Source organism: Cupressus sempervirens, chromosome 10 (genome assembly GCF_028749045.1).
Source record: "Cupressus sempervirens isolate cs-2001-9-10 chromosome 10, ASM2874904v1, whole genome shotgun sequence".
Lineage (NCBI taxonomy): Eukaryota > Viridiplantae > Streptophyta > Pinopsida > Cupressales > Cupressaceae > Cupressus > Cupressus sempervirens.
In genome coordinates this window covers 665,994,537-666,066,625 of record NC_143127.1, presented here as the reverse complement: position 1 = coordinate 666,066,625, position 72,089 = coordinate 665,994,537, and the positions used below count along the sequence as shown (strand labels likewise).

At 34.4% G+C, this 72,089-nt stretch overlaps 1 pseudogene; it reads right to left on the bottom strand.

Annotated features, from left to right (window-relative positions):
- Nucleotides 1-18,771: 18,771 nt before the first annotated feature.
- Nucleotides 18,772-67,461, bottom strand: LOC149535592 (transportin-1 pseudogene; annotated as a pseudogene).
- Between the last annotated feature and the right edge of the window lie 4,628 nt (nucleotides 67,462-72,089).

Genomic DNA, 72,089 nt, shown 5'->3' with positions numbered 1-72,089 from the left:
GAGTACTAGTTCAATGTGGTATTCACCCATGCTAGTTTCTTTCAGCTTGAATGATTGCTCAATTTGCTTCAGCTTGTTATCATGATAATCAATAGATTCCTTGTTAGCTAATACAAAATTCTCATTAGCTTTTAGCATATTGTAGGTATAGCTAGTAGTCACAAGGATAGTGACTTCAGAGCCATGAAATGGGAATTTTATGCATTGATGGTATGTGGATGGCACAACACACATCTTATGTATCCATGGCCTTCCTAGCAAAATATTGTAGGCCAAGAGAATTTCAAGGACCTAACAAGTGACATCCCTTTCTGTAGGACCAAAGCAGAGGGGCAACGCCACAAGTCCTAGGGACTTTCACTTAACTTCATTATATACTTTGATAGTGATCTTGCAATGAGGATCAATAGAGTCCTTAGAATAATCTAATTGACTAAGCAGAGCAACAGAGACAATTGACACAGGCAAAGGGTGAATACCTAGGGCCAAAGGCTCACCTAGCTATCCAAACCACCCTACAAGAGTTAGCACAATGGAAGCAAACACAAGGAACAAAAACTAAAGGTAGGAAGAAAAATGAAATACTTTTATTGATTCTTCAAATATTCAACATACATGCCCAGCTATAAGGCCTTCTAGGTTATGACCAATTATAAATACATTCACATTCAAAGACCCAACTACAAATTCACACTTTCAGTTCTGCTCTCCAATCTCTTCCCAAAAAACTTGCCTAACTATAAGCCTAAACACTCTATATATATTTGCCAAAATGACTTACAAATTATTCTAGAATATTACATAAGAGGAAGGCTGACCCAACAACAATTAGGATGCATCCCAAGAAAAAATCTTAACATAAATGTCGCGATCAAAATAAATCTTGCAAGTTGGCTTGCAAAAATTATGTCCAAATACTAACACTCAGTACATGAAGGGTCACTCGACATACACTAGGTAACTCGGCACATGAAGAGTCACTTGACATACACTAGGTAACTTGGTACATGAAGGAATTACTACAGTAACTCAGCTCCCATTGAGTGCTATAGTAACTTGACTCTCATTGAGTGCTATAGTAAGTTAGCTCACATTGAGTGCTATAGTAACTCGGCTCCAACTAAGTGCTTCAGTAATTTGGCTCCCACTGAGTGCTACAGTAACTCAACTCCCATTAAGTGCTATAGTTACTCGGCTCCAACATGTAGGATAAACAAAAAAATTAGAAAGACAATAAGGTAACCCAAGATGCTCCTACATTAGACAACTAGGGTTGAAACAAATGATTCTCCTAAATCATTGAGAGGTTGCAATCTAAGTTGAATCCAACTCAGATTGAGAAATCCATGAAGCATCTTCAATAGGACTATTCTTCCACTTCACAAAATATTCATAGTAATCTTTTCCTCTTGTGCTCTTGCCAACTCTTTGATCCAATATTTGTTCAACTTCTTCAATTTTCTTCTTAAGATAATCTTCTGATACAATAACTTCATCCCCAGATTCATGATACTTATAAAAATCAACAATATTGAATATAGGAGATATATCCATGTCATCAGGTAACTCAACTTCATAAGCATTACCACTGTCAAACTTCTTTAAGATCTTACAAGGTCCAAATTTCTTCATCTTCAGCTTACTGTATGTTCCAACTGGGAATCTTCCTTTCTTCAAATGAACCATCACCTCATGACCAACTTGAAAGTCATGGTGTCTTCTAGACTGATCAACATTCTCCTTATAACTTTGATTACTTTGTTCCAACCTCAAGTTCACTTCCTTATGCAAAGACTCCATAAAATCAAAAAATTCTTCTCCTACAACGCTTTTCTTTTCTTCACCAACAACATCTCTCAAATCTGATATACCTCTAGGATGCATTCTAGTAACAATCTCAAAAAGTGTCTTCCCCGTACTCCTATTCATAGAATTATTATATTCAAATTCAGCTTGTGTTGATACCATCTCCCAATTACTTGGCTTATTCCCAACTAAACATCTTAGCAAATTACCCAGGCTTCTATTCATAACCTCTATCTGACCATCTATTTGTGGATGGAATGTAGAACTAAACTTAAATTTAGTACCCATCTTCTTCCACAAAGTCTTCCAAAAGTAGCCAACAAACTTACTGTCTCTATCAAAAATAATACTTCTTGGTAATCCATGCAATCTCACAATCTCTTTAAAGAAAAGTTCAGCAACATGCTCAGCATCTGATGTCTTCTTACATGGTATGAAATGAGCCATCTTAGAAAAATTTTCCACTACAACAAATATGGAATCATACCCCTTCACTGTCTTAGGTAATCCAAGAACAAAATCCATACTGATGTCAGTCCAAGGTTTCTCAGGAATAGTAATAGTTGTATACAAACTACTATTTTGACCCACCCCTTTTGCAACTTGAAAAAGTCCACAACTCTTTACAAATTTCTGAACATCCTTATACATTTGTGGCCAATAATACTTCTCTTTCAATAAGCTCAATGTCTTATCGATTCCAAAATGTCTAGCCAATCTACCACTATGTTTTTCCTTAATCAGATTCAACCTCATAGAACTTCTAGGAATACAAAACTAAATACCTTTGAACAACATACCTTCTTGAATGAATTACTTATCATACTTACTTATGTGATCATTCAGATTTGGTGCTTTGCACTCTCGCCATGCCTGAAAAAAATTAGGATCAACATCATACAACTCTTTCATTTTATCAGAACCAAGAACTTCAACCTTCATTTATGTTAGCAAGGAACGTCTCCTACTCAATGCATCAAAAACTCTATTAGTAACTCCACTCTTATGCTTAGTGACAAATGTAAAACTCTACAAATACTCAACCCACTACATATATCTCTAATTCAATTTATGTTGACTTCCCCAGTATTCTAAAGCTTTATGATCAGTATACAACACTAACTCCTTAGGAATCAAATAATGTCTCCACTTCTTCAATGCTTGAACAATGGCATAAAATTCTTGATCATACACAAAATACTTCCTTTTAGCATCATTCAACTTTTCACTAAAGAAAGCAACGAGTTTACCTTCTTGACTTAATACAACTCCAATTGCATTACCACTTGCATCACATTCAACTTGAAATACTTTATCAAAATCAGGTAAAGCTAGTACAGTTAATTCAACAACCTTTTTTTTCAAAGTGTCAAAACTCTTATCAGCTCCATGTGTCCACTTGAATTCCTTTTTATCTCCCCTCATTGTTTCAATCATAGCATTACAAAATACACTAAAATTCTTTATAATATTTCTGTAAAAACTAGCCAAACCATGAAATGATCTTACCTCACCCACATTCTCAGGTGTAGGCCACTCCAAAATTGCTTTAACCTTCTAAGGATCCATCTTCAAACCATCAGTTGAAATCACAAATCCAAAATACACAATCTCCTCTTGCATAAAAGAACACTTTTTCAGATTAATTAGCAACTTTTTCTCTTTCAACCTCTACAATACTTGTCTAATATGCTCAAGATATTCTTCCTTGGTCTTACTAAATATTAGAATATCATCCAAATAAACAATTACAAACTACCCCAAAAATCTTTTAAGGACTCTATTCATCAACCTCATGAAAGTACTAGGTGCATTAGTCAAACCAAAAGGCATAACTAACCATTCATACAAACCATCTTTTGTCTTGAAAGTAGTCCTCCATTCATCACCTTCTCTAATTTTGATCTGATGATAGCCACTCTTCAAATCAATCTTGATAAAATACTTTGCTCCACTCAAACAATCCATTATGTCATCCATCCTTGGCATAGGAAACCTATATTTCACTGTGATTTTGTTAATAGCTTTGGAATCCATACACATTCTCCATTCTCCATTCTTTTTAGGTGCTAATATAGTAGGTACAACACATGGACTCAAGCTTTCTCTAATCAAGCCTTTCTGCAACAACTCATGCACTTGTTTTTTAAGTTGTTCATTCTCTACAGGTGTCAATCTATATGGTTCTTTGTTTGGAAAACTAGCTCTAGGAATTAGATCCATACAATGAATTATACTTCTTATTAGAGGTAAACCATCAATAATAATGTCTTTATACTCATTAAGAAATTTTGTAATTTCTACTAGTACTCGTCTATCACTATCTATTGTCACTCGGTCATTACTAGCTTCTGTTGCTCGATCATTACTACCAACACTCAGTCCTCTAGGAACTATGGAAAAATAGACTTGATTCTTTTTCATTTCCTTTTCAAATTGTTTCCCATTAATCATGCAAATTTTTACAGCAGTACAATTAACCTCATCTAGACTTTCAATTAAAAGCAGCAATATTTGTTTCTTCCCATTTAACCAAAGAGTATATTGATTCAATTTTCCATCATGTACATCATATCTATCATATTGCCAAGGTCTACCCAACAAAATATGACAACAATCCATGGGCATAATATCACACAAAACTTCATCAAAGTAATGTCCAATTTTGAACTTCACAAGGCATTTCTCACTTACCAATATCTTATGCTCATCTTTGATCCATGAAACATGATAAGGTTAGCCTCTGCAACTACAACTTGGTAACTAGCTCTTTTGATGCCAGATTTGTAGAACTTTCATTGTCAATGATCACTTTGCAGCATTTTCTAGCCATCTTACATCTTGTTTTGAAAAGACTTCTCCTAAAAATAGGTTCCTTATCACTTCCTTATTGCATAAGGTTCTTCTCACCATCAGGTTTTCTCCAACCTCAGGTCCACTTGGTGAACCCTCATCATCTTCTTGAATCACAACATTTCTATTACCTTGCCTACTTTCAAAGGATCTGCATTCAAAATATCTATGTCCCTCTTTACCACATCTAAAACAATTACCATGAAATCCACCTCTAGAATAAGAATTACTTCTTCCGTAGTAAGAATTAGTGCCTGCTCGATAAGAATTACCATTTTTCCATTCAGTATTTCCTTTTTCATCATTCTTGCATTTAGATTTTCCTTTATCCTGCATAGAACTATAAGATTTGCCACTTTCTCCATAAGATCTACCTCTGCCTCTCTGGAATCTACCACCTCTACCTCTTTTTCTTTGTTCATGCTTCTTTGTCAAGATCTCCTCAGCTCTCAAGGCATATTGGTATGCTTCTTCCACACTTTCCAGCTTTACAAAACTTATTTCATCTTGAATTCCAGATCTCTATCAATTAATTTACCTTGCAATTTCCTCAACATCATCATTTAAATGTCTAGATATAATGTCCAATCTATATAATTCCTCAGTATATTCTTTCATAGTCATGTCTTTTTGTTTCAAATTTTGCATCTTTCTTAACAAGCTAACTTGGTAATCAACATGGAGGAATTTGTTCTTTTACCTTGTTCACCATTTTTGGCCAAGTTTTGATCTTCTCCTTTCCTCTCCTTTGTCTATCAGTTTGCAAGTGCTCCCACCATAGTGATGCATGACCTTTCAACCTAGTGACTGCAATCTTCACCTTTCTATTATCAAGAGGGTTTTCATACTCAAAGAACTTCTCCATATTAGAGATCCAATCCAACACAACATTGGTATCCAATTTTCTATCATAAGGAACAACTTCTACAACAGGCTTTGAATTTACCCTAGACAACACTCTCAACAATATTTCCTCATCTTGATCTTCTTCAGGTTCTGGATAATGGTTTGGTGCTACTGCTTCATCATCACTTACATCATCAAGATGTGCTCCTCTCGTCTGAGCTATCTCCACAGCATCTAATCTAGCTACAATTTGTCTCAAATGATCCAATAGAGTATCATCAACATTTCTTCTACCATGAACCATCTTTACAAATCAAGTTCCTGCAAGATCATAACCCTCTGCAAGCTATAGGTCAAATCTATAGATCTGCCACCCTACACCCAAATCCAAATTAGGGTTCTACATGATCCAATCTCCACAAGGATGAACTTTAAGCTCTGATACCAATTGGCATAGGCAAAGGGTGAATAACTAGGGCCAAAAGCTCACCTAGCTATCCAAACCACCCTACAAGAGTTAACACAATGGAAGCAAACACAAGGAACAACAACCAAAGGAAGGAAGAAGAATAAAATACTTTTATTGATTCTTCAAATATTCAACATACATGCCCAGCTATAAGGCCTTCTAGGTTATGACCAACTATAAATATGTTCACATTCAAAGACCGAACTACAAATTTGTACTTTCAATTTTACTATCTAATCTCTTCCCCAAAAACTTGCCTAACCGCTCTATATATACTTGCCAAAACAACTTATAGATTATTCTAGAACATTACATAAGAAAGGGCCAACCCAACAAAGGTCAAGACACATCCCAAGAAAAGATCTTAACATGTCATGATCAAAATAAATCCCACAAGTCGGCCACAAAAATCACGTTCAAATACAAACACTCAGCACATGAAGGGTCACTTGGCATACACTGGGTAACTCAAAACATGAAGAGTCACTCACCATACACTAGGTAACTTAGCACATGAAGGAATTGCTACAATAACTTGGCTCCCATTGAATGCTACAATAACTTAGCTCCCATTGAGTGCTACAATAACTCAGCTCCAACTAAGTGCTATATTTACTCAACTCCCATTGAGTGCTATAGTAACTCGGCTCCCAATGAGTGCTACAATAACTCAGCTCCAAGATGTAGGATGAACAAAAAATGAGTAGGATAACAAGGCAACCCAAGATGCTCCTGCATCAACAATGTTCAGCCTAGCTCCATTATCAATGAGCACCTGTGGGACACGTGTCTAATGTATCATGACCTCAATGTGTAGAGGTTGATTGTGTGGGTGACTTAATGAATTATCATCCTCCTCAAAGAAGGACATATAGTAAGGCAAGTTTAGATGACCTACCAGTGATTGAAATCACTCAAGATCAAGATGTTGAGGAACATTTTCCTTAGTGAGGGTTTTTCAAGAATCTACCTATGGGTAGGCAAGATCTTAAGCAGCTCAAAGATTGTGATTTAAGCATTAGTTTGTTTTAATTGATTGAGAACATTGTAGCTAGTGGCTACTAAATTTGTTGCAAATTTTGCACCTCTACTAGATGGACCAATCAGGGTTTTCTCTTTGTGCTATTCAAGATCAGGAGTAGAAGGTGCAAGGCCTTTAAGTACCAACTTGATGTGAGAACATGTAACAACATTAGCACAATATTGCAAAGATTTATTGTTAGTTGTGTGGGAAGTAGGGCCCCTCAAGACAAATGGTGTCTTGGGTTTATTGTTATCTTCCTTGCCCTTAATGGTAATAATGTCACAGTACTCAAAATCCATAGGTTCAACCATGTTGATCACATTGTTGTCATTAGAGTATGTATAGTTGACCTTGTTGTTAGATTTCAGTTTTGAGTTGTCTCATTTTTCATAAGACAGGAAGGGCTCCTTGAAAGCCTTGTGATTTGAGTTCTTGTTATGTTCGTCTAACACAATGTCACCATCTTCGATCATGTCTTGGACTTTGTGACGCAAGTTTATGCAGTTACTAGTTTTGTGTCCCTTATTTTGGTGGTACTTGCAAAATGTGATTTCATTCCACCATGGTGGGCGTCATTGTGGGTCATAAGGGTGAGAGTTTTCCAATGGTGAAATGAGCTTTTTTTCTAGCAAGGTCTTGTACACCACATCCAAAGGTTCACCCAGAGGCATATACTCTCATTTAGGGCGTGTAGCCCATGAGTTTCTCGATCTATTTCCAAATGTCTTGTTGTTAGGAGGAGATTTCTCAACATTCTTGGTTACCATGAGACTATCTATGAGATTAAAGGTTGCCTTAGTAGGTTTAGGAGTGACATTTTCAACAACCCTACTATGTAAAATTTCTTGATTCTTGTTGATGTACTTGGGTTTGTCCTTGTTAGAGGTGGATCCTTGTTTTGTGTCCTTCTGAAGGGTGAGTTCACCCTTCTTGACCATGAATTCCTCTATGTGGATAGCTTGTGTGACCATGTCCTTGAAGGTGCATGGACCTTGAAGTTGGAATCTATACCTAAAATTGCACAGGAGATTATTAGTGAAGATGTCAAGCTTTTCCATTTTAGGAATCTTGCATGAATATTTAGTAGAAAGTTGTCTCCACCTTTAAAGGAATATGAGGAAAGGTTCACCAACCTTCTACTTAAGATTACACAAATCTCAGATGTTAACAGGATGTTGAATGTTATGAGAATACTACTAGAAAAACAAGTTGGCAATTTCATCAAATGTTTTGATGCCAGGAGGCAAGTGTGAAAACCACTCCATAGCCTGACCACCTAGACTTCTTGGGAATAAACACATGAGATATGTCTAATTATGCATATATTCCATAGACAAGGCATTGAATTCCTTCAAATGATCTTGGGGATTGGTAGTTCCAAAGTATTTATCATACTTAGGTAACTCTACTCCTCTTGGAAAAGGAGGCATGTCTATGCACTTGTCAAATGGAAATGGACAAAGAGCATCTAAGGTGTATGTTTTCATGGGTTTGACTTTATCACACATCATTTGAGCTAGTTGGCCTTGCATGATTTTCAATTGCTTTTGGAGTTTTGAAGTTTTAGTTTCCTCCTTAGGCATGATGATAGTTTCCACATTGAAATGATGGGGTAGCTTAGCTCCCTCTTGGGCAAGTTTGAGAAAATATTTTTCTTTCTCTTCATTGAGTAGGATTTCCATGACCTTTTGAAATTTTTTGTCTTTACAACACTTTGCTATATGTTTAGGGAGTATTTCTACCTCTTCCTACTCCTCATCAGTGGAATGGTCTTTTTCTTTATCATTCCTAGGTTGGTCTTGGTTTCTACTATGTTCACCATGTTCAAGTTCACGATCAACCATTGTAGGAATGTGAATGGTTTTAGGATTTTTCGATTGGAAAGGTCCTCTAAATAAGAATTCAACTATGTTGTTTGGAGATGTGGGACCTGCTAGTTTTAGGACCGTCTTGATACAAGGGGTTCCTCATTTGTTGTAAGTTTATAGAGAATGTCCTCTATATGTGAGGTGATTTGATAGGTGATGGAGATCGTGAAGACTCACCACTGGACAAGCTAGACATAGACCATGTAAAACTTGGGATGAGACCTCTATCATGATTATGACCCCTAGCTCTACCTCTTCTAGGTCTAAGGGGATAAAAAATGTTTCCACTTCTTGTTGCCACAGTCATAAACAAGGACAAGAAGCAAAAACCTAGACAAGGACCACACTAGAATGTAGTCTCAAAAAAGGGGAGATAAGAGTACATTTCAGTAAGGTACAAGTAGTCTAAGTAAGGGCTAGAATAACCAAAGATTATGACTATCATGACACAAAGCACAACCAGCACTAAAGGATAAGAACAAGGTAACATAGAGACAAGACTAGTTGAAATGTGGATCATAAGTCATTAGCTAAGTAGGATGTTGTTGTTGTAGACTATTTGCAGATAGAAAACATGTAAAATGTTGCAAGAAATAGACCAAACTAAGGGCACAAGTAGTTCGAACAAACAATTTTGATAGTTTGGGTGCAAGATGTCATGCGAAGATTCTTAGAGACACATGCAAGAAAGAACACAAGGATAGGTGAAGACATAGAACAACAATCTAATTTCATGCAATGATGTGCACTAAGTATTGTGAAGATGTGCTAAGATTTGACAAGCAAGATAGAATGTTGACTGCAAGACCTTGTGCACAAATTCACATAGATTTGCACAAGGACCTAGATAGAGCCGCGCAAAGAAATGACAAGGCAAAAGGTACTCATGCAAAGTTTTGTAAACTGTGTGTGAAAGTAGAAACCAAACTAACACTAAAACTAGACTTTGAAGATTTCAGACTGTTCTAGACAAATTGTTGATTTGTTTGAAAAATTTTAGATAGATTGCAATGTTGGCTTTCAAGTTATTAAATAACATTTGGTTTCAAACAAGACAAAGTATTTTGAACAAGACATGGGAAGCAAGCAATAGTCAAATACAATCCAACTAAGGACAAAGAAACTCAAAGGGATGGGGGAGTCTTGACCTTCAATTTGTTTAGACAGGTTTGGACATGTTTAAGACTCAATAATAAACATGCTTTATCCCTAAAAGTAAAAATGGTAGAGAAGGAAAAACCTTTGTCCCACAACTTATGTGCATGCATGCACCTCACACAGCTATGTCACCCCCTAGAGGGTGCCCATGTTTTTGGTGTATTCAAAGGGCTCAATAACATATACACTAAATAAACACCCTTGTGGTAGGGGTCAAGTGCATCTACCACCTTCCAACATCCAGTAGCATGCCTATGGTGAGTTCTACAAGAGAGATTCTTCCCTCTCCTTGCACAAAGATTATGCCCCCTTTCGAAGGTGAACCGGGTAACCTCTAACTAAATATTTTTACTTGGCTTCCATTCATATCAATCCTTGGTGGCTCCACAAAAAAAGTTGAGACCAGCAACCCACACTAGCATCTAAAAGTGCACACACTTGCTTAGCAAGACTGGGGCTAGTGCTAGCTAGTGCAACAAATAGAGGCTCTCCTTGATATGTGATATCAAGAATGAAGGAGAGGAAATTAATATGTCTTTGGAGTCTTTCACTCTACAAAGCTTCTTTATTATAGTGAGTTGGAATCTCCAGTGAAAGGAGTGTGCTCACTTGGGTCATTCTTAGAGGTTGGATCACTATGGCAGGCCCTCTAAGGGTTGACTCAAACTGGTGGTTCAGATCTAAGGGTCTAATTTTCTAATTTACCTCAAGGGGAAAGAGCATACTTATCTACCTTACTACCTCACCCAAACACACAAAACACGTTAATCACTAACTCGGCTTAATTGATCTAGACTTATCCTGTATAAAGATTCTAATTCCCTAAAAGGAAATCATCATCATGTCATAGAAGAGGATTCGCACTAGAGAACCACTAAGTTGCTTGTCTCCCACAGATGTATTTAGAGGCTTCTAGGTTTCTGATTCAAACCTTGGTCATGACCTCTAAGTGGTGAAGAGAATACTCCCCTATTTCCTTGTCTTGCACCCTATAAAGTTCACAAGCCTTGATTAGACTATGTTTGAAAAGTAGGAAATAGACACAATGTTTTATGTGGGTTTTAAAATTGGTCTTTGACAATTGTATCTTTGACAATGTCCTAGAAACACATAGTCAGTTCATGTTTGGAAAGTTTGTGTAAAAAGGAATCTTTGTCAAAACATCCTGCAAACAATTGTTATGCTGTAGAAAATTAGAAAACCAAATTAAAGATGCTTTAGAGATCACACATTAATGAAATGAAATGATAAAAAACATTGAAAATCAGCATTTTAAAATATGTTGTTGCAAGATCTCACACAAACTTCCAAATAGATCTACACAAGAAAATGAGGTGTTGTGCGAGAAACTATGCAATGGGGCACTTCTTCATGTGAGAAAGTGCATAGAAGTAGGCCAAATCCTCAAATCTTTGTGTGAAAATAAGATTTTCTATGCAAAAATTTGGAAGTCTACACATATAGGTATGACAGAATGAAAAAAAATAGAAAATATGATAAATGAGGCTAGAAAACTTGTTTTTCTTGGCCTCACGATGGGTGTCACAAATGTGTATGCAGAAATGTGACCTCAGATCTTCACATACACTTCAATATGGTCCTTACCTACAAGATCATCCTAGAATGAACATTCAATTGTCCATCCAAGAGGTCCAATAGAGCGGCTTGTTGCCTTCTAATTAGAGGGATTTTTCCTATTCACTCTCAGGCTGAGAACCAGGCAACCAAACCCTTTAATATGAAGGATTTCATGCAATAATATGAAAGTACATTTAATCTAGATGATGTGCAGTTTAATCTAATAACAAGTAAAAGAGAATTAAACTAGATGGATGCATTTCTAATCTAATATGACATTAATGCTAAACAATTCAAAAAGTTATGACAAGATTGAGTAATTGAGCATGCAATTTGATATTACTTTGATGCAATTCAAATTCCAACCCCCTAAATGAGGAATTAGAAGCCTCTTAAATATAATGCCTGAAATCAATTAATGATTGAGATCAACTCAAATCAATGGTCAAGATTGAAGCAGAGATTGAGTCAGGATGGAAGATTCCCATTGTAGGTGAGGTTAACTAACTCATATTTTGAGTGTAATGAAAAGTTAACTAGAATTCACCCAAGTGTGAGAATAAGTGGATTAAGCCAATTCCAATTCAAGAGATAGATCACTTGGAATTCCCATTCCTGAACTAGGGAGATGAAATTGGAAGGTTACTTAATTTAATAAAAATGAGATATGACCTCATAAATGCATATTCCCATTAATTGAATAATTACATGCATTAATTAAAATGAGAGCATTATTAAATTAAATAAATTTAATTCCTTAGTACATTAGCCTTAGGAAATAACTTAATTTAATTAAAGTATAAACACTTCAAATTAAATCAAATCTTAATGAATAGGTTTAGTGTAGCTAATCCGAGTCAATACTTTTAGGAATTAAATAAATAGCATGATTAATATAGATTAGGGTTTTCTACATTTGACAATTAAGTCAAGTAGCAAAAATGATAATTGCCTAATGAAATAGGACTATAGGGTTGACCATAATAGACTAGAATTGGTTGAGATGGCAATGAGCCAATTTTGGGGTATTACACCACCTAGGTCAATGTGGATGGTTGAGAGACACTTGAAATTTTTGAAGGGTCTGGTTCAACAAAGAGCACGTCCTAAAGGTTCTATGAGTGAGGGATATATGGTATACTAGATAATGGTTTATGTTACTCAATATATTCCTTATCTTGCAGCTAAGACCCATATAGATTGCATTTGGGATCTCAACTCCATTAAAAAATTTGAAGGGGAGTATTTGGTCAGGAATGGTAGATTTAGGAAAGTGAAAGGTAATAAATTATGAGATGTTATTGTAGTTAATTAATTCTTAATATTCAAAATAAATATGTTGTAAGTCATCTATTTACTTTTGTGCAGCTCCTATAGAGTGGGATGCAATATATTTGTTTATTGCAAACAATCAAAGATTGAATGATGGTATGGATTGAACAATGTCAACATTCTAGTCATAGATTAAAATGGGAATCTATGTCTTCATTGGTTAAAAAAGCTCACTATAATGGAGATCCCAATGTCACACAAAAGGAAATAGATTTAGCATATGGTTTAAGAGATATCTAAATACTTATAAGTTTGTTAATCAATCGTATGTTTTTCAACTCATGATGTGATAATTTATACATGTTTGACATTATTGTAGGTGAAACACCACAAGTCTATGTTATGCAATGGTTATAAATTTTTCATCAAATATTTAGATGACACAAAGATAACTTGTGATTTTGGGATAAGTGCAATCTTCTAGGTGACCAATATTTCATCTAGAAATGACTTACATCCTCAAGAATTTCAAAATTGATACTATGGCATTTTGGTTGATATACTTGACTATGTCTTTAATTCCTTCAAATTAGTTCTCTTCATCATCAAATGGTATAGAATAAAAATAATCCTAATAGAACTATTATTGAGCATGAGAATGGATTTCCAATTATTAATACAAGGTTGTTTGAGTGAGTTGGGGATAGGCCCTATTTTCTTCCAAGCCAATGTGAGCAAGTATTTTACTCAAAGGTTCCACATAAACTAGGTTGGTCATTTATTATTAGACATGATCCAAGAGGAAGGTTGATAAAGTATAATGTGATGGAAGAAGAAGATACCAAGGAAGAGGAAGAAGTGGATCATGATCGAGAGTTAGTCAATAATTCTCTTGATGCAAATGATGCTACTACTGATCACAATGATGATTCTTCCATTAATCACAAGGATGATGATGATGATGATGATGAGACAACTAGGATGACTAGGATAGTGGTGCTGATGATGTCGATGATGAAGATGATCCTGATGATGAGATGGATGAAGAATAGTATCAATGATCGGGGGGTTTTGATTAGCTAACAAGGTAAAGAGTGCTACAATGTTCTTTAAAATCATTAAAGTCTCAACTTTTTAAAATTTAACCCTTTTATTTGTTATTCTAGAGGAATTTACTTTTCAAAGGATATTGAGTGCATGTCCACAAGTGAGAAGAAATATCAATGATGACATGGATATGCCTTTGCAACAATATAGAGAACTTATGTAACTTATTTGGTAATGATTGATATTTATGTCTAGATGTTTTATTTATGTTCAATTAAATATTCATTTTTCTAATGAATTTTATGTTTTGATGTTCATGTGAATGTTCTAATGAAACTTGTGTTAATGAACGTTATTCATGAATGAATTTTAGATGTTAACGAGGAATTTAGATGTGGGATTCAAATGAGCTTCCACCTTCACATGGCTGGCCTAATTAGTAGAGAATATTAAACTATTCTCAAAATCAAGTGAAGCTCAACATTAAACTATGATTGCATAAAAACTAACTGTGTGAATCTCTTGGTTTTAGACAATGCAGAAGGACACCATAATCAAACTCATTGATTTATGAAATTTAGTTGTAGTGTATGAAGTATTCAAAAGAATGAATTTCTATTGGATTACCTTAAATTATTCCATAATCTGATTTGTGTTGATAATATATTGTGACAAAATTATGATTAATGAGTGAAGGTTTGATTTTGAATCTTTTGAATGTAATTTGTGGGGATTATAAATGTATATTTCTAGATGCATATTTGGGGGCACGGATCAAGGGCTAGATCAGATCTTACTATTGTGCAAAGGGCTCTCATGGTCGAAGCTCTCCCACATAAGGTTGGCAGAGTGGCTAAATTCCTCAAGATAAAAGAAATGTATGCTTACTATGTTGATTTACTTTCCCTTACAAGGTAATCCATAATCTGCTTGTTTTGAGAAGGTTCATTTTCTTGTTTGAAGTAGCTTTGAAAAAAACCATATGACATGCTCCATGAGATGAAACAATAGTAAGAATGAAATGTGATCAACGTGAAAAAAAAACTACCAATTTTTTATTTGTTGTCTAAACTTTGATATTCAATACATTTTTGTTCATGTAGTTTATGTTTAAGTTTGAATATATTCAAATTAGATTATGTTATTTTTTCTTTTACCAACATTTTGTATCATATTTTTAACTATCTATAATTAACTACTAGATAGCTTATTATGTCGCTGAATCATAGCATTTGATACTAAATTCATTTCTTTATCAAATATCTCATCATGACATCAAATTGTAGAATTTCATTCCATAACTCATGGTAACAATGAATTATAGAATTTGATTCAAATCTTCCTAAAAGAAAAAACTCACATAATATATTTCAAAATGCTCAAACAAAAATTATGAACTATTAACAAAAACATATACAGATGGTCTTATTTTTCTAGTGATATAGAATGTTCTTGTTTACATTGTGTATGGCCCTTCCAGTTTAGGATAAATAGAATGGATTGAATTGCTAGAAGATCCATGTAGTTTACATGTAGCTAGAATTGATTTCTCTCACCTCATCAATTTACCTATTGTTTACACCAATTTAGTCATGGTTTTCCTTTGATTGATTTATAAAAAAATGTGACTCATTTAGTGACTTGTTTGGTATTTGGAGGGTCTCAGCTTTGGCATTAGATACACATCTAGTTATTTGGTTAAATTCAAACAAATTGTTGAACTTTTGTTACAATGATGACTAATGCAAATTTTACATAATAAGATTCAAGTAATATATAACTACTTTGGTGCTTTTACTATTGCAAATGTATGGCACGTTATTTTTTTCAAACAATGTAATGGGCACCCTGGAAATGCCTAAGAGTTGAACCAATTTCTGAAAGAGATTTTAATGTCTTTGCATAGATTTAAAACCACATAACATGATCAAGAAGGAATTTATGCAAACTAAAGATTGAGCTACTATTGAAATAATATTGATTTTCAAAATAATAAAATTAAATACATAGCAATCTCTTCAACTCACCAATTACTTCACCATTATAACATGATATTCTAGTAATGACTTCCCATCTTGCTGCTATAGTAATATGAATAGTGTCATGCTACAATGCTGCTATAGTAAAATCTTCCTTCAATCAGTCCAAGATCCTCATAACATCATCCCTCCACAATGGCATGAATGATATGAGCAAACACCCAATTTTCCTGTAGTTGAAAATGTGCCCAAGCTACTTGTTAATAAAGCTAATAGCAATGAATTCCAAAGGCCAAACCCCAAGGGAATGATGTCTAGAATGTCATAAGAGAGGATAGACATCCTCTAATGCCAAAAATAGATCCATAACTCACACATCCATTTTTTTCTCATATCCAACCTTCCTAACAATAGCCACAAGCTCTCCTTTTATTCCTACTTCATAGGGTTGACCACTTTTCACAAGCAATGTGGGATAAATAAAATAAAATAAAATAAAGAAAAGGCTAATAGACAAACAACTAGACAACTATAAAAGTGGGGACATTATAGTCTGCCCCCCTTGAAATTGCTTGTCCTCAAGCAATCCAACAACACAATGAACTCCAATGTCCACCTAGATCCTAAATAAAGTAGTATGTGACATCCATGTGAACATTAAACCAACTACAAACCAGCATCATTAGGACCAACCACATGTCCTGCAGCCTAGCACCCAAAACTTGTGCTAATGATGTAGAAGTCAAAATGTCACCAGAGGAAACTCTATAGAAGATCTATGAAACCTCTTCTTCCTTGTATCCACCCACATAATATATATTGGACTAAAATTCTGATCATCACCAACATACATTGAAAAAGATGTAGCTATAGGAAAACCATATGCACTCATGCCAACTGTATCAACAATAGGTGTAGCCACATCAAAATACATGGACATAGGAACAACACTAACTATTGCAAAAAAAAAATGAACCAAATCTATAGTTGATGAAAACTCATAATCATCAACATGTGTGCCATCATTAGAACACACATCAACAATTGCATGCATACTACTAAACTCTTTATTGGATGGTTCAACTGACACATAAGTGGCTACTGATATGACAGTATCCTTGCATTCTCTTAATCCCTTTATTATTGCATCACCATCCCCTGACAAAGCCTCATATGTGGACTCTTGACTCTGCACACATGACTTAATGCTTGATTTCAAATCAATAATACTAGAGCATAAAGCCACAACTATTGACTCTGCTAAAACTCCCACATCACCAACCTCATAGTTGGGTGGCTCTATACGTGTCTTGATCCCACCTGAGGAAGAAATTTCTTACTACACTATAGCAACACCATGAGATCTCACATTCAAATCTCCAATAATAATCTTGTCCTTGAGAGTGCTAAAAGTATTAGTTGTAACAATTGCATCAACTATCTCTACACTAACTATAGCAAGAGCTCTAGAAGCCTCAACCTACTAAAGCTCGGTGTCATTATCCTTTGCTACCACTGACACAATTGCATGTCCCTATGAAATAAGTCCATCATCAACACTACAGATAGGACTAGTAGGTTTCATACTAAATATAGGTACATTTACATCAAGGGCTCTTGTCGAGGAAAACTCAAGCTTCCTTCCCTGCAACCTCGATGTTGGCCTTCTAAAGGCAAAAACCATATAGATTACTACACTTTCAATTGTCACTAGATCTAACAAGCTCTCTATCAATCTTTTTTCTTGAAGCTTAAGTCTCCATACTCTCCCACAAAGCATTCATCTTCACACTAACTTTTTTACTACACCATTGACTTCTAGAACTGCCAGTCCTCCTCTGTCTATCCATGGCTAGAAATTGCTAGAGTGCTGGTCACTCCAAATGTAACAGAAAATTTGACAATAATATAAATTTCCTACCCCATAGGATGGCAGGAATGTATAGCTCTGATACCACTATAATGGGCACCCTAGAAATGCCCAAGAACTAAACCAACTGTTGAAAGAGATTTTGATGTCTTTGCATAGATTTAAAACCACATAATATGAACAAGAAATAATTTATGCAAATTGAAGATTAAGCTATTTTTGAAATAATATTGGTTTTCAAACTAATATAATTAAATACATAGCAAACTCTTAAAAACTCACTAATTACTCTAGCACTATAACATGATATTCCAGTAATGGCTTCCCATCTTGTTGCTATAGTAATATGAATAGTGTCATGCTACAATGCTACTATAGTATAAACTACCTTCAATTAGTCCAAGATCCTCATAAAATCATCCCTCCATAATGGCATGAATGATATGAGCAAACACCCAATCTGCCTATCATTGGAAATGTGCCCAAGCTGCCTGTTGATAAAGCTGATAGTAATGAATTCCAAAGGTCAAACCCCAAGGGAATGACGTCTAGAATGTAAAAAGAGAGGATAGACATCCTCTAATGCCAAAAATAGATCTATAACTCACACATCCATTTTCTTCTCATATCCAACCTTCTTAACAATAGCTACAAGCTCTCTTTTTATTCCTACTTCATAAGGTGGACCACTTTTCACAAGCAATGTGGGATAAATAAAATAAAGAAAAGGATAATGGACACACAACTAGAAAACTATTAAAGAAAAAAAATCATTTTGCCATTGTTATGTATGCAATTTCAAAATAAGCAAAAAAATATTTAAGAAAAAAATGGTAAAGGTTTGTCATGTGATTCAAGAGAGATCCCTAGAGAAATATAACAAATGAACAAACATGAGACCTAATCTAATGAGAAATGAAACAAAAACAAATATTAAGACAAAGTCATAAACAAAGTCCACATCCTATGATTGCAAATATAACATGACATAGCCAATAGTTCTAATATGGTATTGAAATATAGGGCATAAGAATTAAACCTACATATAAGATAGACACCAGATAAATAAAGTATAGTTTCTTCACTTTCAACAAGCTACATAAGGTAAAGGTAAGAGTTCCACAGTCCAAGGGCAATTTTCTAGTTATAGTACTATTTTCTAGAAGTGATTTATTCAACTCCTCAAGATTAGAGAGGATTGGAATAAGGCATGATATAACTCATTGCAATGGGTGACAGCTCATGTTGAAGCTTTACAACAATTTTCCCAATAGTCCAACATGCATTATTTGTAATAGAAATAATTTTCTTCACTTTTGCTAGTTGCAATTTTGTGGCAGCATTTAGTAAATCAGCCAAATTTGGTTGCAAATCCACTGCACAAACTTTTGAAAAGATACCAAGTAGTGCAATGACACTTTAAAAAAAATTAGTAGCTTCATCTCCACAACATTGTCAAAGAAGATTTCTAAAATCACTCCTTGTAACCAAACTTTCAAATTCCACTTCCAAGGCCTTAAACAAGCTTGGAAAGGAAGTCCAATAAGAAAAAAATAAACTCCTTATCATCCATATCACCTGCCTTTGTAGGATCAACCTTTGTAATTTTTTTGATTCTTATCAGGTTGATAGATCTCACAAATACAGTTTCAACATAATGGGTAAACCCAAGACCTAATGTCTATGTTATTGTTGTGAAACATTCAAGCAAAGGAAAAAGATCCCTATCTGAATTTGAGTGTTGTTTCCATTTGGAAATTAAAGGAGGTATCAAAATTTCAAGATATTTTTCCTAGTTGATTCCCCCTCCCCCCCCTACCCACAAAATTATAAAGTGTACCAATCACATCACATACAATACAAAGATTTGGCCTTTGGTATTTAACAAAGGCACACAAAAGGTGTTGTAAACTAAGCTCCAAATGTGGTGCCAACTCTCTCATTGCCTCCTCTTCAAGGGTAGAAAAGAAAGAGCAAGAAACCTCCTAAACTCTCTTGCTTTTATCTAAAATTCATTTACAAAGACCAATAAGTACCTTAATAAACTATTCATGTCCTTCTAGATGACTTGTGACCTAAACAATCCATTTATTATATTGAGAAAGAGTCCAACATGTGAAAAGAAACCATCAAGTTCTGTAGTACTAAATTTTCTCAAATTTCATGAATTGATTATATCTTCTTCCTCTTCTCCATCATAAGGTCCATATGCCCCTTGTGCTTGTGAATAAAAAATTCTAGGTTTCAAATCTTGATCCCTATCAAAACATTTTCATCAACCTTTGCCTCAACAAGTGCTTCATCATTATCTACATACACCATGTTTGACAATAGAACCACAATCAAGTGTGGTAGAAACTCCCACAATATTTGTGGATGAAGATGAGCTTTATAAAATGTAGACCAGAATTCACATGACTTGAGTGTCACTTCTTCATCAGCATCTTGATTTTCTTGAAACAAATAGACAATTACATTTCTCATCTGAGGTTGCAGGAAATTAGGTCAAACATTAAGGAGCTGAACAAATGCAACAAATACCAATTTTCTCATTTTAATAGCTAGATCATGAGAAAGAGTAAATAGGCTCTAAAGATACTTATCCATAGATAATAGCAATATTTTAGGCATAAGCTCAATATACTAGTTCATAAAACTAAGTGCTAGTTTCTTGAGAGAAACATATGGTGACTAAAAAACCTAAAATAATCTAGGCAAAAAAAGATTGATAGGTTACTCCTGAAAGCCTGGTACACTAGCATCCAACCCCTCTTATATATCTCCATTGATCCATCAGATTGAAATCATTGCTATCAAATCATTGAACTAATATTGGAGCTTGCATGGCTAATATTGATGATATTACCTATGTAAGACTAATAATTGATATTCAAATCAGAAAGCATGAATTTCATCAATTGGACATAATGGAGTATCTCTTCCTATTTTTATATGATTTTAATGTCCTCCTTTAGGATCTCCTCATATTTTGTTTCATATCATGCACTTTGTAATTTGTATGATGCAATTGTTGATTGCAGATATACAAATTTGCAAACTCCCTTATATAATTCACTTGATTTTTTAATTATGTTACTTAGCATCTTCTTTCATAATAGTTGTCATCTTAGATATGGATGTATAATCTTGACACAATAATATGAGGTTTTATCTGATATATTGTAATGTTTCCACTCAAAAGTTATCCAAATTTAATTCTAATTTTAGAGCCATAATATTCCATAAGTATGTTATTGGCTACATTTCTTATTCAATATCATTACATTTTTTTTCTTCCCTTATTGAGATAGATTTCTAATTTTATTTGTCTCACATAAGTTCTCTTTATTCTTGTTAGATTCATTTCCTAATGACTTGATGGTTTTAATGCCTAATACTATCCTAGACATATGAAATTTATCTCAAGTTTCAAATAGCTCATTCTACTACTCACTAGACATATAGGACCATCTTAAATTAAATTTTTTTTGGATAATGCAGCAATTTGTAGCAATTACGATAGCTTGTCTGATAGGTAGCTGTCTTTCGAATGACATTATTGTCACATGCCATCATAATTAAGATGGACACTACTGACAGATGGTAGCTACTCCAATGGCATAATGTTAGATGTTGTTGTTGTTGCGACATACCTTCTAGTGGATTCCCATTGGGCCTACAACAATGCAATTAGAACTATGATGATTGTTTGAAAATGTATGTCATCATAGTTGCGATGGTAAACCATCAAATATATGATGATGTAAAGATAAATTCTTTGCCCATATTTTTCCAAATTGTGATAGCATTGTCTATCACCATTGCAATGGATGCCCTTGCTGTTGCAAATTGTGATAGCAAAAAAATTTATGCCCATCCAATAGGGGCTAATTTTGGTTATTGTTGCTTGGGCAATAGGTGGTCATCACAATTTAGGCCCAAATGTAGTAGTGTTAGTGAATTTGGAATCAGAGGAACTAGTTACAAAGTTTTAGTTGTAGAGGTTGAGACATCCTAAACCCTATCATGTTTCATGGATCAAGGATGAGCATAAATTATTGGTAAGTGAGCAATGCGTTGTGAAATTCATGACTGTAAACTACTTTGATGTTTTTTTTGTGTTATTATTCCTATCAATTTTTGCCTATTTTGTTGGGTAGACCTTGGCAATATGATAGACATGATGTGCATGATGGTAGATTGAATCAATATACTCTTTGGGTGAATGGAGTAAAGAAAACATTGTTGCCTTTGATTGAAGTTCTTGATAATGTAAATTGTACTATTGTTAGAGTTTATATGGTCAATGGGAAATTTTTTGAGAAGGAGATGAAAAAGAACCAAGTCTATTTTTCTATAATTCCTAGAGGATCGAGTTGTGGTAGTAAGATTCGAGTGATAGAAGATAGTAAAGGTTGAGTGATAGAAGACAATAGGGGTCGAGTGACAATAAAAGGTGATAGTGTTAACCGAGTACCAACATAAATTGAAAAATTGTTGAATGAGTACAAGGAGATTGTTACAAAAGATATTCCTAATTTTTTTACCACCAGTAAGAAGTATAAGTCATTGTATCAATTATATTCCTAGGGCTAGTTTACTAAATAAAACATCATATAGATCGACACCTACTGATAATGAAGAACTTAATAGACAAGTGTAGGAGTTGTTGCATAAATATGTAATCATAGAAAGTTTAAGTCCATGTGATGTACCAATTGTATTGGCACCTTAGAGGAATGGAGAATGGAGAATGGAGAATGTGTACCAATTCCAGAGCTATCAACAAGATAACAATAAAATATAGGTTTCTTATACCAAGGATGGACAACATACTGTATTGTTTGAGTGGAGAAAAGTATTTTACCAAGATTGATTTGAAGAGTGGTTATCATTGTATTAGAATTAGAGAAGGTGATAAGTGGAAGATTGGTTTAAGGATAAAAGGTGGTTTGTATGAGTGGTTGGTAATGCCTTTTGGTTTGACTAATGCATCAATTGCTTTCATAAGGTTGATGAATGAAGTTCTCAAGAGATTTTTGGGTAAGTTTGTGATTGTTTATTTGGATGATATTTTAATATTTAGTAAGACTAAGGAAGAACATATTGAGCATATTAGGAAAGTAGTACAGAGATTGAAAGAGGAGAATTTGTTGATTAATTTGAAAAAGTGTTCCTTTATGCAAAAGGAGATTGTGTATTTGGGATTTTTTATTTCAATTAATGGTTTGAGAATGGACCCTAAGTAGGTTAGAGCAATTCTAGAATGGCCTACACATGAGAATTTAGGTGAGGTAATATCATTTCATGGTTTTCCTAGCTTCTATAGGAAGTTTATAAAGAATTTAAGTTCTATTTGTAATGTTGTGACTAAGAAAATGAGAGGAGATACAAAGGATTTCAAGTGGACACATGGAGCTAACAAGAGTTTTGAGACTTTGAAACGAAAGGTTGTTGAGTTACCTATATTAGCTTTTCCTAATTTCATTAAGGTATTTCAAGTTGAATGTGATGCAAGTGGTAGTGCAATAGGAGTTGTGTTGAGTCAAGAAGATAAACATGTTTCTTTCTTTAGTGAGAAGTTGAATGGTGCTAAAAAAAAGTATTATTTGTATGATCAAGAGTTTTTTTCTATTGTTCAAGCCTTGAAGAAGTGGAGACATTATTTGATTCCTAAGAATTTTGTGTTGTACACTGATCATAAAGCTTTATAGTATTTGGGAATTCAACATTAGTTGAATTAAAGACATATGAAGTGGGTTGAGTACTTGCAAAGTTTCACATTTGTGATAAAACATAAAAGTTGAGTTGCTAACTGACTTGCAGATGCATTGAGCAAAAAATGTTCTTTATTGACTAAGATGAAGGTTAAAGTTCTTGTTTTTGATAAGATGAAGGAATTGTATGATACTAACCCTAATTTTTTCTAAGGTGTGTAGAGAGTGGAGAGCATTAGCTCTATCAGATCAATCAAGTAAGTACGAAGATTATTTCATTCAAAAAGATATGTTGTTCAAAGGTATTTAGTTGTGTATACCAAGAAGTTTTATGAGAGTTAATTTGATTAAGGCAAAGCATAGTGGTGGATTGGCTAGACATTTTGGAATTGATAAGACATTGAGTTTTCTTAAGGATAAGTATTATTGACCATAGATGTATAAGGATGTTCAAAAATTTGTAAGGAGTTGTGGAATTTTTCAAGTAGCAACAGGAGTAAGTCAGAATACTAGATTGTATACACCTATTTTTGTTCCTGAGAAACCTTTGAGTGACATCAGTATGGATTTTGTTCTTGGATTACCTAAGAGAACAAGAGGATATTATTCCATGTTGTTGTGGACAAATTTTCTAAGATGGCACATTTCATACCATGTAAGAAGACATCACATGCAATGCATATTGAAGAGATTTTATTCAAAGAGACTATTAGATTGCATGGATTACCAAGAAGTATTATCTCTAATAGAGATAACAAATTTGTTGGTTACTTTTGGAGGAATTTGAGGAAGAAGATGGATACTAAGTTGCAATTTAGTTCTACATTCCATTCATGGATAGATGGACAGATAAAGGTTGTGAATAGAAGACTGGGTAATTTTTTGAGATGTTTAGGTGGAGATAAGTTGAGTAATTGGGATATGATATTGGCACAAGCTAAGTTTTCATATAATAATTTTGTGAATAGGAATGCTAGGTAAAAACTTTTTGTGATTATTATTGGAATGCAGCCTAGAGGTATATTAGATTTGAGGGATGTTGTTGGTGAAGAGAAGAGAAGTGTTGTGGGGGAAGTATTTTATGATTTTATGAAAACTTTGCATAAGGAAGTGAAGTTGAGATTGGAACAAAGTAATTAGAAGTATAAGGAGAATGCAGATAAGTCTAGAAAACATCATGTTTTTGAAGTTGGTTATGAGATAATGGTTCATATGAAGAAGAGTAGATTTCTTGTTGGAACATTCAATAAATTAGAAGAGGTTTGGTCTTTGTAGAATTTTGAGGAAGTTTGATAGTGGTAATGCCTATGAAGTTGAGTTACCTGATGACATGGATATATCTGCTATATTCAACGATATTGATTTACACAAGTATCATGAGTTAGATGATGAAGTTGTTATACTAGATGATTATCTTAAGAAGTAGATTGACATGGTTGAACATGTATTGGATTAGAGAATTGGTTAAAGTACAAGAGGAAAATATTACTATGAATATTTGGTGAAGACGAAGAATAAACTTGTTGAAAATGCTTCATGGATTTCTTAATTAGAGTTCAATTTAGCTCGAATTGTGACATCTCAATGATTCAGGAGAATCATTTCTTTCAACCCTGGTTGTTTGATGCAAGATTATCCTAGGTTGTCTTGCTATTCTTCTCATCTTTGTTCATTTTTCCTGTTAGTGTTAAGTTTTAGTGGTTTTCGAGTTGTAGTTGCTACTAATTTTAGTGTTGGTCAAGTTGCTCAGTATTGATTGAGTGTTTTGGTGGTCAAGTGTTCCTCCATGTGTTGAGTGAACCTGATGTTTCTGATGCTCAGTTCCTTCTTTGACCAAGTTTTTTTCTATTTGGTTTCTAGTCTAAGCCAACTTATATAATTAATTTGGATCATAGATTTAATGTATATATCTTGTCTTGGAATGTGTGTACACTATTTTGAGGTCAGTTGTCTCTTATTTAAAAATCTAGAATCTTTTGTAAGATGTTTTGGCAAGTGTAAGAAGAGTTGTCTAGGTTTAGGTTAAGTGTCACTTAGAGAGTTCATAATAGATGATCCTAGAGGAGTGAGTTTATAGTTAGATTTGTAGAGATTGTAATCTTTGTATTGGTCATAACCTAGAAAGCCTTATAGTTGGGTATGTTTTCTACTAATTTGATGAATCAATAAAGTTATTGTTGGTTCTTCTCTCCTTGGTGTTTTACTTTGTTGATTTCTTTCATTGTGTTTACTCTGCAAGGTGTTTGGACTATTAGGTGTGTCTTTGGCCCTAGCTTTCCTAGCCATACTTGCATCATAATTTGAATTAGATTAGCTAGAAACCAAAGGAAGAAGGGTGCTAATATTGAATCTGGTTTGTAAAGAGGAATGCAATACCAATAAGTATACTCTCTTAGGCCCTTGATAGGATAATGTAAATGTGGGATTGAACTGATTACTTAAGAAATATTAATCTAAATGATATGTGAATATGATCAATCAAATTAAGATGTAAATCTAGGGTAGAGAAATGAATTGTAAAAGATTCACCTTGGAATACGTAGAGGAATATGCATTTATACTTAGTAACTTTTTGATCTAAATCTTTATTGAACTTTTTATTTGCAGATCTTGGAATGAAATGAAGAAAGGAACATAATCCATAAATCTCCTTGAAATTTGAGATCAAAGGACTAGGTGAACATGGATAATGTCCTACAACTAGGTTGGCGTAATCCACAGTTCTAAAAATGACAACTTTAGAAAGCTTGCAAACTATAGGTTCTTGATATGAAATTCTTTTTGTTCCCAACCTACAAATCAACACATAAAGAAAGGTTTGGGGGTTGGGTTTTGATGAGGGCTTTCCTTGGTTAAGTCCTAGGCTAAGAAATTAATCATAAATGAGAAATGTAAATGTAAATTTAAAGGACTATAAAGAATAATATAATTGTTAGGATTCACTTTGCCCATGTGTAAGTAATGTGTATGTAACGTAGATCTTGAATTAGGGTTGTAGAATATCTCCACACTTTGCAATGGATCTATCATAACTCTTCCATGGTGTCATGGATATGGATATGTATCAATGGAGAGGATGAATTCTTCAATGCGGATCTCCTCCCTTTATTGACAAAATATGCTAGATCTTGAAGAGGAAATGCTCACAAAGGATTATCCAATGCTAGAAATCTCCTTGCTTGAATGCTAGAAAAAGACTTGAACTTCTTGAATGCAAAAGACAAAAATTTTCACTAGAGAGAAAGAGCTTGAGTGCATGAATGATCTTGAGATGCTTGAGATATGAAAATGAAGCCTCCAAGTCTCCTTATATATGATTTTTCAAGTTCAAAAATAAGACTATCCAACTAGATAATGGTAATAAACTAATTAAACCCCTGAGGACTTTCAGGCCCTAAGATTTGAATTGCTAGGGACTAGGTTGACCTAGGTCAACCTAGTCTAGGACTATGTTGACCTAGGAGGATTAGGTCAACCTAGTCTAGGAAGATAGGTATTGGGTGCCACAAAGAACTATGGTAGATATTGAAATGATAAGGTGAAAAGATGGAAGAGAGAAGAGGAAAAGAGAGCGAACATGAACATATCCATGGTCCAAAGAGGGAATCATGAAGAGGACATAACGTAATGGTCTTAAAAGGAAAGTGTGTCCATTTTAAGATGGTATATTAAACCCCCACTTTAGAAGGAGTATGAATTTCCTCAAACTCGCAATAAAGTAGATCAAGAGTTTAGAGAAAATATTATTATGACTAACGAGGAAAGAAATTATCAAACCCTTAATAGAGTTGAGTCTTATCTCATCCAGAGTCAAAATAAAAGAGATAGGTGCTATGAAAAAAAGGGGTGTGGTTGCTTTCCCAATAAGGTTTGTGTGTCTTATTGTGGACCACATAAGGAAAAAGAACAAGGAAACAACTAGGGGAAAAGGTCTCTGAAAAAGAAGGTGGCATTGAATAGTCTAGCAAGTGTGTGTGGCATGCTAGTTAACCTATTAGAGATGAACCAAATGGTCTAGCAAGTGTGTGTGGCATGCTAGTCAGTCTATCAAGGGATTCAACTTCAAGGGAACTCCATGTCCAAAAAACAAGAATAAAAAGGTGATTCAAGCATAAGGATGTGTGTTTCCTTATGGGATCAAGACCAAGCTTCCCAAACTATTAGTAGTCAAAACAAGGGTTGAAAACAAGGATCGTGCCTCCCAAATTATTAGAGTGTAGATAGAAATCTAAAAAGAGACCAAGCCCCCAAGAACTGTCTAGAGTTCCTAAAGACTAAAAATAAAAAATTAAAAAGAGAGAGGATAAAAAGACATGAAATAACAATGCATAGATTTGGGTATACCTTAGAAATCATACCAAGTGCTAAGGCTAAGGTACTCCAAGCTATATATAGAATCCATATTTATATGCCATGGAAAAAGGATGAGAAGAGTATATTCCCCCATGTTAAAACAATTGTGAATGCCTTAACAAGAGCAATAACTTTAACAAAAGCATACATGCATCCATGAAAGAACGTCTCCACTATGAGATGCCCCCAAGAGGAGAAACAAGCACAGCAAAAAGATAGAGAAAAAAAGGTACCTACTAACTACGGGGCCAGTAAGATCACATAATAACATTAAATGCTATGTCAAGTATAATAATATCATCATTCCCCAAAGGAAGTAGAACTATGACACAATGGAGGAAAAGACACAAAAGAGAGATATGAAGACGAGTATTTTTGGGCCAATAACATGGAGACCAAAAAGAATCAGTGCTACTATATCATAAGCAACTAAGAAGACTAAACAAGACCACTAGTACAAACAATAACACATTCACAACATGACCTAGAATGACATATAGAAGAAGAGAGATACAAAATAGAACAATGTAGATAATAGAGCAATCACTTTATCCCCTTGTCCTCAACAAAGCAACAAGGATCATCTAAAGAAATAAAGAAGGCAATAGAAACATAAGCACAACACATGAGAAATACAACAAAAGAACACTAAAAATTACCATTATGGATTGAGTTTACGTCAAGCATTTCGTATACCACCCCCCGCCCCCATATTAGTTTGAAATTCTAGGGGAAGGATGACAACTCACAAGAGGAACCATATCCATAACAGTAGGAATCATAGTGAGTTCTAAACAAGGACCTTGAGAGTCACTATGCTCATTACTAGGAGTGAATGTAAGTTGCGTAGAAAGCATGTTAGGTAAATCATCATCACAACTATCATATAAAGTATCTTCCATATCTAGATTAACATAATCTAAAATATCAATAGAATCATCATGTTTATCCAAATGCATAGTGAGACCTTCTCAAACTTCCTCTAAAGTCACACACAGGGTGTGATCAAAGGAAGGTAAAGGTTGAGATGAAGATATAAGTTGAGAAGCAAGAGAATAAGCTTGAGCCTTATCTCTAGCTTGATGATTTTTACAATGTTGACAAGCATGTTAATTACACATAGTTTTAAAAGGGATAGTAGAAGGATTAAGATAAACCACCATAGGTTCCATAGAAGGAATTTTTGGACCAACAACCAATGTTCCCCCTTGGGATTCATGACATGGCTTAACCACCTCTTGTGTTCTATAAATCTAGTTGTTGTATCAAACATTGACAATTCAATCTTTTGATACAATAAGAATCCTATCTTGTAACAAGTGGTATTAGAGCTTGGTCACATGTTCAAATTACCTTAGGTAATGCTGAGGGGAGGATTTTTGGACTAATCACCAATGTTCCCCTTTGGGATTCCTAACATGGCTTAATCACCTCATGTGTTCTATAAGTCTAGTGGTTGTATCGAACATTGACAATTTGATCTTTTGGTGTAGCAACAACCGTATCTTGTAACAAGAACATCAATGGGTTGAGATGTAGGATCTATTGAGATGGATGTAGTAGGTAAAACATGTGTAGAAGTAGAAGGTGTAGATGAAGTAGGCAAGAAAGACGGAGATAAATCAACCCTCAAGATGACTAGACTCCATAATCCTAGCTAGTTTACATCATTGATAGTTTCTATAAAGATGATCAAGATGAGTAGGTGGATTTTCAGGATGAGATGGCCAATAAAAATCTATCTTAGAAGAATCTCTAGGATGTGAAAATTTATAAAGAGAATGATTAACAATAATACTCATTCTATTACATGAGGAAATTTCAAACATTTATGAATAGGAGAAGCAACAACTTGTATGAAAAAGCCATGGAATACCAAGCTTGATTTGAAATTGATAAGAAGTAGGAATAACCACAAAGGTAGTAAAAATAGTTTTCTCTAAAATAGTATCAGATGAAGTGATAGAACTTTGAGGTAAATAAAGAAAACTATTACAAGTTTGAATCCATACAGGAGTTGAATCATAAGTATCTCTATGCAAACCTTTTATTAAAAGGTTCTTTTTGGTGATAACATTCATAGGAGAGGAAGGATCAACCAAAGTACCATGAGAAGGAATGCGAGACACTCTAGCAGCGACATAAAGAGGACCATTAGGTGCCTTAAACATATCAATTTGACTAAACCTAATAATAGGTGGTGTTTTTTGTGGATTAGGTGGAGAAGAAATTAGAAGTTGAGAGTCTAATCCAACATGATTCACTTCTTCTATCTTGTCATGATAAAAAATATGGCAATCAGAAGAGGAAGGTTAATTAATGACATTCCCTGAGTGTGAAGGCAAAGGATCAATATCAATCTATGAAGTCTGAGTAGGTATCACAACAAACTTACTCATATGATTAACTTGAGCATCAATAGAAATAGCCTTAGAATCAATAAGGTCTTGAATAGAATTCTTTAAACCATGAAACTTTTGAGTATCAAGAGCTAGTTGATGGTGATATTGAAAAAAAGATTTATAATCAAAATACTTAGGCAAAGGTTTACTGGGATCGATAAGATGAATAGGAGGAAGATTAAGAACACAAGCGTGAATCAACTTAGTCATCACCTGATGTAGGAGCATCTTGGGTTGGTGTTTTATACTACTCATTTAGGTAGTTGTTGCCAATTTTTAGTCATTACCAAGTTACTGCAATTGTCAAGTGCTAGTAATTTTATAGTTTAAGCCAAGTTTAGGTTATCCCATGTCATTGTAACACTCAAGTTGGCATGTTATCCCATCTCACTCTGTCGTATGTGTTGAGTTTCATAGTGTGTGTAGAGTGACTCTTCATGTGTTGAGTTTTTCCTATTTATGCCAAGTGTTAGCATCTTGGACGTGAATTTTGCATTTTTGGTGCGAGCCGACTTGCAAAATTTATTTCAATTGCAAGGTTTTTGATAAGATCTTGCCTTGGGATGCATCCTAACTGTTGTTGGGTCATCCTTCCTATTTTGTAATGTTACAAAATATTTTGTAAGTTGTTTTGATGAGTATAAGTAGGGGTCTTGTGGAGTCTTTTGGTCATTTAGTTTTAGAATGAAGCATAGATGTGAATTTTGAAGAGCTAGGGTTATAGCTTAGGAACCAGATGATAGCTTGGTGGACTTGAGGGTACAAGTGTGGATTCTTCTTGTTGTTCTTATCTGGTTGTATTTTTGGACTAGCTGGGATTGGGTTTGTAAGTTGGATCTCATTGAATCTTGTAGAACTGACATTTTTTGTAATTATTGTTTGAATTTGGCCTTAACCCAAAAGGCCTTGCAGCTGGGCATATTGCATGTAACTAGTTATATCTATGAATAAAGAGTTATGATTTGGTATCAGATCTTACATTATTGCTTCTTGTTGTTGTGTTTTTTCTTTGTGGTTATTTTCTAGGGGCTAGGGCATCTCCTTTGGGGATTCTCTAGCCTTTGCACTGCATTAGGTGGTATCAAAGCAAAGGTTTTTCCTGAGCATCTAGATAGATCACCGAAGGTGAGGCAATTTATACTAGGATTGTGGGTTAGAGAAGGTTGATTTGGTGGAACCGATTGAACTTCTAGATTTTTGGATCTATTGTTTGGGGTTTGTAAAACCTTGGAAGATGCCTCCAAGAATGTTGGACCCTAGGGTGATTGATGATCTTAGTGATGTTTTAGAAGAACGAATCTTAGAGAAGGTTAAAGTAGATTTCAGATCTAAGATGGAGGATGTTAAAGCTAGTTTCAGATCTCAGATAGTATTGATGAAGAGTGACCTGATTGCTGAAATTGTTAGTGCTTTAGGTGGCCTACTTAGGCATATGGGTACTGAAGGTAGTTATGAGAAAGTTGCCGAAGACTTTAAAGTTGCTAGATTGAGTGATCATGTGGAGAAACCTATTGGAATTAGGGATAGTCAGTTGCTTGACCTAGGTCTCAGTTGAAGCTGAAGCATAAGATGGAGGTTTCTAATTTTTCTGGTACTTTGAATCCTGAAGACCTGATTGATTGGATTGGTGAATTGGAAGACTACTTTGAGCTTGAGGATATTAAGGATCCACTCAGAGTGAGGATGGCACAAACTAAGTTGAAGGGACTTTTTGCTCTTTGGTGGAAGGAACTACAAAGAGATAAAGAGGAGGAAGGTGAAATGAAGATCTCTAGATGGAGATTGATGGTGACTAAACTGAAGGCCAAGTTCATTCTTACTAATTATGAACTTGAGTTTCTTAAGAAGTTGTAGAATCTAAAATAGAAAGATATGTCTATGAAGGATTATATTGAGGAGTTCTACAAGTTGACTATTTGGTCTGGTCATAGAGAATTGTCAAACAAAAAGGTAGCTTGGTACATTAATGGTTTAAGATTCAATAGTTAGGATAAGATTGGTATGTTGAATATTCCTTTAGTTAAGGATGCTTATTAGTATGCTTTGAGAGCATAAGAGAAGCTAAAAGTGAAACATCAAGGTAATCCTCGAATAAAGGAGAAGTAGGATAGCAAAGGAGAAGCTAAACTAAGTATAGAGGGTGAACCAAAACTTGCTAATCAAAAAAGGAGGATAGGTGGAGGTGTGTTCAGAGGTAATTGTTTCAAATGTGGCAAAGAAGGGCATCAATCTTTTGAATGTCAGATTGGTAGGACAATTGCTATTATGAATGAGGTTGAAGTCTAGGATAGTTAGCCCGAGAAAGGAGAAAGTTTACTAGCTCAGCGAGTACTGGTTGGTGAGAGGACATTGGATTCTTGTTAGAGGACTACTTTGTTCATGACTTGTTGTAAGTCTGGTGGTAAATTTTGCAAGGTGATCATGGATGGTGGTTGTATTGATAACCTTATTGCTAAAGAGATGGTTCAAAAACTTGGTTTGATGAGAGTGAGACATCCTTATCCTTATCAGATTGGTTGGTTGCAAGGTGAGCATGCTTTGGAAGTGAGGGAGCAATGCCTTGTTGATTTCTAGATTGGGCAATATAAGGATCAAGTGTTGTGTGATATTGTGGATATGAACAGTTGTCATGTGTTACTTGGGAGACCTTGGCAGTATGATTGTAGGACTATGCATGATCGTGTTAGGAATGTGTTTACTATTGAGAAAGGTGGTAGGAAGTTTTTTGTGATTCCTTTGTAGAATGAAGAGCTCGATAGGAAGAACCTGAGTATTGGCAGCCAATTTGAGTTCGCAAATCCTAAGAAGGTTGGAGATTAGCATGGAAAGTAGACCTATGGAACACCTTGTGAAGAAGAAGAGGAAAAATAAGGGAAAGAGTGTGCAAGTTGAAGACTTGGAGTACATGTATGTGAAGAACCAATTTAAGATTTATGTGTTGAATCCCAGAAGATATTCTTCCAACTTCTAGAACATCTTTTCAAATTTGGGGTATGTGATGTAGGATCATCTTGGGTTGGCATGTTATCTTGCTCATTATGGTAGTTGTTGCTAAGTTTCAATCATTACCACATTGCTGCAATTGTCGAGTGCTAGTAATTTTGCATTTTAAGTTGAGTTTAGGTTATCCCATGTCATTTTAATATTTGGGCTAGTGTGTTATCCCATCTCACTTTGCAATATGTGCTGAGTTCGATATTGTGTGTCGAGTGACTCTTCATGTGCCAAGTTTTCCTATTTATGCCAAGTGTCAGCATTTTGGATGTGATTTTTTCATTTTTGGTGTGAGCCAACTTGCAAGATTTATTTTGATCATGACATTTTTTATAAGATCTTTCCTTGGGATGTTTCTTGACCATTGTTGGGTCAACCTTCCTATTTTGTAATGTTTTAGAATGTTCTGTAACCCATTTTGGCAAGTATAAGTAGGGCTCTTGTGGAGTCTTTTGGTCATTCAATTTTAGAATGAAGCATAGATGTGAATTTTGAAGAGCTAGGGTTGTGGCTTAGGAACCAAAGAATAGCTTGGTGGACCTGAGGGTATAAGTGTGGATTCTTCTTGGTGTTCTTATCGAGTTGTGTTTATGGACTAGCTGGGATTGGGTTTGTAAGTTGGATCTCACAGAACTAATTTTTTTTGTAATTGTTGTTTGCATTTGGCCCTAACTTGGAAGGCCTTATAGCCAGGCATTGCATGTAATTAGTTATATCTATGAATAAAGAGTTGTGATTTGGTATCAAATCTTGCATTATTGCTTCTTGCTATTGTGTTTTCACTATGTGGTTATTTGGTGGAGGCTAGGAAATCTCCTTTGGGGATTCTCTAACCTTTGCACTATGTCATCACATTAGAAAAAGGTTCAAATAAGTTAGTATATTGAGAATTAGGATGAAATACAGAGGAAAAAGTAGTTGCACCTTGAGATGTAGTAGTCACTTGATCACCATCTGTATGTCTAAATTTGATTTTGATAAATTTGTTAGACTTAGAGGACTTGTTTGAATGTTTCGTGGCATCACTCTTATCACTAGAAATAGGAGCCATTGGAGTAGAGCTCTTGAGTTGATTCACTTGTAACTGGTAATGGTGAAGCGCTACACATAGGTGTGAAAAGGTGGTATGCTCAACAAAGAGAGTCTTATCCCTAATGATTTTTTATAAATTAGAAATAAAATTTTTAAAAATCATGACCAGGCATGGGATAAGAAATCTGAGCATACAAATGTTTAAATCTTCTAATGAATTCAGTAACTCTCTCTTCGACATTTTTCTTACAATGCATTAAATCAATTAAAGAAAGTTGTGGACCAATATTATTCTGAAACTATTGAATGAAAGCATTAGATAGAGTTTGAAAAGAATCAATAGAATAAGGAGATAGAGAGCAATACAATTCTGAGGCTCTATCCCTAAATTTGTGTAGAAATAACTTAGCCATAAGCCTATAGTCGTGAGCAAAATCACTACATATAGTTTGGAAAGTTTTAACAAGAATCTTGGGATCTCCCTTACCATTATAAGTCTCAAGATGGGGTACCTCAACATGTTGTAGAATAAAAACATGAATGATATCTAAGGAAAGGGGATTCACCACATCACATGTAGGAATATTGTGCTTAGATTGGGTTAAGTGAGCAAGTTGTTGTAAAGCAGGGACAATTTGAACCAAGGTACTAATAGTAGGATAAGAAGACATACTAGTAGGCATAGGTATACTAGATGGACTAGGAAAGGTATTAGAAGTAGATGGAATGTGTAAGGATGTTAGTGGTGAATTAGAAGGAAAGGTTAAAGGTTTTCAGTAAGTAAAAGGAACCACATTATACAAAGGCAATGAAGAAGGAATGGAAGTAGGAGAAACACTCATGCAAAGTAAAATACTAGGAAGACTAACACTTAAAGGAGTGGAAACTTGTGTAGAAGTAGTCATAAGAGGTAGAGCATAGGTAGGTACGTTGGAAAGAGTGGTAAATTGGGATAAAAGGTTTAATGGTGGTGGAAGAAGGAGAAGGGCATCCTAACTCTTGAGCACATTTCGTCAAAGACTTAGCTTGAGCATCAATAAGGTAGGATAAACCATACAAAATAGAAAGGTTGTTTTCATCATTATTAACAAGCTTCTTAAGACCTTCAACAACAGCAACACTATCAAGATTATAATTATCTTGAGCAAGCCAAGTTTCCAATTTATCAAATTCACTAGAAAGCTTATCAACTTGTGAAGGAGGAACTCTTAAAGTGTCATTTTCAATGTGAGATGAATGAGAAGAGTAATACCTAATGATAGGATTAAGATCATGAGAAAAAAAGGTGAGAATCATCAAACAAACCCATGAATCTATAGATTTATCTAATGAGAATGCTATAGGTAGGAATTTGTGTAATTAGGCTCATAAAAAGAGAAGATCACAAAAGGAAAACCTATTAAGATCTAACTAAAGGAAATAAAATCCAAAGACATGCAAAATAATCCAACACCAAAAAGACAAGGGGTTCACATCAGGTTCACCAAAATGTTCAGTGGTAAAATGGAAGCATTTTAATAGGATGTAGGTGTCCACTTTACAAGGCACCAAGCCATTAAAATATGTGTGTGTGAGGGAATGAGGAGGGTCCCCAAGTATGATTCCACTTATAATCCTAGTTAGATTAGCTAGGACCCAAAGGAATAAGTGTGCTAATACTAAATCCAGATTGTAAAGAGGAATGCAATGCCAAGAAATACACTCTCTTAGGCCCTTGATAGGACAATGTGAATATGAAATTGAACTAATTGCTTAAGAAATATAAATCTAGATGCTATGTGAATATAACCAACCCAATTAAGATGTAAATCTAGGGTAGAGATATAAAATGAAATGAAATGTAAAAGACTCACCTTGAAATATGTAAAGGAAGATGTGTTTACCCTCAATAACTTTTAGATCTGAATTTTTTTGAACTTCCATTCGCAAATCTTGGAATGAAATGATGAAAGGAACAAAACCCAAAAAATTCCCTAGAATTTGAGACTGAACAACTAGGTTGACATGGAAGGATGCTCTACAACTAGGTTGACATAGTTCATGGCTCCAAAATTGACCAAAATAGATAGCTTTTGAACTATAGGCTCTAAGTCTACAATTCTATTTGCTCCAAACCTACAAAACAACATAGAAAAGAAAGTTTTGGGGCCTAGGTTTGATGAGGGCTTAGCTTGCTCAACCTCTAGGTTAAGGAATTAACCATAAATAAGAAATGTAAATGTAAAGGAATGTAAACAGCAAGATAAATGTTAGGATTCACCTTTCCCGTGTGTATGTAATGTAGATCTTGAATTAGGGATGTAGGGCATCTCTACACTTTACAATGGATCTATCATAACTCTATCATGGTGTCATGGATATGGATATGCATCAATGTAGAGGATGAATGCTTCAATGCAGATCTTCTCCCTTAATGGCCAACAATACGCTAAGTCTTGAAGAGGGAATGTTCACAAAGGATTCTACAATGCTAGAAATCTCCTTGCTTGAATGCTTGAAAAAGGCTTGAACTCCTTGAATGCAAAAATATTCACTAGAGAGAAAGAGCTTGAGTGCATGAATGATCTTGAGATGTGAATTGAGATATGAAATGAGATTCTTGAGATGTGGAAATAAATCCTTCAAGTCTCTTTATTTTTTATTTTTCGGGTGGGAAAACAATACAAGATGACTAGATTACAATCATTAACTAATTAAACCCACAAGGACTTTTGGGCCTCGAGATCTAGAACTGTCAGAGACTAGGTCAACCTTGGTTGACCTAGTCTAGTACTATGTCAACCTAGAAGGACTAGGTCTACTTTGGTTGACCTAGTCAAGGAGGATAGGTCTTGGTTACCACAAAGAGCCAGGACAGATACCACAGAGATAAGGTGGACAAGGATTACTTTAGCGATGAATCTGCACCTTTTGGCGATCCCGTCTGATGGGTCAATTGTCATTTGGTGAATATTTATCATATTTGGGTCCAACCACATCGTCGAATATTTATAGTATTTGGGTCCAATGCTCGAGGTGGTCACACATTAGCTATCACATGATTGGTCAAAAATATTAGTGCAATCACCAATGCAATATATAGTTTGGATACATTTATTTTAAACATATTGCCAGCCTTTGCATGTCATTTCTTATTGGCTGACATTATTTCACCATTACTACAACCATATAATCCCTTGGGTTGGGTGCCACCAACCATTTTATCAACGTGTGTCAATCACTCGCCCCATTTAGCCAATTGTTTCCTACTATAGGCTTGCATCGAAAGGTGCATTTCTCCTGCATTTGACATTCCCACTTGTTAATCCTACCTAATTCACCAACCTAGATTGGACTATAAGAAATTATTATTCTACACAATTCGCTATTTTTTGGTTTGGAGAGTGGCATTTCTTATTGCTGCCAAACTTTCAAAGTGCTGAGTGCATTGGCCATTGACTCATGGACCCTAGTATTTGTAAAAGGCAAGTAATTTTTAAATTATTTTGTAAGTGGTACTAGTTATTTTTTTAGTTTCACTATCCAATGTCCATTGGTGACTAGACATCTCACATGCTAAGATAGCCTATAGGTATTAGGTTTGCGAATTATATTGGGTAGTATCGTAGACTATAGTACTGTAGTAGTAGTACCCCTTTTTTGAGAATGAAGCATATTATTGTTATTATATGTAGTCTAAGTAGTAAGTCTTTTTTTCAACAACTAAGTTGATTTTTTTTGTAGCCTTTATCGGTTTTCCATGTCAAACAAGAGGGGTTTGATCCCTAAAATCCAAGAGAGGTCACTATTACCAAAATGCAAAACCATAGCGGCATATTTTGGTGATGGAAATGTTGGCAACCTACAAGATTCACAAGTTAGATCTCCAGTGGTTACTGAAAAAGGAGATTTGTCACAGGTTGGACCCTCAGACAGTATTGAACTTTAAGTTGGTGAACCTGATATCTCAGTCGAGGACGAACTTGAACAAAATTTGGAGGAACTTCCCCTAAGTAGGGAGTCATAAATTTAGATTATAGAGTTGGAGTCAGTCCCAGACTAGTTGGTTGAGAAAACCAAAATTTATTCCATAAATTAGGTTCATGCACAAAAGGGGAAAAGAAAACTGGAATTGAAGAAAGATCGATCTCGCTGGGATCTGTCTAAAAGGAATTTTTAGTTAGAATGGGTGGAAAAGTACTGGTTCATTGAACCAATGCCCAATCCAAATGATGGTGAGCCTCTTGCAGAATGCAGATGTAAGATTTGCATAGAGATAACAAAGAAGGAGAAGAGGCTACAGCTTAAAATTGATACCATAGAAAAGCATGTCGGTAAAGTTTACAAGAAGGAAATTATAGATGGAATCAAAAAATCTGTGCTAACTTGGAAAACAAAGGAGAACTATCTGCATATCAAGAATGTTGAACTATATGAGTTACACTAGCAAATATGGGAGAAGGATTCTACAGTAAAAGGTTCCATTGAAGATTTCATTGGGAAAGCAATGAAAGTGCAAAATATGAGAAAAGTAGCTCAATTAGGTGTGGTCTTTTATATATTGAGTCAAGGACACCCTATGACGGACTACCCTACAATGACTACATTATTGCATTTTTTGAAAACTTGAAACTATCCTAACAGTCACTAGTCAGTAAATAGTGGGTGGGAATGGGCTAAATGTCTTGCATAGGTTGAAATAAAAGATATGAAAGAATCTATAATACTTCCTAGGTGTGCATGCATGTTTATACTATAAACAATCTTTGTTGTCAACCATTTCTACTATCTATTGCTAAATTGAATCGTAGTGTGATAGCTAAAAACTTATATGAATTATTAAAGACTACTCTAATTGAATCTAGAGGTTTGGATAGCATGGAGATTGCCAAAAAGTTGGTGTGTGTTCGAACAGATGGTGCTTCGGTTATGCAAGGTCATAAACGCAGTCTTTGCAAAAAGATCAAGAATGATTTGGCACCCTACGCTATTCCCATTCGTTGCATGGCCCATCGAATGAATCTAGCTTTTGGAATTGTCAGCAATTTTGGTTGTGTAAGTAAAGTAGAATCTCTAATCAAAGAGATTTACCAATACTTCTATCAAAGTCCAAAACAAGTTCGAGAATTTCAACACTTTGCTGCAGGACTTACTGATGGGAGGAAGCTTCTTAAAGACAATGATACTAGATGGATCTCTTTGGATGGACTAGCACATCGAGTAATGTTTGAATACCCGTCATTGCTAGGACTAATCCACTCTGTGCGAGATAGATTCTCTCGACTATATTCAAGCCTAACTAATGTTAAGGTACTCTTAAATTTAGCAGTTATTCTCCCCATGCTACAAGACATGAGAAATATTATAAAAAAGGTTCAACAAAGAGCTACATACATTGCAAAATATAATAAGCTATGTAAAATGACATGTAGTAGCGTAGATACTCTATATCGATTATTACCATTAGATGAAACAAAGTTTGCAAAGTGGTTAGAAATCTTAGATTTGAACAATCTTGGGAACTTTTTACATCTTGGTGCAAATGATGAGGTATATGCCAGGGTACGTGGAGTTGACATACCAATGTAGTACTATGCCCACGTCAACCCTAACTCCAACCCCAATGAAGTAGGAAGCGAATTTGAATCAGAACTAGAGAAGGTACTTTCACGTGCTACAAGTGAAGCCTTCAAGAAGATCAAAGACTCTATGCTTGACTCTGTCAAGTGAGTTTGCTACAATCTTTCGTCAAAAATTAGATTTAGATTCCCTCTAGAGGAACTGCTAGAAGCAATGTCAATTATTTTTCCACAATATTGGTCTCTAAACAGTCCAACTAATTTTCGAAGAAGGATGACGAATCTGATTCAGCATTTTTGCACACCTAAAGTAATCAATGGAGTCACCATAAATGAAATTTTAGATGAAACTCGACTGAGAGACCAATCATACTCTTTTGCAAACATTATGAGGGAATAGTATGCTATTATGGAGAACCTAAATGAAGAGGGAGTGGTAACAAAGCTTTGGAAAAACCTTGGTGAGAGCAATCAGTTGAGACAGGCAATACCAAAATATTTCAAGCTTACCAATTTATGTTTGACAATGATATTGGGTTTAGTGGAGGATGAGAGAGTTTTCAGTACTTTGGGCTTCCTTAAGTCAAAGGTTAGAAACAAATTAGACAAAAATTTGGATAGTTGTCTAAGGCTCTATAATTCTAGGTATGAGGTAGAAAGTTTCCCTCATGATAGGGCTGTCAGCATTTGGAGAAAGTGATGTCAAAGAAGAGGGATTGCCAACATTTCAAACACAAGTGGTAGTGGTAGTGGTGGTGGTAGTTGCAGTGGTAGTGGCGGTGGTAGTGGTTCATATCGTGATATTGAAAGTCAAAGCAATGAAAATGATGTTGAATTTGGCATGCATACTGAGTCTGATGCTAATAATGAATCTAAAGAAAACACAACAAACAATGAAATGTTATATGCAATAAATGAGGAGGATTATGATGATAGTGATGCTAAGGCGGTCCAGATAGAATGGCAACTATAGCAGCTGCTCAACCTTCTGCGTGAGTCAAGTAGTAGGCTAGTAACTCTAATCTAAGACTCTACCTACAAATTAATTATGTAATATGTTTGTAGAAGTTAATTTATAGCCTTCATTCATTGTTCCTTTATAGATACTTAATTTTTTAAATTTATTTTTGAACATGTTGATGTTACAAACTTAGTACTTACATGTGGAGATTTTCATTGATTATATTTTTTTAACATGTTGAGATTTTCATTGATTCTAGTTTCTTTAAGAGTTGTAACATAATGCATTTAATAGAATAAGCTCCATTTAAAAAAAATTGTATTATAATTTATAATTACAAATCAACTTGTAACATAATACATTTAACGATTGTCAATTACAAACAACTACAACCCTTTGCAAATGACTCAATGTCAAATTGCAATGACCGTAAATTCCCTTTTGCAGATACAAGGGACCAACAATAGTTGTAGGTTAGTTTGTAATTGTATATATGATCAAATATGTTGGCTCTTGATTCTTGATATGCCATAGTATGCTAGTGACTAGCTACCCAACTATCCTGATATGCTGGCTCTTGATTCCTGTAACAATTAACATTAAACAAAGTTGAAATTAAATCCAAAATTTGAAATTAAAGAGAAACAAGTAACAAAATGATTATAGTTCTATCACTTACTAAGTTGTTACAGTGTTACTACTTAGTGCTATCAACAAAGACTGCCACTGATAGCAATAGTAACAGTTTGAGAAGATGACCTAGCTTCACTGAATTTCTTTAGGATGCTCCATTCTGCATCATTTGGGAGCCCCATTTTTTGAAGTTGTAGCTAATTAGTTGTAGTCTCGTCAAAAAAAAATACTTCTGAGAGATAGAATCATATGATAGGATGAATCTATCTATATCATTACTCATTGTTGATAGTGGTTTGATGAAACTTGCAATTCCCTCCAGAGTGAATTCCTCAAGCAATTTCCCTAAATTAGAATTCATCCTGCCCTACAAATTTTTCATGTAATTTTTGTTTCCAATGAATGTGTTTTCTGTGTTAGCTAGATTTGGTAATCCAACATTTAGCAAGTTCACTATGGTGTTATTCATCTTCATCAACTCTTTGGAAACAGAATTGAGCGATTCACCAATTTGCGTTACTTCTTCACAATGTTGAGAGACATTAATGGCCATTAAACAGGCATCCAAGAAGTTGTTCATTCCATGGTTTTCCAAATCCCTATCACTGGATCTTTTTAGTTTATTGAGAACTTGGTCAGAAAGATCTTTTAAGGAACTAGTGAAGATTTGTCTTTTAGTCTGAAAATCAATTTTTACATTTTCAAAGACAACTCTGAGATTGCTATTTAAATCAAGCCATTCAACCAAACCATCACTGATCATCATTATATTTTCACAAATTTCTTTTTTGATAAGCTTAACTGTGTTTATTATAGTATCCTTCACATGATGGTCTTCGAAAGAGGTCGTTCTATTTTCTGCCATTACATGCTCCACCTTTTTCTTCATTTCAGACATCTCTTTTTCACTCTTTTTTTGCATTTCCTCTAGTTCCCTTTGCCAATCAGTTGCTCTCATCCTCTCATCCTCCAATTTCTTCTTCAAATCTTGGATTTTATTTGAATTAGTTACCTCTTTTTTCTTCTTTTCCTCGAGTTCCCTTTTCAAATCATGGATTGTCTTTGAACTAGACTTGTCCTTTTTCTTCACAATTTCAAATTCCTTCTTCAAATCATGGAGACTTTGAGTAGACTCCTCTTTCTTCGTGTTCTCCAATTCCTTTCTCAAATCGAGGTTTTGCTTTGCAGCTAACTCCTCTTTTTTTTTTGCATTCTCCAATTCCTCCTTCAAATCACTGATATTTTTTGCAGCTGACAACTATTTTTGTTTCATATTCTCCAATTGGTTATTCAAATTGTGGATTGTGTCTACAGTAGACTCCTTGTTTTTCTTCTCATTCCCCAATTCCTTTTGCAAATTAAAAATCATACTTGCCCTAGACTCCACTTTTTTCTTTTCCTTCTCCCATTCATCCTTCAAAATTTTATTTTCCTTGGCAGCAAATTCTAGCTCAGTTTTCAATTGATTGATGACCTGTGCACTACTCTCTATAGACTTGAACAACTGTGCAGTAGATGCTTGTTCATTCTTAAGTCTTTTTTGGCACTCATCCAATTCTTTAGTCAAATGTTGCACTTGTTCATTCATCTTTTCTTGCTGGACAATTGCCTCTATAAGAGAATATTTCTTTATCCTCTTTTGCAATTCTTTGAACCTATTGTCTGCTGCTTTCTCCTTCACCTTCACATTATCAAGGTCTCCCTGTAACTTTTCTATTTGCTTTGTAAGCCTTTTTTTTTCCCTCTTCGCTTTTAGAAGTGTAGACTAGACCATTTTGTTGCTCTCTTTTGATATATTGATTTTGTCAATATTTTTCACTTTTGACAAATCCATTAGAAGACTGGTAACTTGTATATCGTTACAATTTATTACATTTTGTGGTGGCTTATTATCTCTACCCAGGGGCATAATAGCCATGAAGTTCATCATTTCATTGTTTGGATCATATGTTGGAAATATTCTGTTAGTAGATCCCTGACATTTGGCAACTACATCACTTTTCAAAGTCTTCATAATTTGCCTATTTCTTTTGCTTGTCTGTTCAAACTTTGATGCAAACTCATTCAAACTAAAATCTAGGTTTTCTGACATAATTGAGTGTTTGAAAGGTGAATTATCAACTGTATCGTTGAATGTTGATGCTCCTCCATCTCTAGCTAAACTTATTCCACCTACAATTGTATTTTGAGGATTTCCAACATACTGAAGATTGCCCATTCCAAATCTTGGTGTTTTAGGAGTATTTTCAGGGTTTTGTACAGAAGCCACTGGTGCATACATTGCTGAAGTAACCACTAAAATTTCTTGCAGTGTAATTTTAATAAGTTTTTTCTTTTTTGCACAAGGTTCATCCATGCTAGTGCTAGTGTTAGTGCCAGTGCTAATGGGATCAACTACAACTAGATTTGAAGATTTAACAAATAATGTGTTGGGATGACCTTCAGAAGCATAAGTATAATATTTTTTTCCCTTTTTAGATGAATCATCTTCAATCTTGGAGCTTCCAATGATTGGTTTACTTCCTCTTTTGGGTGGGTCTGCTACTAGAACTGGATCCCAAATCCCATCACCACTTGCACCAATGGGCCCTATACCTGCATAACCCATTTTTTGTATCTTAGTTGCTTGTTTACCATATGATTGTTTAGTAGAATCACTTATTTGAAGTTTAATAATATCTCTGCCCCTAGTTGACCCAGAATCCTCAATACCTTGAATGTCAGCATCAAACTGGAGGTCCTTCTATCTTTGAATATTAGTATCATTGTCACTACAAGTACCAAGTTGATATAGTATAGTTGGATGCTCTTTATCCCAATAAGTGCTAAAAAGGTCATCCTCATCAATTTTCTCAAAATTTGTTCATGTCTTTGGTTCACCCACATTTTGCCTCATTTTCCAAAACTCAGTTATCTTGGTTTGACACCACATTTTAGATATGCATGCCTCTTTAATTGCTTTTGGCATAGACTTCTTAGAAGGTTCAGATGCTTTCTAGTAAAAATTTAAATATGTTAGAGGCCTTGATTTGTGTGACTCTGATATGTGCAATGTCATAATTTGGGATGATAGTTGTTGCATTGAAATATTATTCTCTGCTACATGTTTCTCCATCTCTTTCTTAACCTCATCCTATGAATCCTTGTTTTTTAACTTTTCTATCAATGACATCTCATAGTGTTGATATTTGCTCGCAGAGTTCCCATTGGCAATAAGTCTTGTTTTTATTATGTTCAGTGGATCATAATTCCAGTTACTAACAAAATGAAAGCCAGAAAAAGTTACCAATTCATTTGCCACTTTGAAAGCCTTTCTCTCAAATGTGAGGCCTCCAATTGCAAAAGGCAAGGAAGGAAATATTGTTTTCTTTTGTTGTCTACTGAAAAGTTCATTTGCGCTCTCCACCCGCCTTACATATTCTGGTACAAAAACCCTTTCTGTAACATGCATTGGAAGTTTGCAGATTCAACTGTTGAACTGTAAAACCTTTAGATAGTGTACTCTTCCATGAAGAACCAGTCAGCCAATTGAATCTGACTTCCCAGTTGAATGCAATCTTTACAAGACACAAGCAATCTAGGCATTGTAGTGCCTATGATTTTTTGGTAAATAGGTGCCAAAAAGAAGTCTACAAAATAGTTGTAGTTTTTATTATTAGTAGTCATCCTCATCTTATGTGTCCACTCATATACTGGACTTGGTGTCTCTGATTTCTTCTGGGTTTTCTCATCAAACTTATAGACCTCAATATCAAGCTTGTTGTTCTCTCTCTAAAAAATTGGGCGATGCTTTGCTAAAAGAAGGTAGCACAAGTAACTTGTGAACCTAAATGTCTTCGTCTTGCCTGTAGTTGTACTTTTTTTAATTATTAGTAATTGTTGTTGCATAGATTCAACAATGTACTGAACAAAATTATATCTTACTGCTACATTGTCAACTGACTGACCTCGAAAATGGATATTATAAATCATTTCAAGAACACTGGCCCCCACTTCCTTGTTGCTATCCAATCCTAGACAAAATGATAACAAAGAAATAGTATTCTGAACCCATGGCACAAAAATATCATACTGATAAGGAGGCTTATGGTCTTTTTTCAGTGTAACACTAGTAGTGGACTCTGAGGGCATTAAACCCTTAATATATGAATCTTGAAAACTTCTTTCCAACTTGTCATAAGCCTAAGCTAGTTTATCCAAGTCAATGCACTCCTTAGAACTTTTTGTTCTAAGCCCTAACCCTAGGTCTAATAGAGTGAAAAATTCACTCTCAGTTATTGATAAAATTTCCTCCTAAGTGTTTTGGTTTACAATTGCCTTTCTAGTTTCATCATAATTCTAAACACATAGCATTACAATTTCAGGGCAAGAGAATACTTCGGGTACAACGAAGTTTGCTAATCCAATAACCAGAGCAGCTAGTTTATTTGTATATGCACCAATACTACTATTATATTTGTAATAAATTCTCCCCTTTTAGGGATCTTTCCACTTACTAAACAATGAATGTCTAATTGCCATGATTCCAGAATCTCCATGGATAACAGGATCAAAAATATCATGAGATTCATCAGTGAAACCTGGGGTTTGTAGCACTTGTCTGAGTTCTATAATGGTGTTCTTTTCCTTTATGGGTGCACTCGTTTGAGAGGTTTTTGACTTTGTTTTTCCCATGCCTGGCTGCTACTAGTTATTAGACTTCAAGCCCTATTCAAAATAATTGTAAAGTGTAAACCTAAGACAATTAAAATCAAGATTTCTATTGCTGCAAATTGTAATGGAATTTTTTTGAAAAAAATTAAATACTTGGAATTGAGATTGGATAATTGGTGTTGTAGTCTGATACCTAAGTTTCACACTTTCAGTCTTCAAAAATCAGAACACAAAATGGAATTATGCCAGTCTTTGAAAATTTAAAATTTGAAAACCCTATGACTATCGTATCAGACTCTCATCTTACAGTTCCAAAACTCTCAACTTCATACTCTAAAAATGTAATACTTGAAGTTTAATAGTTAAAATGAAAGTAATAAGTAATTAATAGTTTTAACTTTTAGGTACAATGTATATCTAACCATAATAAATTGTCAAGACTCAATATTAAATAATGTAGTGATGTACATAAGTTACACATGTCACGATTCTGGATGAATCTTGGCAGATGGGAAAGCATTCCCCAAATCAGCCTGAAATTCATCTCGGGCCATCGATCTATAGACTATCAAATGGTCATTAAATTTATTATTATTATATTATATTATTTAATATAAATAGTATTAAATAATATAATATAATAATAATAATGAGTCATGACCATCTCAATCTGATAGATCGACGAACCGGGATGAATTTCGGGCCGATTTGAGGAATCTTTTCCCATCTGCCCAAATTCATCCAAAATCGTGACACATGTGATGATTTTGGATGAATCTGGGTAGATGGGAAAAGATTCTCCAAATCGGCCCGAAATTCATCTCGGGCCATCGATCACTCGATGGTCATTATTATTATTATTATATTATATAAATATTATATGGTTATGATTATATCATATGGTTGTAATTATATTATATTGTATTATAGTATAAATAATTATATCTAATGTTCTATTATTTTTAATCAAATTATTAAATTATTATTGTTGTTAAATTTAAAAAAAAAAATTAATGTAACTGCATTGGTTTATATTTTATATTTTAATAATGTATTTTTTTATAATTTAAAAATATAATTGCAAATGCTCTATTTTTATTCATATTTATTATTTAGTTTCAAAATTAAAATATAATATAGTTATAATATCTATAAATTATTAAAATTTAACATATATTGAAAATTGTGATAATTGTTCCTAAACTATTCTTCACCATTGAAAAGATTTCATAATGAAAAAAAAGTTAGGAATAGGTGACAAGATAGGTATGAAATAAAAAATTGATACATAAATTATCAAAATTATATTTAACTTTGTTAAGGTTATAATCTATTAATCTTTAGTTTTCCTTGAAGCTCCATTTTTTAACTTTTAACCAATCAGATTAAAGGAAAATAGTTGATTATTAACAGTTCACTATTTTTAACTAAGTTGCGGACTAATAGTGACATTTCAATAGTGCATAATTTGAGAAACAAGATGCCAAAAATGAACTTACAAAGTCATAAACTAAGAAGAACAACGATTTGAGAAGCCAAAAACTATTGTTTTCATTGATAATATTTTAGACTATACAATGTGAATAATATTGATTCATAGCTTACATATTCAAAATAGCTGATTAAATCACTAATTAGTCTGATTTTACTATTTTGTAATTTACAAAAAAGGGTAGGGCCCAATCCAAAGAAAAATACAGATATCTTGAAAACATTTTTTTGAAAAACTTTTTCCCTAATCAAAACATTTATAGGGAACACTAAACAAGGAACCACAGAACTAGGGAGGTTGGAAGCATGAGCGGGTCGAGGGGCCGAGGGAATGAAGTCTTTAATCAGAAAGGTCTTCAATTCCATCCGCAAGGAATCTATTGGAGAAAATGATGTCACTGAACTCGTCCAGCCATGTGAAGTTTGTCTTGCTAATGTCATCATCCAACAACAACCATTTTCATAGAAAATTCCTTCCAAGCTGCGCCCACTTCTGATGGCGAGTCAGTTGTCATTCGTTCATGCTGAGCAAGAAAGGATGCTTATGTATAATGCACCCTATGCCTTCCTCCTAGCACTTGTCTACTACATCTACAAAAGGGATGCCAATACCTAGCCTCGGTACCTGCTCGGCCAATACAATAATTTTTATATCATCTTCTAAACATGTTTTTTTTAAAATGTTATGTAGAAGCATCAGCATGTCTATTTTTTTTCCTCCAAGGTCGAGAAGAGACGCGAGGAAGCGGGAGGTAATATTCATGGACACACGGTACCTCTTATCATTTCTCAAGAATTCATGGCCGAGTATCATGCATATAGCATGACGGGTAAAAGGACTTCGGCCATCTACCTTGCAAACCATGGCAAGGACACCATCAAGAATTTTGCCCAGAAAGGACTTTTGTAGAGCCATATTAGTGCATTTTAGGCGAATTGGCGTATCCATGACTACGATTCAAGAAATTGAAAACTCTACAAAGTGCAACTACAAACCAAATTCAGATTGAAGAAATTAGAATATGAGAAATGATATTGAAAGAGGAATTGAAGAGCCTATTTAATGGTAGACTGCAGTTGCATCTAATTCTTTGGCATTCGCGATCTTCCATATCTTATTTTTTCGTATTCCTATTAATTTTTAAGTGTGTGAAATGTCGAAATGTGCTGACATTAATGTCGGATAGTCAATAGTGCCTGACATGATTAATGATTTCTATGCAAACTTTTCCACATGTCTCCATTCCAAAAAATTACGTGCGACTCCAAGTCTTTTCAAGTGAGTGGCCCTGAGATGCATCTACTATTGTTGATCTCTAACTAATCAATAGTAAATAAAACTATTGTATTTACTATTAACATTAAAAAAGTGACGATAGCTGACTTGGTAATTGTGACACTGACGTAACAATGTTACGACATTATTAATAACACACCTAAGACAGTACACAAGTTGAAACTTGAAAGTGACTACTCAGTAGTCAATACAATCACTAACCAATACATGTGAAAATTTCGCTTTCAAATTAAACAATTTTTCACTTTACCACTGAAGATTAGCCAAGACCATTATTATTCATTTTCCTACAAAACAAGTAATTCGCCTCTGACATTATTAATTCATTTTTGGCAAGCAAAAACATAGCCATTATTTATATATCCGTCAATGAAAAAAACATTAATTCACCACATTTAAAATGGTTTTTGCTAGGGTAAGAAAAAAATTGCCAACATATAATATTTTATTTCCCTATATGGAACAAAAAAATCGCTCTCAATATTAAAATTTTCTTGCCCCCAAGATGTTGGATTCGTCAGCATTTTAGGCTTTTTTTTTGGGAGGGGTTTTTTAAAGTTATCCCTGAAGCTGGAAAGATGGAAAAGAGGAGGAAAAGAGAGTGAGCATGAGCATATCCATGGTCCAAAGAGGGAATCATAAAGAGGAGGGAGCTCAATGGCCTTAAAAGGAAAGTGCATCCATTTTAAGATGGTACACTAATGTGATTACGCTTCCTCCTATTAAACCTCTTCTTCCTTCTACTACATCAAGTCCACATTTTAATCCTCAAGATTTTTGTCAGTTTCATCACCATCATGGACATGATATTGAAACTTTTTATTCTTTGAAACATTAGATTCAGGATTTGATTTATTCTAATTATCTATTGATTGTCAATATAATGGGAATAATTTTATGGCACCTCCTAATGAAATTCTTTAAATCTACACCAATCCTTTACCTCGACATACTACTAATACTATTGTTCAACATCCTTCTTTTCCTCCTCCTCCAAAAATGAATTTTGTTTATGATAATTTACAACAAGAGAATGATACTATTGTTAATCTTGTGGAACATGTATTTCAATCTCCACCTCCACCTTAGGAAAATATTCCATCTAGATCTAATGATCAACCTAAACCTATACCAAATTGTAAGCATTCTAGAGCCCTTACTATCTCATTCATTGATGCTGATAAGTTCAAGGCTCTAGAAGGTCTTCTCTATATTACTACTCATATTGTTAAATATCCTTCTTATGGGTTTCTTTTTGTTCCTACTTCTATGGTTAATATTATTACTGAGGAACATTTATGTGCTCAGAAAAAACATCATGATTTCTATGACTCTACTAATACTTGGATTCAAACTTGTAATGATTTCTTGTATCCTCTGCAAGGTTCTATTTGTTTTCTTGTTGAGCTCTGTGGTAAATTGTTGAATAGTACCTTTTTTGTTATTCCTACTTCTAATTAGTTCTAAGTGAAGCTTGTTTTACCTTGGTTGACTTCAATGTAAGACATTGCTCTCCTATTCATCAATGCATTAAATTTCCTTATGATGGGGAGATTAAGACAATCAATCATTGTCTTTATCATCCTTCTAGACCTCAACATTGTGCTACTTAAGATTTATTTTGGCCTTCTAATCCTACTACTCCTCCTACTTGTTTGGATTATATGTTCTGCTCTTATCAAGCTTATAAATGTTGACAGATTGCTAAGTTAAGTATGCCTAGGGGTATCTCTTGTGGTCTTTTACCTACACCTTCTACACCTATTTCTTCTAATTTTTCTATTTCTAATGGTCAACCACCTCTTGCATCCATTGACCCTCCTAGTGTGGTTCTCTCTTCTAGTGTAGTTCCTTCTTCTATAGTGGATCCTTCTCCTAGTATGGTTCCTCCTTCTACATCTCAAATTCCTATTGCTCCTTCTCTTGTGTCATCAAAAGGCAAGGAATCTATGGTTGTTAATCCTCCTTTTCTTCTAAACACATCTCTAAAAAAAACTAAGTGTAACTGACATGCTCATGGATGTTGAAAGAACCATCAAACTCATGCTAAAGCTCATACAAATACTTCTCATCAGCCCATGTCTGTCAAGGAAGTTAATCATGAAATGCATATTCCTATTTTGAATCTTATTGATATTAATTTAAACATAGAATATACTTTAGATGATGATGAGAATGAGATTATTGATCTTGATGTTGATTTACCCAACATTCTTTCTATGCATCTTATGCTTACATATAGACCTAAGCATAATGAATCTCTTGAGGGTCCTTCTTTGGATTTAGATGTTATTCCCACTATGTTAGATATAGCTCCTCTTGTAAGTTATGCACCTTCTCTTATTACTACTAGCCAAGATAAGGAAGGAGGGAAACATGCTCAAAGTGAGTTCTCTAGAATAGTATCTTTTTGTGTGGTTGCCTATTGTTATGTGCTTTCCTTATATTGTGTTCACTTAATGTTTGTTTAGATTTCTTTAAACGACCCTTGTTCTTCTGTTGGCTCAAGATGATAAAGGAATCAAAAGTTTTGTATCATTCTTGTACTTGTATCTTACTTTTTCTCTCTATCATTATATATTATGTTTTGCATGTTCTATTGTTCATACATATATCCTTGTGTTGACTGCTTGGATTTGTGACATGGTAGCACCATTCTTTTTGGTCTTTGTGGTGATGATCCAAAAAGACTTCTTCATTACTCTTATGTATTTTTCTTCCATCATATTGTACTTCTACTTCGTTTGGGGATGATGATATTTCATACTTGATATAATATATACATATTATCATATAATCATAATAAACCCAAAGTCACTAGATCCTTTTTTGTGCTCTTGCATGTTATGTATTATTTCCATTTATTTGTCTTATCCTATGGGCATATCATAGTGGAAATTTCTTTCAATGATTCTATGTATACTTTGTTAAAGTAATTTCTCTTGTTAAAGTGTTAGCAATGAATACTCTCAGCTCATTTTTGCATTCTAGCCATGGTGTAGTGAATAGAGATTCTGAGTATAGCTTGGGGTACTTTATCCCTAGATGCTTAGTATGATTCCTAAATTATCCTTAAATCTATGCATTATTACTTCATACTCTTCCTCAATTCACACATCTCATGAATCCCTTTATGGATCATGCACAATCCTAAAGAATGGATTCTCTATGCACACATTCAATGCAGGAAGTGAGCATCCTTGACATTGGATCTCACTTTTCTCTACACATGCATATGCTAAATCTCATCTATGGGTAAAACATAACAATTTTCTAAGTCCTATACATTGGTAACACATTCTTACTAGACTTGTCATGGTGATACGAAGAACGTTGATCTATGGGTGAGCCTTCTGATGGGTTGACTATTAGGTTACCACCTTGTTAGACTATTTCAATGTCATCTTTTCTAGAAAACCTTTTTGTGATTCACAATAGGGTGGGAAGTCTACTGGGTGACATAATCACTCCTCTCTCCTTTCTTTTTAGTCTTTCTATCTTATTTTGATTTGGGAGTTAGCAAAGTCTCAATCCCTTGGGGGCTTGATGGATTTTATGTCTCCTTGATTTTAGTAAGAGTATCTTAAGCCTTGTGCTTTACTTTACCAAGAGTTTGGATCTAGCCCATAATCTCACTAAAATAGGGGCTAAATGTGTCATCTTAAATTGGATTCAATCTAATTTAATAAAGGTTTAACACCTTTTTAATGTGAGATCATCAATCTCCTTGTGTCTTTCATTGCTTATTCCCTTTTCTATCCTACCTCCTAGGAGGAATTAGGGTAAAATGTGATAGATCCTCTTTAAAGCTCCTATTTTCTTAACATTAAGCTCAAGGTACGATCTATTCCTCCTAGGTCTTCCCTTTCTTTCATCTATCCACTTGGAATCTACTCCTTGCACCGTAATGACTATATCTTAGAATTTGCACTTGATTTTAGAGATCCAAGATGTGTTTTGGGATCCTGAAGGTCTTGAGACCTAGTTTTCAAGGCATAGTATGCCCCTAATTGGGACCTATTTTGGGTCTCCTCTTTGGGTCTAGTGTTTGGATGCGTTAATTCCTATATAAGTCGGCCTACAAGAGTTAGTCTTTTTTTATCTCTATATAAACCCTTCCATTTCCTCCATTTCTCATATCCCTCAAATTTACATGTAAGCATATTTCATTCACTAGTGTTCAAGCATTCACAAACTCAAGCTCTCAAGTGTTCAAGTTTTCAAGCCTTCAAGTCTTCAAGCATTCCTCCCATCCAATCCAGATAGGTGGAATTGTTCTAATTCCCATTTTAATTCCAATTTGACAAAAATGAGCATTCCAAATTAGTTGAAAATAATTTTTTGTTGATGTCACATGGTCTTTTTTGCTCACTTTTGCTCTACAAATACACAAAGTTAATTAGAAATGCAGAGAAGTTAGCAAGATTGCGATGTCCAGAGGTAGGAATGGCTTCATAATTAGTCAAATTTGAAGTCCAAAATAATCAATTTATTGGTTCAATCCTGCAAAAAAATCAGTAGTTTGAGAAATTTGAATAAATTGGGAATGAGGGGAAATATGTTTGAGGGATTCATTCAACCTAAAATCAGTCTATGCACTTCTTTGATTGCTATCAACCTTCTAGAAGACCATTTGAATGGATCAATTCGAGAGTCTTTGGGTGATATTTGTTGGAAATTTGTTCAGCTCTCCCCTTGGAATTCATGACAAGGGCTTAACCACCTCATATATACTATAAGTTAAGTGGTTGTATCTGGCATAATTGATAGATCAGTCTTTTGGTGCAACAACAACCCCACTCTATCAAGTGGTATCAGAGCTTGGTCATAGGTTCAAATCCTCAAACCCTCGGGTAATGCTAAGGGGGAGATTGTTGGAAATTTGTTTAGCGCTCCCCTCAAGATTCGTGACAAGGGTTTAACTACCTTCTATGTACTATAAGTTGAGTGGTTATATCAAGCATTGATAGATCGATCTTTTGGTGCAATGACAACCCCACTCTAACAATATTATGATCGTACCCACCCAAGTCACCCTTATTACTTTATTTTTTATTTATCCACATTGCTTTACAAGCATCGCCACCAATCTGTATGCCTCCTCCATTGCAAGTCTTCATAGCTATTTGCCATTTCTCTGCCTTTTCTCACTGTTGTTCATTTTTGTCTATTTGCAAGGCATAGTTAAAGTAACATATTTGTCAGATCTGCTCACCCATTTTGTCAAATCTTCTCCCAGTGTTGTCTTTTGTTACCGACCTTCTTTGTCGTTGATTTCTAATCTTTTATGTCTTTATTTGTCAAATTGAAAGTCCATAGTGCTGACCCTAGATCCGTTTTGTATTTCAGTTGGAATATAATTAATATATAATATAATCAAATAATTTTTTCCATCTCTATATCATTTTTTCTAGCTAAAATGTCTTTTTATCATCCCCATAATCTCTTTGATTATTGTTCTGCTGCTCTTTTCACCAGAGATTTTTTTTACTTTTATGCAAGGTTTAATCATCCTCTCTACCAGTCCATAATTTAAGTGCCAAAAGTATTTCATTTTAGCTTCAAATTGTATAGATTATCTAAATCTTTTAAATAACAATCTCCATGAATTAATTCCAAAGAGCTTGGATATATTGAATCTAGGGTATTCTGACTTCTCTAACAACCATTTATCTGGCCCTATTCCAAATTCCCTAGGAAAAAACTTTAACAATGAAAGTTTCTTAGGGAGTCAATGGATTTGTGTCAAGAACCCTAACAAAAATGTCCATCTACTTCATAATTGTAAGGGTTTTCATCTGATGAAAGAGTTTAGAAAATTGAGCTTAATATCATATTTCATTTCTGGAATGACAATATTAGTGCTAGTGATTGGCAATGTGCAACCAAATGGAAGAAATGTGTATTTTGATTATGAATTCTTTCTAAACCAAACATTCCAAATCAAATTCCCAAAACCGTAATTTCAATTTCAAGTTCTAGAATCCCAAATTCAAAATTTAGAATACCAATTATCAAATAATATTCCAGCAACCAAACGGGCCCTAGGGCTTTAAGCACACTCTTCAAGAATTTTTGAAGCAGGGACAAAGCTTTTGAAATAAAAGTGATTATGCAAATTGTTTACCCTACTCGAAAGATCAATCTTATGGGCGCAATGTTTGGAGGAATAGGTTTGGTAGTGCTTATTTTTTACCCCAACTCTATTTATATCAATATGGAGACAACTCATATTATAGATGCTATGAAAGTCATAAATACTTTCTATTAGAAATTAGAGATCTATGAACATGAACATCAATGACCTCATACAACTATGGGTTGTACCCTTACACATGTTCCAAGCACTAGTTAATGCCAATAAGCATTCTACAATGGCAGTATGGGTCGAGTGGGATGGTGTGAGCGTGTTAATGTTAACTTTTATTCTTCTAGGTTAAATTTGACAACCATCTACATGTCAAAAGTTCAAATCTTATTATAAATAGAATATACTTTTGAAAATAATTTAATTAATACCACATAAAATATTTGTTTAAATTATAATATTTGGAAATATAAATCATTATTTTTTTAGAAATTAAGATAGAAAGCTTAAGTTAGTAAAAAACTAAATAAATGGAGATAAAGAAAATATAAATAATTTTAGATGTAGTAAATTAAATTATTATTATTTTGTGGTGGATATCTATTAGCATTTCTTTAGATAGATTTATTTAAGATATCTATACTAGTTATAAAATCCTCAATTCCTATTAAAAATATCTTAATTTAAAGCTCATTTATGACACTATAAATAAGAGGACAAAAATACTAATTTTTGTATAAGCTAATTATTTTTGAAACAAGAGCTTTGTGGAGCATGAGTCCCTGCCTACTGTAAAAAGTATGAGAAAATATTATAATAACTAAATATATGTAATATTACTTAGAAATATAATATGTGAATAGACAATATTAATATATTGATATTAGTTCTAGATATTTGTTTGATATTTTTTCAAAAAGATTAACATTTATGTATTATAAAATATATTTGATTATAATTATGTAGCAATATTAAGTTAATTTTTATTAGTTTATAGATATATAGAAATTAAGTTTAGGAAAATTTTGTGAATCATATGGTTAATATATTAAAATGTGAAAAATTGAATTTGACTTGTACTATATATGATATTTAAAGCTTGTATTAGTTTACATCACTATATTTGAAAATAAAAAATTGAGTTGTACTATATATGACATTTAAAGCTTGTATGAGTTTACATCACTAAACACAATCTTAATTTGAAGTATTAACATCAAATATATTTTAAATTTTAAATTTTCAAAATTTTAATTATTTTTTATGATTGTTTTTATTTTTTTTAATAATTATTAAAACTAAATAACTATTATAATGTTTTCAAATTACAATTAAAAATATTTATATATCTTTACCTTTATATTCTCTTAAGATCTAAAATATAAATTTTAAAATTTTTTTTTATCCATTTCTTCTATAATTAATAAAAAATCTATGTTCTTAAAAGTTAACCATCTAAACATGAGCCCATAAAATATTTTTGATATTTGCAAAATTAATTTTTTAAAGATAATTTAACAATAAAATGAATCAAGCTATAAATATCTATAAATGGATAATCTTGTGATTCACTTGATTTCTTTTGTTTTAATCTAACACGGCTTCTCATACACATAATATCATTGGATGTTTTTTTTTTTTTATAATTCTTTCATTCACACTGTATTAATGACAAAATAGAATAAAATATTAATTGTAAGACTGATAATGCCACCTAATAATTCAAAGTTGCTGGCATCTCGGTGGTACCAGAATGTAGAGATCATGGGTGAGGTGATTATGAAAGTTAACCATTGTTTGTTGGGGTTAAACGGGATTAATGGTGCCAGACGAATTCTCGGCCACCTGCAGGTGCTGAGTATCAACAGTCATACAAGGGAACTAACAGAATAATAAAAAGCAATTTGTCTTGCTTTAGTTTATTGCCCATTGAAGGTCCAATCACTGACATCGAGGACAGTCACATTATCCGGACAACTAGCAATGTTAGGAAGTACTATTAAGTGTAATTAATGTTCAGATATATTTCTGAATTATTGAACTATGAAAATAGTATAAAACCCCAAAAAAATTACAATTGATCAATTGAAAAATAAAAATAAACTAACATAAATTAATTTAAAAATAGAAATTTTGTCAAACTTTAGAATTTGAGTATTTATAGAATTGCATAAACTAGCAGTTGCATGTTTTTGCACATGCAACAATAAGCCAATAGGAGTAATATATTTGATGGGGATGAAAACATGACATAAATTATATTGAGGTTTTGATCAAAGGAATAGACTTAGAATGACATAAAATATAATAGTTTGAATTTCAGAAAATCAAAATGAACAAGAATAAAACTTTGAGAATACATGAGTGAAAGTGAAATCTTAAATTAATAGTATGGAAGAGAAACTAACATTAACCCAAGAGGCATGTTTAGATCTCATGTGCATATTATTTTTAAAGACATTTTAACACTTTTATTTTAGATTGAGTGTAAAAAGTGTTATGAAATTTTGAGAGAAACCTGCTATTGAAAAGTAAGATATTATTGATAAGCTAAAATTTACATATCCATGCAAATTGTAAGGTACTCTTTTTCTCTTTTTGGAAGATGATCTATATATGTATACATATGCAAATGATTTTGAGTTTGGCTCATTCCTATAGCATTTTCCTCCCTCTACGCACACATGAATTCAACATATTTAGCCCCAACTTATCGACATAAGTATTGTAAATAGTTAGAAATTATTCAATTAATTACATAAATATGCATACATCAACCCTAGTATAGTTCATATCCACCTAAGTCAAGTAGTTTGAACTCCTAGGATTATCTTTGTGACCATGAACTCAACCATATAGATGTAGATTTGACCACCATCTTAGAAATATTTAAATTTAAAAATTAGTCAACTCAACTCTATTATGTTGCAGTAGCAGAGCGAGAAATAGAATAGGAAAGTTTTATGTTTTGTATGTTTTAAAATTAATGTTTTCAATAAACGTCCTACATGTGGTGGCATACCTAGAGTAGCAGTTCGATGAGCTCTCCAGATATAGCCACCTAGGACCGGGTGTAGATTCTTTAAATTTGAATAGTTTTAATGATTGTCAGATTTCAATAATAGGTAGCAGGAAGTTTCGGATTCTTATCCTTTTTTGGATAGAAGACGGAAAAGAAACATGTGGCCTACTGCATGATTGTCAGAGTCCAATAATAGGTGGTTGACGATTTTTGGTTTCTTATCCTTTTCTTGGATAGAAGACGAAAAAATGTAACTCATCCTTTTATTAGAAAAGGAGAGTCAGTTTTAAATAGGTAAGGAGGCCATGTAAGGGATATTCGAGTTTGATTAGAAGAGAAAGTTCAGTTTTTGTGTATGTCTTGTTCAGCGATAGAGCAATTTTTTTTTGGTTTTTTGGATTAGATCTATACTATTACATATTGGAACGATGTCTGAAAGGAAAGCGGCATTATAATTATTTCCATTTACTGTTCAATTCCTTCTGTACAAGGCTGGTTATTACGAGGAGAGCCAAAGCAAGTAGACCGCACTAAGAGGATCGAAAATCAACCCTCCTTTTGGTACTATTAGTAGCGGAACTCTGCAAGAGCTTTGACAAATTTTGTCAGGTTATATGGAGTTGCTGAGTCGAATTGCGCAACCTGTGGGCTGAAGAAAATTGTTCGCATCAAGGAAGATTAGATTCGTATGAAAAGGTAGAACTTTTCATTGGGAATTTCGAGCGGGAGTTGAAGACACAGCGAGAAGTGCGAGTTCCCAAACTCCCTCAGGCAGAATCTGCATTCAAACTTTCTCAAGACTGAATCGCTACCGTTAGACTTGCTCTCCTCGTCTTCTTCAAAGGTTGGAGATTGTGGTGTTTTTCAAGCATCAAGTTTACAATACAATGGCGCCCGATCGCTACCCATGCGAAGGTTGCATGTAGATCTTCGTGGAAAAGAAGACCACGAGGAAGGCGTTGTAGAAAAGTTGCCATGCAACAGGGAAGGAGCAACTGCGAACATCCATGATATTTATATATTATCTTGAAGTCAATTCGAGTACGATCCTGGCTGATTGATGTACGTGCCCCCTTGAAGTAACTTAGTCAAGTGATTATTCCTCCTGATCTTTCCAAGGTGTGGCTCTGCATCATTTTTGGTATCAGAGCCTGAGAGTTGCAGGTTGTGAAGTTATATGTTGAACGCCCCTGATCAGGATTCTTCAGTAGGGTCAAGCAAGATGGTGACCAATGCAGAGTTAGCGAAGAAGATCGAGGAGCAAGAAGAACTTCTCCAGAATGAGAATAGAGAGTTGAAGGAGATAGTGGCAGAACTAGCCAGTAAGTTGGAATATATGCAGAATATAGTTGAGAAGAAAGACATGAAAGAAGGAATGGAAGAAGAAGAAGATGTACCTGACAGTGAAGAAGATAGAATAGTTGAGAACGAGAGGCCATTTTTAAAAGCTTTAAAGGCTTTGGGAGGAAAACCCATTGACTTACTTATGTTTATAGGAAAGATGGACGCTGAATTAGTGTTGGAATGGATTGAAGCCTTGGAGAATCATTTTGAATGTGAAAAAGTTTCAGAGTCACAGCAAGTTAAATTGGCCAAGTCCAGAATGAAGGGAGCAACCCTTACATGGTGGAATTTCGTGCAAGAGGAAAGGGTAAAGGAAGGTAAGAGGAAGATCTGTTCGTGGAAGAAGATGGTGTCGATGATAAGAGAAACGTACCTCCCTGAAGATTATGAGGTACAGTTGAATCAGAAAAGGCAGAATCTCAGACAAAGGGATATGGATGTCTGTACTTATACAGAAGAATTTCAGAAGTTAAGTCTAAGGTCAAAATTCGCAGAACCTGAGAGTATCAAGGTAGCAAGATACCTAAATGGTTTGAGGATAAACATACAAGAAGAGTTGCAGTTGCTGAGTCCAAACACCGTCACTAAATGCTATCAGCTAGCTTTGAAGGTAGAAGAGAAAATCAAAAGGAGACAAGAAAATAGTAACAGAGGCAGAGGAAGACAACCATTCAGAGGAAGAGGAAGGAGTTCAAATTTTCAGCCCCAACAGGAGATGCATAATGAAGTTAATAATTTTGATAATTTCAGAGAAAGTTTCATAGGTAGAAGGCCAAATTTTAGAAGAAGATCACCAGGAAGGACGAATGGACCAATAAGATGCTACAACTGTGATCAGGAAGGTCATATGGCATACAAATGTCCAGGAAAAGCAAGCTCTAGTACTCAGGGCGAAAGAAGAATACACCTAGCACAAGAAGCAGATTTACAAGAGGACTCAGATAGTCGTGGTTGTCCGGAAAAAGGGGAAGTACTTATGATGAGAAGAACATTGTTAAAAAGGCCTGTCAGAGAAGAACCACCACAAAGGAAGTCCATTTTTAGAACTACCTGTAAATTTGGAGGAAAAGTTTGTAAGGTACTTGTAGACTCTAGTTCTACAAAAAAATTTGTGTCTCTTGAAATGGTGGAAAAGTTAAAGCTACCGAGAATACAACACCCCTACCCTTACAGAATATCTTGGTTAAATAAAGGGCAACATACTATAGTGGAAGAGCAAGCTTGGGTGGAATTTCATATCGGAGCCTATAAGGATCGATTATTGTTTGATATTGTTGATATGGATGCATGCCACTTACTTTTCGGCAAACCATGGCAATATGATCTCAAGGCACATCATGATGGAGTGAAGAATACGTACACCATTACAAAGAATGGAAAGGTCATTGAACTAATACCTTTAGTTGAGCCAAATCAAGAAGAATCAAAAGCCGCAGATGCCAAAATTATGATGATGGTTAAGAAAGAATTCTTGAAAGAAGTGAAAGGAAATAACAGCCCACTCTTTGCACTGGTTCCTGTACTCAAAGACAAATTACAGAATGATGTTACAAATCAAACAGAGGAAGAAAATTCAGAGATGGAGTCTTCAAACTTGAAGGTGGAAGTGATAGAAAAGAAGAAGTAAAAGGTACCTGACGAAGTGGAACCAATTCTGGGCAAGTACCAAGAAATTATAGCTGATGGAATACCAAAAAGTCTCCCACCAGTGCGAGAAATCAGTCATTGTATTGATCTCATACTAGGATCAACATTACCCAACAAGGTGGCATATAAGCTAACACCACAACAAAATGAAGAAATGGCAAGACAAATTGAAGAGTTGCTCGAGGCTGGTTTGATTGGTAAAAGTCTAAGCCCATGCGCAGTACCTACAGTTCTAGCACCAAAGAAAGAAGGAACATGGAGATTATGCACAGATTCAAGAGCATTGAACAAGATCACTATAAGGTATAGATTTCCAATGCCTAGAATAGAAGATTTACTGGATTGTTTAGGAAAAGCGAGATATTTTTCAAAGATTGATTTGAAAAGCGGGTATCATCAGATAAGAATTAGGCCAGGAGATGAATGGAAAACAACATTTAAAACAAATGAGGGATTGTATGAATGGAAGGTAATGCCATTTGGATTGTCTAACGCTCCTAGTACGTTTATGAGGCTTATGAATGGAGTCTTGAAAGATTTTACAGGGAAGTTTGTGATAGTGTATCTAGATGACATTTTGGTTTTCAGCGAAACAAAAGAGGAGCATCTGAAACACATAGATTTCGTGTTGAGAAGGTTACAAGAGGAAAAGCTAATGATCAATATGGAGAAGTGTAGTTTTATGCAAGAAGAATTGACATACCTTGGCTTTGTGATCTCAAAGGGAACACTCAAGATGGATCAGGATAAGGTAAGTGCAATTCTTTCTTGGCCAACTCCTAGAACTATTGCAGCAGTTAGAAGTTTTCATGGTTTGGCCACTTTCTATAGAAAAATTATCAAAAATTTCAGCTTGATTTGTGCACCTATTTTGAACACTATAAAAGGAGGGCAAAAGTGTAAATTTGTTTGGATAGAAGAAGCCAATAAAGCCTTTGAACTTCTTAAGCAAAAAGTGGCCCGTCAACCAGTCCTGGCATTTCCTGATTTCAATAAAGTCTTTCAGATTGAATGTGATGCAAGCAACATAGCCATAGGAGGTGTTCTTAGTCAAGAGGATAGACTTGTAGCCTTCTTCAGCGAGAAGCTCAATGAAGCCAAACAGAGATATTCAGCATACAATTTGGAAATGTATGCACTTGTTCAATCCCTGAAGAAATGGAGGCACTATTTGTTACCCAAGGAATTCATTGTATACACAGATAACCAGGCAATTAGTTTCATAAGCAGTCAAGAGAAATTGAATCATAGGCACATGAAATGGGTGGAGACATTGCAAGCATTCACATTTTCTATCAAGCACAAGAAGGGAGTAACAAATAAGGTTGCTGATGCATTAAGCAGGAGAACTTTGACTACGTCACAAATTCAGTTGGAAACTACAGGCATTTCAAATCTGAAAGGTATGTATGTTGATGATGTTGATTTCAAAGACATTTATCAGGCATGTATTAATTTGGATGAAAGGTACACTAGAGAATATTCTGATTTTTTGGTACAAGAAGGATTATTGTTCAAGGGAGGACAACTTTGCATCCCAAAGTGTTCAATGAGAGATAACATAATACAGGAGAAACATAGTGGGGCATTATCTGGTCATTTTGGACTAGATAAGACATTAGAGCTGGTTTGTAGACACTATTTTTGGCCAAAGTTACAAAAGGATGTGCGGAAGTTTGTAGAAGAATGCACCATTTGTCAGAAAGGTAAAGGTAAAAGTACCAATGTAGGATTGTATCAGCCCTTACCTATTCCTTCACGACCATGGGAAAGTATTAGTATGGATTTTGTTATGGGATTACCAAGAACTCAGAAGGGGTATGATAGCATTTTTGTTGTTGTGGATAGATTCAGTAAAATGTCACATTTCTTACCGTGTAAATCCACCAAAGATGCATCATACATTGCAGATTTTTTTTCAAGGAAGTAGTGCGAATTCATGGACTACCACTAAATATTGTTTCAAATAGAGATGGCAAATTTGTGGGTCATTTTTGGAGGACTCTTTGGAAGAAACTTGGCACAAATTTATCATTTTCATCTGCATATCATCCACAGACCGATGGCCAAACAGAAGTTGTCAACAGATCTTTGGGAAATCTATTGAGATGCCTTACAAAACAACATGGAGAAAGGTGGGATTCCATACTTGCTCAGGCTGAATTCTCATACAATGAAACAGTGAATAGAAGCACAGGGAAATCTCCATTTCAGATTGTGTATGGTACACATCTAAGAGGAATTCTCGAGTTGAGGGAACTTCCAAATACTTTTCCAAGTAGTTCACATGCGAAGGAATTTGCTGAAGCTATTAAAGAGGTCCAAGATCAAGTCAAGTTGCAGCTGCAGAACTCAAATCAAAAGTACAAAGAAGTTGCTGATCAGAAAAGAAGAGAAGTACAATTCGAAGTTGGTGATTTAGTATGGGTATATCTGAAGAAAGAGAGGTTACCTCAAACGAAGCATACAAAGTTACTACCTAAGAAGGTTGGTCCTTGTCAAATTCTGGAAAAATATGGACATAATGCCTACAAAGTTCAGTTACCTACAGGCATTGGTATTTCACCCATATTCAATATTTGTGATCTCACACGATACAGAGGTTCTGAAACACAAGCCGTACAAGAAGATTCAGTAACAGAAGATCTGCAATAGCTACCTAAACCAACGCCACCTCAGTTGGAGAAAATCCTAGATACAAAAATAAAGAAAACTCATAGACGACAATACACTCAGTATCTAGTCAAATGGAAGAACAAACCAGTGACAAAGGCTATTTGGATGGATGAGCAACAAATTAGCAAACATGGTTCATCAGTTCACGATCTCATCTCAAGTGGACTTGAGATTCTTTCTACAGGGGAGTATGCTGCAGTAGCAGAGCGAGAAATAGAATAGGAAAGTTTTATGTTTTGTATGTTTTAAAATTGATGTTTTCAATAAACGTCCTACATGTGGTGGCATACCTAGAGTAGCAGTTCGATGAGCTCTCCAGATATAGCCACCTAGGACCGGGTGTAGATTCTTTAAATTTGAATAGTTTTAATGATTGTCAGATTTCAATAATAGGTAGTAGGCAGTTTCAGATTCTTATCCTTTTTTGGATAGAAGACGGAAAAGAAACATGTGGCCTACTGCATGATTGTCAGAGTCCAATAATAGGTGGTTGACGGTTTTCGGTTTCTTATCCTTTTCTTGGATAGAAGACGAAAAAATGTAACTCATCCTTTTATTAGAAAAGGAGAGTCAATTTTAAATAGGTAAGGAGGCCATGTAAGGGATATTCGAGTTTGATTAGAAGAGAAAGTTCAGTTTTTGTGTATGTCTTGTTCAGTGATAGAGCAATTTTTTTTTGGTTTTTTGGATTAGATCTATACTGTTACGTATTGGAACGATGTCTGAAAGGAAAGCGGCATTATAATTATTTCCATTTACTATTCAATTCCTTCTGTACGAGGCTGGTTATTACGAGGAGAGCCAAAGCAAGTAGACCGCACTAAGAGGACCGAAAATCAACCCTCCTTTTGGTACTATTAGTAACGGAACTCTGCAAGAGCTTTGACAGATTTTGTCAGGTTATATGGAGTTGCTGAGTCGAATTGCGCAACTTGTGGGCTGAAGAAAATTGTTTGCATCAAGGAAGATCATATTCGTATGAAAAGGTAGAACTTTTCATTGGGAATTTCGAGCGGGAGTTGAAGACACAGTGAGAAGTGCGAGTTCCCAAACTCCCTCAGGCAGAATCCACATTCAAACTTTCTCAAGACTGAATCACTGCCATTAGACTTGCTCTCCTTGTCTTCTTCAAAGGTTGGAGATTGCGGTGTTTTTCAAGCATCGAGTTTACAATACAATGGCGCCCGATCGCTACCCATGCGGAGGTTGCATGTAGATCTTCGTGGAAAAGAAGACCACGAGGAAGGCGTTGTAGAAAAGTTGCCATGCAACGGGGAAGGAGCAGCTGCGAACATCCATGATATTTATATATTATCTTGAAGTCGATTCGAGTACGATCCTGGCTGATTAATGTACGTGCCCCCTTGAAGTAACTTAGTCGAGTGATTATTCCTCCTGAGCTTTCCAAGGTGTGGCTCTGCATCATATTATGTTTTTCCCTTGAGTTGATTGAGTACAATTTTTTTAAAATGTGGTGATATGTGTTAGTATTTATGACATTTAGTTCACTTTTATCATCTAGAGATCTTATTCTCTATATTTTATTCACATAATTTTACATTAAACTACTTTAATTGGTATTAAGATTTCAATACAATTGTAAATACTTTTACCCTTTAAATGCTAAAAAAAAAGCTAAGAAAGTGAATATAAGTTAAGGAAAATAATAAAGAGAAACTCTATATTGAGTATGTTCAAATATAGATATAAAGAACAAATCGAAAACCTAAACTTAGACTTGAAAATTTGATATCAAATAAAGTATAAATTCAATAGGTAGCATGTGTCACGTGTACTTTCCACAAATGGGTAGTCATGAGGTTAGGTTTATGTATAGAATTAGAATTAGACTAAGGGTTTACACAATTCTTGGTATGATGGTTAAGGATAGTAAGGTTTGTATTAGGGTTAGTATTTAAAGTTATAGTTTAGCAATTAGGAATATGGATTACCATTAAGAGTTGGGGTTAGGGTTTAACATCTAGTATTAGCAATATGAGTAGGAATAGGGTTATGATGTTGTTTTACATCTTTTTTAGAATTATGTTTAAGGCTAGAGTTTGATTAGGGATAGAACTTTAGATAAGAATATAGTGTTAGGATTATGATTTTTAAAACCATACTTTATCATTTAGGATTAAGAATAACAATAATAATAATTTTAACCTTAATTTGTGTACCCTTTAATCATAATTTAAGATATATATTTTCTATTATACATATTTAAATACAATATTATTTACTAACTAAAGATATTTTTTTGCTATTTAACATATGACATCATTTTAGTTGTATAATAAAAAAATAAATATTAATATAGATTTCAAAAGAAAATTACTATTATATTTTTTTTACATGCAAGCCCAAAATATTCTATAAATTAAACTTAATTCTATTTTTAAAAAGAATTAAAATGAGTCATTACCTTTCTAAAATTAATTTAAAAACATAATTTTTTATTTCAACAAAATCTTTCTAAATCTTAACTAAAATCTATGTAGACTTAAAAAATAAATATTTTTCTAATTAATTCAAAATTAAAATCTTTATCATAATAGAATATTTATATATTTTAACTATAAAATATTTTTATTAACATATTTTAATTTTTTAAAAGAAGTTATCAATAATTTTAAAATAATTTTTAAAACCAAAATCTAGATTTCCATAAAATCTATCTATATTATTAATAATAATTAAGAAACATTACTTATCAAAACATTACTATTCTATTATACTTTTTTTTCAAATTCTATATTAAGTTAAGTTGTATTCTTTTAATTTTTAAAACAAACATAAATTAGTGCTTAAATTTATAATTAACTAAAGAAAAAATAAAATTAAATATTTTGTTGTTATATATAGATTTATGAAACATTAAGCCATCTTCCTCTATTCAAAATTGACAACTTGTTAAAGGTGTCCTCATTGCAAGTTGTATAAATTTTCTAATTAACAATACAACCTTTTTTATAAAGTAGACTTTCCATTTTAAGCATTGCTTTATGTTTTTCTTCATTTACTTTCATTTTTCATTATAATCTATTACTAAAGTTTTTGATAAGTAGCTTACAATTTTCCTATATTTTCTTTGAAGAACCTTATTTATCATTGAAAATAATTATAAAACAAGATAGAAACATCTCTACGTTTTTAAAAGACATCAACATGGAATTCAAAAAGATATGAATACCTTTTTTTTTTTTCCAATTTGGAAATCATTATACCTCAAGAATATCAACATATACAAATAGAAAAAAAAATGACTAGATTTCAAAGATAAATTTGCAAGAGAATAATATTAGAAAATTGAGATCAAATTGAGAATAACAAACAACATTATGAAAAAATGAAAACATTTATGACAAAATTTGAGTCAAATAGCTAAAATTTGAGCTTTCTACTATGAAATGAGTTTGTTCTTATAAAGAAAGGGTAAACAAAATCCTTCAAATGTGGAAGTAGATAATATAAACTATAGGTTGAATTATAAATTTAGAGAATAAAATAATTTAAATTAGAAATATAAACGATATATAGAAACATTTAGAAAGTGGAAATAAAAGATAAAATTTACTCTCAGAAAATTTATAAAATCCGAAAACAAAGCTCCCAAATATAAGCCTATAATTAGTGAAAACAATGCAGGGTACTAACAATAACCCAACTCCACCAAAACGAAAAGTGTTTCCCCAACGAAAAAGCCGAGCGATTCCCCCGAATAATTTGCTTGGTCCACGATAAATCTTTCGAACCCTAAAGCCGGGTCACGAAACCCTAATTGAATGATTAAATTGGGTTGTTCAAGAATAAATTGCGACATTCTAATATTAGAGGTGTGGTCAATCAATGATTTCTGTAAAGAGTCTTTCATATATTGTCTTAGCGGATGGTGGCATTTGTGTGGTTTCAGAGTAGTGGATCTGAAAGCTGAATGGTGTTAATGCCATGGCAACGTTGCCGAGGCAATCAAATTCATTGGTTTCCTCTTTTTCCCTGTTGCCCATATTATAATCGATCCCTTGCTTGCTCTAGTTTCATTACTTAGAGCGCATAGCAGTACCACATTTGACCGTGTGGTGACACAGATCTACATTTTAAGTCTCACTATCAGAGGCTTTTCTTTGATGATGATTTCTTGGAATATTAGGGTTTTGGTGTCTTACTGATTGATGTGTTTTGCTTTTAGTTAATGTGATTATTGTTTTGTATTTGTATATTGTTCCCGTTTTTCATCTATTTCATCTAGTCTATAGTAGAATGACAAGGGTTAGGGTTTTGTACAACTTGTAAGAGCTTCGTATTCGTCAGTTTCAGGAAAAAGATAAACATCAGATGATTGGTCTTTATTCGATAGTTGATATTTAAAACATTAAGGTTTTCTTATTTCTCACTGTAATGGATCTTCTTGAAACGTTTAGCTCTTGAAAGTGTGTATTTCGGCGATGGCTGGAAGAGTATAATCTTATCAATGTGCGAACAGTTTTATTCAGTTAGTTTGGAAAACATTTCAAATCAGGGGAGGCCAACAACTTGATTTTGACAATTATGTTAATATATTTTTGGAGTGGTTCTGCAAATTTACTGTTACCGATAAATTATTGGGAGGGTTTTTGAGTTATTGCGAGGGTTTTTGAGTTTAACATTTTTTCTATTGAATATCAAGGAACCCTGATACAGTTGCTAGTTCTGATCATATTACTTTATCATAGGCAGATTACCAGACCAATACAAAAATTTACGACATATACGAGCTATACATTTCAGGTTATAAAAAACTATAACTAGGAAATCACAGTATGATCAGACTGGATATCTGTGCACCTAGGCAACCTATCGTGTAGCCTCATCTTGCCAAAGCATGACCTTGTTACCAAGATGAACTGTTCATAACGATGATTCAGATATTCTGCTCCAGGAACCTCGTCAACATCCAAAGGTACAGTAGCAAGTGGAACATCAGACTGTGGGATAACGTGATCCACATTCTGTCTCTCTTTTTCATTTTGGTCCCTCATTTCTGCTGTGAGGTTGTGTAGAGTATCCTCAAACCCTCTTCAGTGTGTCTGGTCCAGGTATAGCTATGAGCAACTTCCCCTGGAAAGATATCTGCAATTCCATCCTTCACAAGGTCCTGCAATTTCCTCCTGCTTAGTTTCATGAAAACTGTAACTTCTGTAGATATTCACTAAGGTGTCGGCTGTTACCCTTGAAAATGTTTGTCAACTTCCAAAGTTCAACATCCATAACATTCTTATTTATCCCAAACAAGTCCCGTGCTTCGCAGAGGTAATCTGAGCAGAAGAAGACGCCACATAAGAGGGATGCTCAAAGTACCCAACCACATGTATTGGTCACCCCCATCCAAGAGAAGATCTGTTCAATCAACTAGGAGAATCATCCCAATCAAGCACTATAGATTTGGCAATGGATACTTTAATTTTTAAGCCTTGCAGAAAATGGCCAAGTTGGTCATCAAGGCTGCAAATTTTTCTTCTTCCAAACTAATTTTAATAGAGAGGTCATCCACAAATAGGATATTAGTAATCTGTTCATTTGGGAATATGATCCCTTCAACTTTAGGCGAGATCACTTCATCCCTTGGTGTGTAATATATAGCATCAACAACAATCACATATAAAATAGGGGCAAAAGGACGTCCTTGCCTTTTTGACCCAGAAAGGGCAAAAGGATCAGACGTAACACTATTGACCTCAGACATAGCCTTAGCATCATTCACGACCATAGATATAACTGTCTTTAGCGAATCCAAGCCACTCCATCATAACTTAGCTTACTCTCGTTTGCACAATCCGTAGCCTCCCATCCAAACTAATCTGAGTAGGACTTATAGTCTTTGGTAAAATATCTCCCAGTTTCTTAGCTATAACTTTTGCCAATAGGATACATTTCATAAAGTGACTGGTGTTCAGTTCATTATTAAGGCTTTATCACCTCTTGTTGGAATAAGTTTTAGAGTCCACTATTTATCTCAGAGCCTAGAGACTTCTTTTCAAAGGCTTCTTGATACACTTGGTTAAGATCTTCACCAATCTAATTTAGCTAGTAGATGATCCGGTCTAGGAGCCTTGTCATTGGCCAAATCAGCAATTGCCTTATTTGGGTCTTCACGACATTTCTGCAATCATCCTGCAATCATCTTCCCTGACATTATTAGGGATAATGCCTCTAATCTTGTTTCTGAATGCCTCCATATTATGACCTGTATCTTCTGCGGAGAAGAGAATGCAATAGCACATGGCAAAGGCAGACCCACAATCTGAACTCTTCCAACTCAAAAGCAAACCCATGGTCAATCACCTTCAAATAAAATTGTGTGATAATATTGATAGCAGAACACACATCTTCATCATTTAGAAGGGAGGTATCAAGTGAAAAGGCCTCTTTTATCCCTCCAGGACCCGGGGCTTGACCGGAGTAGGAAATGTTTGCAAAGATGGGATGATGATCTAAGAGAGAGTAAGGTACCCTGATCCATCCACTGCCACTTCCCTACTTGAAAATAAAGAACTCACTGTTTGCAAAGAATCCATCCAGTCTACTGTAATTCCTTTTATTGCTTTGCTGAAAATTACACCAAGAGGACTAGATACCTTTATGATCAGACTTTCCTCCTATCAGTGGGTTAGCCAACTTATATGTAAACTGCACTTCTACCAGAAGAATTTTTTCCTCCTTTGCATTCAAATTTACAGCCTACAGATTTATGCTATAGCCTCTCCACCATGTTAAAATCACCTTGGTCTCTATTTAGGACCTACTATTATGGAAGAGCCCCCTTTTCCTTTATCATGATTAGTGGAAAAATATTTGGAATCCTTTCAAATGCACCAGAGTAATATCAAGTGTAAAATTGACTGCTTCAACTTCTTGGAGCATTCTGGTCAGGGAATTTCAGCCCCTTCATGAACCACAAATTAAATCCACATACCTCAATTAGTGGTGTCCATTGAGGTGGTGCAGGAGCACCCATATAAAGATTGTACATGTTGCCGCATTTCAGACTATACTGAGTTGCAAAGGTTACCGAGCAACATAAATTGTTTAGGATAAGATCTTTTCTTAGGATTTGTTCAGACCATTGTGGGGTCATTCTTCCCTTTTCTATATTGATCTAGAATATTTTGTCAGCTGTTTTGGTGGGAAGTCTCTTTGGGTCAGTTTTCCTATTTTGTAGTAATCTAAAATGTTCTGTAGACTGTCTTAGCAAGTATAAATAGAGTTTTTAGATTTAGGTTTAGTCAAGTTTTTGGATACGAAGTTATGAGGAGAAGAAATCTTTAGGAGAGCAAGTGTATATACTGTTCATTTGATGAATCAATTAGAAGAATATTGTTATTTTTCTCTTTTTGGTGCTGGGCTTTTTTGGTTTTTTGCTTCTGTTGAGTTTATCTCTGCATCATTTTTGGTATTAGAGCTTAGCAAAAGGTCCGAACAAAGGTGAATTGTGAGTTTGTGTTTGTTGTGACAAGAACTTGTAGAGTGGCCACACGACTAGGTTGAGTGGAGAGAATCTAGATAGGATAAAATGGTCACAAGAGGAGATTTATCTCATGATAAGAGGATACTTTTAGATGCATGGGTTGCATATTGTGATTTTCAAAAAAAAGAGAAGAGAGGAAGAGAAAAAGAAAGAAAAGAGAAGAGGAAGCTAGAATGAATCAAGAGATATCAGAGAAAATGAGATTCCTAATAAGGGAACTTAAAAAAGGGGAAGAAAATTTAGAGAGACTAAAAGAGGAGTTGAAGAAAAATATGGAAAAAGAAAATAGTAATTTGGAGAAACAATCCATTGAGATTACAGAAGCTTGTGAAGATGGAATAGAGAACCTGGTTGCCAATGAAGAGAAGACTTGTCCATTGGAAGGACCAAATGAACAAATTGATGCTGATATAAAAAGTTTGTAGCAAATAGTTGTTGCTGAATCTTATGATAAAAAGGTTCTTGAAGATAGGAAAGAGGTTGAAGTGGTACTTGTTGATGAGCCTTGTGATAAAAAGGTTCATAAAGATGGAAAAGAGGTGGATGTGTTGGTTCCTGATGTATCCAAGAGATGGCATTTGAAGTTAAGAAAGAAAGTGGTATTGCCTATCAAAAGGATGATAGTTGCAGCAAGGAAGAAGACTTATGATGAAGCTAAGAGGATAGATAAGGATCAAATGGTGATGAATTTGTCTCCAAGCATGAAGATATTGCAGCATAAAGACATCCAAAAAAAAAATGCAAAGGTTCCTATAGTGAGCCAAATTGATGAATTCATATGATGAGGTCCCATTTGTTTTTTCTAAACCATTTATTGCAGGTTTACTGGAGTTCTATCTGAATTCTTATGTGGAAGAGGTTTATGAAAATATGAAAGTTGACTTGGTTACTTGGCCAGAGTACAAACAACAAATACCAAGGAATTGGAAGACAAGAAAGATGAAGGA